Source organism: Prosopis cineraria, unplaced genomic scaffold (assembly GCF_029017545.1).
Source record: "Prosopis cineraria cultivar Desert tree isolate PC_DT_omini unplaced genomic scaffold, ASM2901754v1 PC10, whole genome shotgun sequence".
Taxonomy (NCBI): Eukaryota; Viridiplantae; Streptophyta; class Magnoliopsida; order Fabales; family Fabaceae; genus Prosopis; species Prosopis cineraria.
Genome location: NW_026555341.1, coordinates 459,636 through 530,753, shown reverse-complemented (window position 1 = coordinate 530,753; position 71,118 = coordinate 459,636). Strand labels below are relative to the sequence as shown.

Here is a 71,118-nt window from a genome sequence, read left to right as displayed (position 1 = left end):
TGACATAGTGATATTAATAATTAATGACAAAAAAGTGATATAAGCGCTCACATTGATGGCATCCCAAATTTGTGCCTTGACACGTTGGGATATAAATTCATATTGCATTTATATTGTCCATGATAGATTTAAATATTGATGGCATCCCAAAAATGTCATCAACATCGACATCCTGCACTTGAGATGTACTCGGTATTGGCATATTCAGTCTTTCACCATGTCATATCCATACTCTATAACTTTTAAGAAACCTTTCACAAATTAAGTGTTCATATATCCTATCTATACTTAACCGCCTCTCATTCAAATAGTCCCTAAAAGGACAATAAAACCTCTCGCTACCATTTTCAGCATTGCTCCGAGCAAATTCTAGAAACCTCTTAACCCCGTTAACATACTCTAGGCTCGTTCTTTTGGCATCTATCCAACTATGATTCATGTTTAATTTGTCTTCCTAAAACATGACAAAATTCATGGATTATTACTAAATCCATCAGGATAGGGCTAAATAACGAGTTACATATTAAAAAAACAAGAAATAAGCATGCTAACGCAATAATTGCTAATTTTTTTTAGAATATTTGTTAGAGATGGCTTCTCTCCTATCTAATAAGTAGGAAGAAAGCTAACTCTATATTTTTTTTGGCCCTTTCCATATAGAGGAAAGGGCAAAACAATAAATTTTAAAAAAATTTCAGCATAAGACTTTTTAATAAATTTACAATTGAAAATACAGAAAGAAAATATTATTTTTTAAATAAAACAAAGTCGCATACAATGCATAATAGCCTTAGACCTTTACCAGCACTCCACCGGCATACAAAAAATAAATTAGTAATGCAATCACAATAATTTATTATAATTAGGAAGATGAAAGCCTAATACAATTTGTAGTGCTTCATATTACTATATATACGCACGCACGCACCCACCCACCCACCCACACACACACACACAAAATTTGAGAATATTTATTAAAGTTGGCTTCCCTCCTATCTAATAAGTAAGAGGGAAACTAACTCTATATTTTTTTGCCCTTTTCATATAGAGGAAAGAGCAAAACAAAAAGTTTTAAAAAAATTTTAGCAGAGTTTTTCCCTTTATATTTTTTAGCCCTTTTCATATAGAGGAAAGAGCAAAACAAAAAGTTTTAAAAAAATTTTAGCAGAGTTTTCCTTAAAAGTTAGACTTTTCAATAAATTTACAATTAAAAATACGAGAAGAAAATAATATTTTTTTAAACAAAACAAAGTCACATGCAATGCACAATGGCCTTAGACCTCTACTATCACTCCATCAACGTACGAAAAGTAAATTAGTAATGCAATCACAATAGTTTATTATAACTAGGAAGATAAAAAGCTAATACAATTTGTAGTGCTTCATATATACCATATATGTGTGTACACACACACAAGCAAAATACACACACACACACACACAAAAATCATATAGACATTAGTATTTAAGCAAGAATTGGACCTTCCTAAGTTTCAACATAAAGATTAAACCACCTAAATCCTAAATTTCAATCCTTAATGCACCTCATACTTGATTACTCCAATCCAACTGTCCTATACATTTTAACAAACACCTTATGGTCATTAGTAAACCAACTATATTATCAAGCTTTCTATTCTTCCAATCCCTTACTCAACAATTCCTAAATTTTTATGCAAATTTGTTGTGCTGCCTAAACTCGTGGCTTTATCAAAAATCCATTCAAGCATAACTAAAATTCTACCTTTACCTTTGTCGATTTTATAATAGTATGTAATAGGAACACCTACCTTATATAAACTCTTGTCTTGCCAATTTCAGTTTTTGTTAAACTCCTATATTATAATTAATTTTTTTAACTTAATACAAAAAGACACGCACGTGCCAAGAAAAGAGAAGGAAGAAATTTTGAACTTACATGCCATAATTTCTGTCAATAGCAACGCCGAACAAAGGGGAAGAAAAAGATTTTGACAATGCAAACATAGCAAGGGAAGAAGAATCACTCAATTTGAATAGAGGAAGAAGATCTATGACAACAATAAACAAACAAGGTGTGCACACCAAGGAGAGAAAGGAAAGAACAGAGGAAGACGCTCAACGGGACTGAAGAAATGAGAAAAGAAACTATTGCTGTGCAGCGGCAAAAATCAATAGCAAGAAGCTCCTAAACCAAACGCCGCACTGACTCTTTCTAGCAATGTGATCGAGATATATCATAAAGAAACAGCTCGTATGAAGCAAACTTGGAAGAAGCAAATCTGCACCATTAGCGATAGAGGAATGAGCTGATAGTCTCTCGAGTGTTAGGAAATTCTTTCAAAAATTTTCCCTCCAACACCAAAATGAGAAAATGAGAGAGGGAAAAAAGACGCGGATCAAAATATTTTTTTCTGCATAGAGGGATGAGGTTTATGAACCGAGGGAGATGAGGTTTCAAATTAATTTCATTTGCACCATTTTATTTTCCATCAAAATTTGAAAACAACTTTAAAAAATGAAAATTGAAACTTAAAAATATCCACACCGATTATTAGGAATACTCGGTGTAGATATATAAAATTAAAAATAAAAAAATATGATAATTCATATCTACGCTGGTTATAATGTATACCTAGTGTAGTTATGTTAAAATAAAAAAGTAAAAAAATTGTAAAATATATCTACACCAGTTATTAGGAACACCCGGTGTAAATATCTAAACGTTAAATAAAATAGAAAAAACATTATAATACATATCTACACCTGTTGGAATGAATAACCGGTGTAGATATGTTAAAATAAAAAAGGAAAAAAATTATAAAAACACATCTACACTTGCTATTATTTATAACCGGTGTAAATATGTTTATATATATATATATATATATATATTTAAATTAAAAATACATCTACACAGGTTACTCTAATAACTAGTGTAAATATTAAGGCAACTTCAATTTTTTTACAAAGATGCTACCGTCTTTTTTTTTTCTACATCATATACATAATAACTAGTATAGATATGGGAGTTTAATTCTTTTTTTTTTTTTACTAGTGCAAAACTACGCATATTAACCATGGGAATCGATTGGGCATTTGAAGACGATATCCTACTGATACTGGCTAGTGCTGATGCTGTGATTCTGCGTTGTTCCCGTTCAGTAGATAAAACAAATAGTCGGCAAGGAAAGCATGGTTTAATTAATAATATTTTTTTCTTGACCTGAAACTCTGTCACTATCTTCAACAAACCATTGTTTGGCACCGCCTTCTTATTCACACCATGTCACTGATTATTGGTTGGCCATCCCATCGCTGCTATCACTAGCTATATGTACGTAATTGTCCCACAAGTTAATTACCACCACCGACTTATTATATAATATGTCTTTTAACGTCTGGCTCCTTCATCCTCATTAGTATTACGTCTCGCCCGTGGATCCTGGTCATCACCTATCCCACCTCCACTTATTACTTTTAAGATTAATACCTCATTGGATAAATGATTATCACTGTCCAACATTATTATTATTATTTGGTTATCCAACCAATTTTCCCTGTCATTTTCTCCCCATGCTGCCACATACTACGCAGCACGTTCGGTCATTTGAGAGTTTTGATGTACTGCTACACTTATACATCGACACTGGTGCTGCTCTATTTAGATTAGCTATGTACTCCCTCCTATTCCATTTATAAATTACATTTTAAAAAGTTTATTTAATTTCATTTATAAATCAGGGTGCGTCTTTTTAAATAATATTTGAAGAGTATTTTTAAAATTATTCTTTATGAAAAAAAAAATAACAGTACATTATTTTTTAGATTTGTTATATAGGAGCATGTTTGAAATTTTACTTACTTTTATTCCTTATACTTTTATTGTATTGGTATTGATGAGGTTGGTAGAAATGATTTATAAATAAGATCGGAGGGAGTACGTGTTATTCGTTTAGTACAGACAACTGTATTCTACAATCATAAAGAGCTCAATCTGCAATTCGTTAAGCAGGTTGCTGTTTTGGCGCCAAATATTCCAGAGCACTATGAGCTGCATTTTGCGGTTCCAATGGCGGGGGCAGTTATCTCTGCACTCAACACCAAATTGGACGCGACAACATTGTCCGTGATACTGGAACAATTAGAAGCTAAAATCATGTTGGTGGATTATCAGTTCGTTGAAGTTGTCCTTAATTCGTTCAACCTATTGTCCCAAAGAAAATGCAAGCCTCCCCTGCTGGTTGTTATGCCGGATCATAGCAAACAACCGTCTTTCATTTTTAAGCATCTCCCGCCAGATACCTTGAACTTCGACCAACTGCTTGAAAAGGGGCGGGCAGATTTCGAGATCAGGATGCCCAGCAATGAATGTAATCCTATATCAGTGAATTACACGTCAGGCTCCACGGGGACTCCTAAAGGAGCTGTTTACAGTCACAGAGGCGCCTATCTCAATTCACTGGCAGCAATCTCGCGGTTCGATATGAAACCCCAGCCCGTGTTTCTGTGGACAGTGGACATGTTTCGCTGCAACGGGTGGTGCTTCACTTGGGCCATGGCTACTCTGGGTGGCACCAATATTTGTCTCAGAAATGTCTCCGCCAAAGCCATCTTTGATGCAATCTCTCTTCACAACGTAAACCATTTGTGCGGTCCGCCCGCACTGCTGAACGCAATAGCAGATGCACCGTCAAGCGAGCAGAAGCCTCTGCCCCTGGGTGTGAGTATCACAGTTGCTGGAGTGCTACCTCCATCCCAAGTTTTTTGCGTGGTAGCAGAACTTGGGTTCAGTGTGAACGTTGGTTATGGCATGACGGAAGCAATGGGTCCTGTATTGGTGCGCCCTTGGAAGCCCAATTCAGGTTGTGAACTCACAGAACAACTCAGTTATGGAGATCAAGGGCTTCCCATCTTTATGATGGAAGGGATTGATGTCAAAGATCCGAACACAATGAAGAGCACTCCTTGTGATGGGAAAACCATTGGTGAGATTATGTTTAAAGGCAACACCATGATGCTGGGGTACCTCAAGAATCCACAAGCAACCAAGGAAGCTTTTAGGGAGGGATGGTACCGAACAGGGGACCTTGGAACGAAGCAAAGAGATGGTTCCGTGAGACTGAAGGACAGGGCAAAGGATATGATATATCCAAAAGGAGAGGCTGTGAGCTCACTTCAGGTAGAGGCAGTGTTGCTGAGCCACCCGAAGGTTCTGAACGCTGCTGTTGTGGGGAAATATGATGAACACATGGTAGAGTCCCCCTTTGCAGTTATCAAATTGAAAGAAGGATGTGGCGCCACCGTGGAAGATATCATCAGGTTTTGTAAAGCTAAGTTGGATACTCATATGGTTCCTCAGAGTGTAGTTTTTGGAGATTTGCCTGTTAATTCAACTGGCAAGGTTCAAAAATTTCTTATCAGAGAGAAGATCAAATGCGGTGGATGATGTGCCTCCGTAATCAATTTAAGTATGCATGACAATAATAAGAGTGGCCTTATATGTCTTATCTACTTTCCAATCATAATTCTCGAACACGCTTACTGTTCTCTTTTATGCTTTGTGGTGTAATCTATTAACTATCATACTTTTAGTTACTTGTCTAAAATGTTTATGACGCATTACGTTTAACAGTGCAGTTTAACTAGGGAGTTTTCTTTTAAAATATATGTAATTTTGACGCCATGAATTTTTAATTAGCTCATTAGGAATTCCCCGAGACAGACAAATTGCATTGATTTAATAATTTGTGGGATTAGAGAGAAGGGTTATTCGCTTAGCTATAACAAAAGTATTCACTTTCCAACCCAGCAAATAAACCAATATCTGGGAATATGAACTGTAAAGAAATAAAATACAAGTTGGGAGGATACGTCTGTAATGAAGAGTAAGTTTCTTCAAAAGCCAAGGCCCCTTGCCACCGTTGACAGTGACATGGTGGGTTGTGATTAGATTCCTTGGATTCCAATTCCTGTTCTTCAATCTTTTTTTTTTGGTCGATACAATAATCCTTCAATGTTTTTTTTTGGTTAACCACCCGATATCCAAAGCTTCGTCCTAACTAATTCGGATCCAATCTATGTCACACACCTAGCTATGGTAGATGAGTCTCCCAATGAAGGTCTTTTACATACACAAAGCTCGAACTTGAAATCTTACTTAAGTAGAATCGAACTACTTACCATGAAAATCAATCCTTATTTGTATAAGACAACATTACAGAGTGAGTTTCTCCCATTGGTTAAAAAGAGAAAGAAAGAAAAAAAGAATGAGTTCCTCCTATAGTCCCATATGTCATGAAACATTCTTGACTAATTGGGCTCCATTGTATTAGGTGGTCTAGTAAGGCTGCCCATGGCCTTAGCTTTCTCCCTCAAAACATATTTTTGTATCTTTCCTGTTGCAGTTTTTGGCAGGTCCTCGAAAACAATAGTTTTTGGAGCCATGTAAGGTGGTAATTGACTTCGACAAAAATCAATTATTTCTCGAGCATCTGCAGTAAATCCTTTTTTCAAACTCACAAATGCACAAGGTGTTTGCCCCCAATGGTCATCTGGTCTAGCTACAACTGCGGCTTCAAGAATTGCTGGATGGCTATATAAAACTGTTTCGACCTCCACTGAGCTAATATTCTCTCCCCCTGATATTATAATGTCCTTTAATCTATCCTTAATTTCCAAATAGCCATCAGAGTGTTTCACTCCCACATCTCCGCTATGAAACCACCCACCTCTGAAAGCTTCCTTTGTTGCTTCTGAATCTCTCAAATATCCACTCATCACTGTATTTCCTCTAAACATTACCTCACCCGTTGTTTCGCCATCGGCTGGAACGCTTTCCATAGTATTCGGATCTTTTACGTCAATTGCATCCAAAGCCACGTGGGGGATTCCTTGTCTAGCTTTTCTCTTGTATTTTTCTTCAAGAGCCATGGAATCCCACTCAAGTCTCCACTCACAAGAAGTCCCAGGACCATATGTTTCTGTTAGGCCATAAAGGTGAGATACACTAAAGCCAATCTCTTCCATCTTGGATAAGACTTGTGGTGGTGGTGGAGAACCCCCAGTCATCACCACCACCTTGTGGGTAAGTGGCCTTCTATCAGTCCATGCAGAGTTCACAATCATGTTTAAAACTGTAGGAGCTCCGCCCATGTGTGTCACTTTATGCTGTGTCACCTTTTCAAAAATGTCCTTTGGCGAGACTTTCCTTAGACACACATTGGTCCCACATTGAGCTGCCACTCCCCAAGGCAAACACCACCCGTTGCAGTGAAACATAGGCACAGTCCAAAGATAAACAGGCATAAACCCCATCCCAAAGAGAAGAATAGTTCCTAGAGTATTCAAATAGGCACCCCTGTGACTATAGAGAACCCCTTTTGGCCTAGACGTGGTGCCTGAGGTGTAATTCACACTTATAGGATCAAATTCACTATTTGGTCTCACAATCTCAAACCCACTATGCCCCATAGCTAGTAGCTCCTCATACTCACAACTGACTGAAGTAGTGTCAATGGTAGACGAGCAGTCACAATCAGTGATTAGAACTAAAGTAGGCAAGTTTCTAACTCTCTTGCTTAGCAGTTTCAATGCTATCCTTGCAACTTCGAGCAATTGGTAATCTACAAAGAGAACCTTTGCTTGTGAATGTTCTAGAAGAACTGAAACCATAGCTCCATCAAGACGTGAATTTAGAGTGCAAAGAATTGCTCCAGCCATTGGTACTGCAAAATGCAGCTCATACATTGCAGGGACATTAGGGGATAGGGTAGCAACCTGTTTGGAGAGAATACACAAAATAGCATCATTAGAGCAGGTAGGGAATTCCAAGTCCAACATGCTTAACACTTCCACATTTTTTTTGAAGCAATACAAAAAAAAAAAAAAGTCATCCCAGCTCTGCCTAAGAAAATTACTCGCAAGAGTCGCAAACTCGCAACTCGCGACTCGGATAAATCTTAGATGATACAGTGTCCTTCTTTGTCCAGCTTCGATTCTTTAGGGAATGGTCTCCTAAATATACCAAGGCCATGCAACGAGCACAACACCCAGAAAGATATTTAAACTCCGACCATAATAAAGGGGAAAAATCTTGCAAGCTGCAGCCGCGCCAATCAAAACGACGAAAAAGGGCATCAATTTGAAAACTCAGAATCGTAATCATAAACGCATGTTCGATCAAATTCGTGGAGTGATAAAGTTGCTATAGAATACAGAATAAACCTGAAATTGTGTCGCACAAACCATATTGATCAAAACGCCATATATATAACCAAGGGTCAAAAGGATAGCACTCACCAGATCCGCACGGGAAATCCCCAGCTGAGTGAGAGCAGAAGCTAGTTTCAAACAACGCAGATAAGTTTGTCCCCAGTTATATTGGAAACGACCATAGATAATAGAGGTTGTGTCGGTAGAGACATTAGCCGCTCTTTCCAAGAAGCTCACGGGAGACAAAGGGACGAAATTAGCAGAGCAGCGAAGCGCCCCCTCCATGGATTCCCTCGATTCGGGGTCAAAATATCGCACAAGGTTGCAGTATTTACGTAACTGAGGAGGTGTAGAAATGTAATTTGCTCTGAAGAATCGGAAGAGACCAGCCCAGGAAAGGTTCTTGAGGGAGCGGTTCTTCATGATGATCAGAAAGCAGAGTGAAGGATGAGAAGGCAAGGGAACAGGGAAATTCAAGGCAGAAAGATAAATGGGAAGTTTGAAGCTTGGCAATGGCTTGTTCTCGAGTTGAAATGGACAGGAAGATGAGATTCTTTTTTTTTTTTGGCCAAACGAAGGGTGCTGTCACTGACGATAACAACACGCAATTGTGCACCAACGGCTGTTCTCCGTTCATATCCAGTGTTATCATGTTAATATTTAATATTTTTTTTTTTCCAAATATTATGAGTATTGAGACAATGGGAAGGTCGCGGGGCGAAAAACTTAAAAAAAGGTGATGGGAAAGAGACACGCGAGCATCTGAGTTCAAGGTTCAAATTGATGCCGCAGTGAATTATCCGATCATTCCGATCCTCCTGGATGGAATAGATGCGGTGCCAGGAGTCAAAACAAGAGACGAGGGACTAGGCGGGATGGGAGATTATTTTATCCTGTCCTCCTCTGACTCCGCACATTTCATTTTCTATTTTTGGCCACATTCATTGCGTATTACATCCAGTCATAAAATTTTACACGATCGGAAATTTATTAAATTTTAATTTAGAACTTACCTAGTTTCGTCTTTTCTGAAGATATAGCTATTAGCTAGTGAAATCGATTTTCTTAATTCCTAATCATTTTTATTGTTCTAGACTGCTTCCAAATTATTGCTATTTTTAAATTCCTATTTCATGCACCCGCATCTTTTTTAAGTCAAAAGCCGTGCACATTGTGACATTGGTTGACAAAATAAGCTCAAAATATAATCCTTCAGAGAGATCATCGCCAGAGAACCTCCTCCAAAATGTAGAGAGCTCAAGAGGATTGATTCCACCACAAATATGACAACCTCCGGGAGAAATTAAATAAATTGGGTGAATTATGTTATTTGTAATTTATTCAATTAAAATATTTTAAATAATTTAAATAAAATTTTGTGTGACATTTTTTAATTGATTTTATTCTTATAATCAAATTTATATTTGATTTATTACTTTTTTTCTATCTATTATCATTAATATCAAAATTAAGTTATATTTAATATCATGTAGATATCATATTTTTATTGAACAAGTCATAAATAATATGATACGCATAGTTTATTTAAGAATTTTTCTAACCTCAAAAGGTTAATCCCTTTTCTGTTTTTTCTTAAAGGAAATACACAAGTGGATTGCATCATTCCCTCCGTTCTTCATATAAATCATTTGCTTGAAGAGTTTTATATTTTAAAATGTAAGTCACTTTGTAAATTAAAAGTTTATGAGATATTTATTGTTTTTTTGAAAAACTCCTGTCTTGTCAAGTTCTAATAAGAGGATGAAAAGAGTACATGTTTTTCAAATTTATGTTATTTGTTAAACGTAAAAATAAAGATAAGACTTAAGAGCCATTTCAAGACAATTTTAAATTTTTAATATTGGAACTAATTTCTTGTATTATAAAATAATTAAAAGTTACTTACATTTTAAAAAAAAACAAAAGTGACTTGTATTAAGTATTTCTTTTTTTTTTATAGTTTATGTAAGTTGGCTCCCTCTCTCATAAGATCAGGAGATGCCCCGTTTAAAGAATATTTATGGAAATATTTACCATTTATCAGTAAAATAGCAAGATTCAAATATTAGCACAATACAAAGATAACAAAGCGTGAAATTAACAATTAGGTATAGATCTTTAGGTGGAAGGGGGGGGGGGGGGAGGGGAAGAAGCAACCACGTAGAAGAGAAACAAGACAGCAACTAAACAGAAAAGGAAAGCATAAACTAGATTACCATAACAAGAAGTTTCTATCGCCTCTGGAATCTCTAGTTCAAAAGTCACATTCAAGCACAACACATCAGCTAGAAGGAGGGTGATTCATTCACCCACCTGATAGGGTTTATCCTCCTAAATGCCATCGTCTAAATATCAATGCAAAAGCCCAACTACAATCTCTCGAGTTAATTCATCGGTATCATCAACAATATCCTTACTGATCTAATCTCGAGAGACCAGAGACTAGGATCCAATGCCCAGCGTGGGTTGCACTATTTATAAGGAAAATGAACTAATGCCCAGTTTGTATTTGGAATTGGCTTAGAATAAGATGGAAATAGAATCTACACAAAAAGGAATTGTAACTAAACTATAAAATCTGTCCAATCCTGTTCCTCATTTATGTTATTTGATATAGCAGCAGGCGTAGTAATGGCGCAATCCAAGACTAAAGAGTCAGGAGATAGAATTGCCATCCATCGCATGTATTGAATTGAAATGATAAACTCAAAACGGTGAGTTGAATCAAGATGCGATCGAGGAGCAAGAATGGATTATTGAAGCAAGAAATAGGGATGAGTAGTTAAATGAGAAGAGATGAGTGCAAAGTAGCTATGACGGAGTTAGCGATTTGTTGGGTGGTGCTTGAGCCTCCCAGGCCTTTAGACCAATGATGCCCCTCTAAAATGACTTGTTTCACAGCACTCTCTAACCGATTGGCAAATGCTAGAAACTGCAAATGCCTCAGCATCATTGTCGATGATAGCAAGAACGCCACAGGGTTGGCCATCTTCTGTCTTGTTATCTATAATATTCTTTAAATATCTCTTATTATTATTGTGTATATATCTCAATCATTATTAGGAGATAATATTTGATATTATTGTATTATTTATTTTCTTTGTGTATATTATATACCATTCAAATCAATAATAGATATGACATTTTTCAATTCTTTTTTCATTTATCTCTCTTGTCTCTGATAGTTTTCATGATACCAGAGTCATATAATATTTTTTTAATGATAAGTCAGCTTTTAAATAGCATTACCCTTCCTTCACAGCAATGTTGCCGTCCTTCGTCAGAAGTTCAAATTCACCTTAAATCTATTTTCGCATATCCACAAGGTAGTTTCGATAAATTGGCATTTTCAAATTCATTAACCATTAGATCATGTTTAAATTTAGTCAGCAAGTACAGAACATCCAGTGCATTATTTTCAATGATCAGATCGTTGATTAGTTTCCTGGTGTAAACCTATGCCATTTGCACTATAATGTCTGGTTTGGGTGTTTTTAATTCTTTATTCTCTTTTGTAAGCCTTTTTTTCCCTTAAAAAATGGAAAATTTAAAGGTTGCTCAATTTGTATTATTTACCTTGAATGGTTGCAATTACCAACTTTAGTTAGAAAAATGTGATCTTGTTCAGCCTACTTTAGGATCCTCTCTGATTGAACTTGAAACTTTTTTGCGCATGTTCATCTCCAGTTCCTCTAGCCTATTTGTTGCCTTATCTACTCTCACCGGTAAATCCACTTCGTATTTTAACTCTGCTCATCATAATCATATGATAGGTCAGGAAAATTTCTTCTCCTATATGACACCTAACTTTACTGCCTATCCTATACACACTGTTGATAATTCTCAAATGCCTGTTAGTCATATTGGTGCTGTCTCCTTGCCTTCCCTATCCATTTATGATACATATTTTATTCCTACCATTAACTTCAACCTTCTTTTTGTTGGACAACTTGTTGATATGGGTTATGATGTGTTATTTAATAAACGTGGTTATATTATGATGAATTCTCAGATAGGACAAGTTGTCGGGACCAGGCATAAATTTGGTCACATGTTCAAGCTCACCTCAATGCACCTACCTGAGATCAATGTTCTCATATTGTGTACTGCCCCTACATCCTCTTCTCCTAATTCTTCTCCCGACTTATAGCATCATCATCTTGCTTACCCTTCTGTGAGTAAATTGCATCCTTTAATTTCTAGTGGTTTTTTAGATCATGTTCATAGTCATTCTTTATCGTGTGTTTCTTGTCAGACTGCTAAACAACCTGCTTTGTATTTTCATAAAAATGATTTTGTTACTACTTCTTCATTTAATTTGATTCATTCTGATGTTTGGGGTCTACACCTACTTTCTCTATAGGGGGATCGTGACATTTTATAATTTTTGTTAATGACTTTTCTCATTTTACTTGGATTTATATGATGAAATATCTATTTAAGTTACCTGGATATTTATATCAAATTTACTACTAAAATTCACATCAATATTATAAAGTTATCAAAAAATTTCATTATAATAATGCTTTAGAATATCATGACTTTAGATTACTCAGCTTTCTTGATTCTTAAGGCACTATTTCTTAATACTTGTGTCCTTACACTTCTTAATAGAATGGTCGTGTTGAGCGTAAACATCATTATATTCTTGATTCTGTTAAAGCATTGCTCATTTCCTTTTCTTGTCTTGAATGCTTTTGGGGTGAAGTAGCCTTAACATCTATCTTTTACATCAATCGACTCCCGTCTCCTATCATTAACAACTCTTTTTAAGCGTTTCCATGGTTATTCTCCCAATTATAGTCTTTTAAAAGTCTTTGATTTTGCTTGTTTTGTCTTTCTTCCACCTTATGAGATAAACAAACTTCAAGCTTGTTCTCGTGTATGTTGTTTTCTTGGTTATGATTCTTAGTATAAGGGTTATCGTTGTTGGGATCCTCTCTTTCATTGTATTCACATTTCTCAACATGTTGTCTTTTGAAAAAATATCAAGTCTTTATCTCTAACTGATCTCTTGTCATTCTCATCTTCTTCATCTTTTGTTTTTATAAATATTTTTGTTGATCTTTTTCCTAATGACTCAAGTATAGACTTTACTATTGAGCTCGTTTCGATGACTACATTGTGCCTACTCCAAATATGCTTACTGTCACACCTACTCCTCCAGCACAAGTCATGCCCAATGAATCTATATCATCCAGAGGCTCTTAGCCCATTCGTGTAAGAAATCCTCTCTCTTGTCTCACTCCAATTTCAGAAACCCAAATCTTTTAAGGAAGACTTTCGTGATCCTCTTTGGCGGTAAGCTATGGATGAGGAATTGTATGCCCTAATGAAAATGCATAATTGGGATCTTGTTGATCTTCCTTTTAGTAAAGCTCTTCTTGGGTGCTGATGGATTTATAAGAACAAGACTTATTCTAATGGCTCTTTGAAGCAATATAAGGCTCGCTTAGTGGCCCAAGGTTTCACTCAGGAGTATAGTGTTGATTATGAGGAAACTTTTTCAACTATTACTTGTATAACTTTTATTCATAGCCTTTTAGCCATTGCTATTGTTAAGCGCTGGACTCTTCATCAGATAGATGTTAAAAAAGCCTTCTTGAATAGCAATCTAGAGAAAGAAGTGTATATGAAACCTCCACTCGGGTATTAGCATCTAAAAGATAAGGTTTGTTATCTTTGTCGGGCTCTATTTAGGCTTAAGCAAGCTCCTGATACATGGCTTGCTAAGTTTAGTGACACTATGAGTCAATTAAGTTTTATGTGTAGTCCTCATGACTCAACTCTTTTTATTCACTTTAATGCTCATGGTATTGTTCTGTTGCTGTTGTATGGTGATGACATGATTATCATAGGAAATGATGATATAGGAGTCCAGGAGCTTAAAACATATTTAGGCCAACAATTTAAACTAAAGGTTCTTAGAAGACTGAACTATTTTTTTTAGCTTGAGGTCCACCATGGGAGAGATGATATATCTCTTTTTATCCATTTAGGCAAGTCTTCTACCTTCCCTTGTAAAGAATTTAAGAAGAGTGAAATTGTTTCTTGATTTTTCTTCTCCCTTTTCTATTCTTTTTAATTCAACTCCATTTCAATCGTCTTCCTTCTTTTTCTTCTTTTCAGGCCATCTTTCCCTTGAAAATTTTGGATTTTCCTATCCTTTTCCTTAATTTATTCTCATTACTCAAAATTGATGGAAGTGATCAACCAGCATGTTTTCCCAATTCATTTACAGCTCCTAATTCCTATAGTTTTCTAGGAGCTAGTTTATCTCTCACCATAAGCCTGGGGTTCCACACGTCAAGGAACATCAAACAAGTTAATGTATATGGCTTCTATGTGCCTCCATCGGCTTCACATCCAAGAACATAAAACCTGCATCTTTCAGGTAAATATATCTTTATATTGTTAGCATTTCACTGTTAGTGTATTTTCAGATAGCAAACCATTGTGATATCTACAAGAGTCTATTTAGATAATCTCTTTAATTAATTTTAGATGTCAAGATTATGGTTTTATGAAAATACATCCAAACACCTCTATTACATGTTAAAATTAAGAGTTAAGATCCAATTTTATTAGGTACTTATTTTTTAGAAATGCTAGACACCCTGTACACTTAAGTAAGGCAATTTCCCCATAAACTATTTTTTCAAGGAGCAAAAATATCCTTTTATTAGTATGCCTTGAAGTCTCCACTTTTCTCTGCTGGTATGTTGCAGTGTGGGGTCCTTTCTCAATCATTCTCAATAAAATATTTCATTTAGCCTATTTGATTAGCGAAATTTAAGTCTTCGTCATCATTATCTCTTTAACAATCTATAGGAACTCTATACTCAAACTCTATTAATCCAAGTTATACTCAATTTTAGTGGATGTGCATCGTCATTATAGGTGCTGTGATGGCCTCTCACCTTCTCTCTGCCAGCTGAAGTTGCTTGCTATTCCTCTTCCATGGCCTCCAATTGCAACTTTGTTGATGTCCACCTTTGGCCTTTATTTACAACCTTCGTCTCCCTCCATCTCCTCGACATGTGACCTCCTCCAACATCCATCTCTTTAATCTACACTTTTTTGACCTTTATCTCCTCTCACCTTCTCTTTACCAGCTAAAGTCACTTACCAGTGGCTAACCGTAACTTCATTGGTGTCCACCTTTAGTCTTTATCTGTGACCTCCGTGTCCTTCCATCTCCTCGACATGCGACCTCCTCCAACATCCATCTCTTTAATCTATGATTTTTTAACCTCCATCTCCTTTAGCCTTCCCCATAACTCCATCTGCAAGTTAACCTACACCTCTTTCTTTTCCTTCAGGTTTTATTTTGTTGGATTTAGTGGTTCTTCTCTATAATTTTTTAGAACCAAATATTCTTCTTTTTGTTTTTTCTAAATATTTTTTTATTTATCAATGCATGTAATGTAACATCCTGAACTTTAACTTTAGAAATGTCCACTATTTGTAAAGGTATTTTAGTTAAATTAAGTAAATTTTTTGGTTAATAATGTTTTTAAGAGACTAATATAATTAATGGATCCTTAGACAGCCTTAAAAGAAGGTTAGATCAAAGTACGAGCAGGCCATGGCATGGAGAGAGATTCAAGATGAGTGTGGAGTTCTTTATGTCATGCATCACGGCAGATGAGCCATGTGTTGTGGTGTATGTACAAATTTTTGCATTTATCATATCGTGAAATCAGACGAAAAATGAGAAATAGGATAGAGATAATGTGGAGAGACAATGGGAGACAACCGGTGAGTGCTAAGGCTCAACCATTAGACCATATCAGAAGTATTTGGAGCAAGATTTAGCTTTAAGTAAGTTTCTTTCACTTCTTCATCTTCCTTTATGCAAGTTTTCTGATGATTTAGGTATTTTGGGGCTATGATTTCGTGTTTTCTTAGATAATGGTTGAACCCATTACCTTAGCTAAGGTCTTAAGGAGTTAAATCAAGCCTTTAAACCTATGTTTATAAATTTCATAAAGTTTTGGAGTTATTGGTTAGGGTATGGACGAACCTTATGTAGAAATTGGATGATTAAGAGCAATGTCGGTAATGTAATGGTGTTATTTATGTGTTGGGATGTTAAATAGGGTTAATGTAGTGTGTTTGAAGGATAGTTTGGGCTAAATTGAGGTTTTAAGCATAATAGGTACCCTTAGTTGTACTATTAAATAGGGTGATTAGTGAGAGGATTTGATAATTAAGGGTTTAATTTGTAGATTAACCTTTGATCGAGCATTATGGTGCCAGTAGACGCGTGTGGAGTCGTTGGTAGACCACGTTAACCCTTTTAGTGACAAAAGGGTTAAGGTAACTGGATTGTTTAATCTTTCTTTTTGTATGTTTGGATGGTAGTGTGTAGTTTTAGAAGTAATGTTTTGGTTTGATAATAGCCTAGCAATAATATGAAATTATGATTTTAAAGTTATGTAATGTTGAATGAAAAGTTATTTTAAAGTTTTAGTATTTGAAAAGCCAAATGCTATTTTATGTATAATTACTTGTGAAATTCTATGGTTTAAGTAGAAATGAAAAATTGTAATAAAAGATATGTTATGGATATGTGTTGAATGTATTAAGCATGTTTGTCATAATCATTGTGAGAGGGTGAGAGTTCACCCTAATGTGTTGTCGTGATATTGTTTGAAAATCCATCTGGTATATTGGCACTGTGAAGTCCCGGTGCTTAGTATTATATTGTTTGTAAGTTTCAATACTATAAATGATAAATTGGCATTAACACCCCTAATAATTATAGACAGGAAAAATTTATGGTCCATAGTTGGCGAAGGCACTCTTGGTTAAGGATGCCTCCTACTAATAGTGAGTTTGGGCTAGTCCAGTCACATGGATTTGGTACCATCAAATTGTCAGCCCATAGATTCAGTTAGAAGATATAAGGAAGGTATAAGATGGTGTGTTGATCATGCATATCATTCTATAATCATATGTATGGACTTATGAGACATGTTATATGATTTATTATGCCATTTCACATACGTACAAACTGTTCTCACATACGAGTAGTTGATTAAACTATTTAATAATTGAGTTCTCGACTTACCCCGTGGTTACATTTTACAAGTGAAAGCTCCGATAGGGGCAAAGAAAATGAAGATGCAGCAGAGCATCGAGGGGACTAGCTCTTAGTTGTATAATCCTTTCACTTGTTTTTAGTTTGTAATAAATATTATAGGCATATGCTAACTTAGAACATATATAATTTTGTCACGCACTTGCATGATTTATGTTGTAACTATAGGTATCTTGGCTTCAATTTGGTGTATCTATATTGTAATGGCTGTGAGAGGTCGAGATACTAGTGAAAGTGTTAGTTTTGTATTGATTTATGTGTTTGATTGGCCATTGGATTGTTTATGAGAAATTGTTACCCCTTCTGAAATTTATGTTAAAAATGGGTTTTTGGTGGCCAATTCTTGTCTAAACTATTGTGGTTATAATTTAAATGCTTGAACAAGTTGTCTGTGGTCCATTTGAGTAGAGTCAAGTGGTTCCACAGCTATTGGCATTTGGCTTGGGAGTTTGGGGCACCTTGGTAGTGTTTTTAAAAGAAAATGAACCATTTTATATTCAGGTGTCCAAATCTCATTTGACTTAGTGTTTGGTATGGGACTAGCACCAATAACTAAGCAACTTTAAGAGCTATGCATAGACGCTTGATTTGTTTGAATTGGACGTCAGATGGCGAAATGGTATGCTCCGAAAGTTGGAGCAGAAAGCTGTCATGATAATAGTTTGCTGTCATGACAATAGCCATGCACTACGGCACACTGTCTATCACAACGCAGCGCGAGGCACAGAGAAGGGTATTTCCCTCTGTGTAATCTGCCGTGGAGGATGATACACTGTGCCGCTACGCACTGTGCCTTTATGGTTAAATATATATTGTTGCTTATTTTGTGGCAAGATTGATTTCTTATGCTTTCATTATCTTATTTATTTAGTTTTAAACCATAGTTTGAGCTCAAATGATTTTCAAAAAGAGGTTTTTCTTAGGATCCCATTTTGCTTAAATGTTTTTAACTCTTAAGTTATAATAACTATTTGTGGGATTAATCTTGGTTATCATAACATTATTTAGTGTTTGGTGTTCTGTGTGCTTGATAATGTCAAGACAGACGTTACATGTAATTTGCTAAAAATAGTGATTAAAAGTTATTTGCATTGAATTTGGGTTGCGATGGGCCTAGGAGAATGCATAAAAGCATAGCAAAGTAATGAATTTTTGCCACCAGTACTACAAAGAGTTGACCTCGGAGACATAATGATCATCATCTTTCTATTTCTAGATTTGATCAAGTGTTTGAAATCTTTTAAATCAATTTTGTTTTTGGTTCTTTTTTTTTCAGAATAGACCAAAAATAGGGTTATCAAGGTTGATTGAGATGTGTATGATTCATCGCATAGTAAACATGGTGAGAAGAATTCTCACACTATTTCTATATGTTTAATCCATTTGATTTCCTTCACATGTGGATTAGCTTATTTTTGTGAAATCAATTACAGGTCTCTCTCTTTCATGTGAAGGGGGAAGATGGCTTTAAATAAGTAAAGTTTGACCATTTGCTAGGGCCCACACCATGACACATCATCAGAGAAAATGGGAGACTAACGGCCAACATGCAAAAGGAGATTTTGCTCCTTCAAGAAATAGTTTAGGAAAAAAATCACCCCATGTAAAAGTATAAGATATCTAATGTTTTTTGAAAATAAGTATAAGAATAAAATTAGACTTTAATCCTAAAATTAATTATCTACTTAAAATCATGTTTTTCTAAAAAAATTCAAACAATCATTGTACATGCAAAAATTAATTTTGAACCCAAAACAATATTTTTTTTAAATATTCAAACACCTTTATATACATCAACATCAATTATAAACCAAAAAATATAATTTATAAAATAATTTATATAATTTTTGGATAAATTTTTAGAAAAATATAATTGAAAAAATGAATTGAAAAGCTTATGAGATAACTATGGTTTTAGTTTTATAATTAATTTTGGCATATATGAAGGTGTTTGGATATGCTTAAAAAATCATGGTTTTAAATTCATAATTAATTTTAACATATATAATGGGTGTTTAGATTTTTTTGAAAAACATTATTTTGGATTTATAATTAATTTTAACATGTAACAGGGATATCTGGATATACTTTCACAAAATCATGATTTTACTTAATTTTTAATTATGATTAAAATCAATTTTATTTTTTTTGACTAAACTTAAAATTAATTTTATAAATCAATTATAGACCTCATAACATAATCAATTATATTCAAAATTAATTATATTAATTAATTTTTTATAATTAATTATACTCAACTAAAATTAAAACACACCTTAACTACTATTCCTCAACGCTGTAATTCATATCCAATTATATTTAAAATTGATTATATTAATCAATTTTTTCCTTCAATTTTTAAAAATGACCTAAGAAAAAGGCATCAAAAAATTAAAGAAATTGACCAAAAAAATTATATAAAAATAACATATGAAAAAAATTAATATCAATTAAGTCTTCTAAGTTATATATAAATATTAGAATACAAATGTTATTTATTATTCATGTAAAATATCAAAATATGATTCTGACTAAACCAATTTAATTAACCATTAGTAATTCATGGATAAACAATGCGAGAAAAATATTAGATTTATTTTAATAATGATATGTAATAATTTAAGTATTATTGTCATGATTATTATTTACAAAGTCTCGCAGACAATTTACAATATAACTTTTGAGATCTAATGCATTTTTTTAAAAAATTTACAACTTAATTAGGATATTTATTATTTATAAATGAACATGTATTTTATGCTGGAGATAAATTTTTGAGGATGCCTAAATCTTATAAAAATATTTATAAATTACCAGACTATTTTATAAACTTAAATTATATTACTTTTTTATAGAATACTTGTTTATAATTTTATTAGTATCTTTTTATAATTTTGAGATTTTTTTTGTAATTTTTTAAATTAATTAATGATTAAAATTAATTTTTTAATAGTAAGGCGCTTGATGCACTATTTTTAAATATTAAAAAAAATTTACCACATGCAAGATTCTTTTGATTGTTCAAAGTAAATAAGATGTATTGATGAAAAATAAAATAGATAAAAATAAGGTTATAGAATGATGGACAGATGGGAATTATAAAGAGGTGAGGATGATAAAGTGACGGACAAGTGAGAATGTAAATTCGTGACCTTATTCATGTCAATTCGCGTTCCCACTCCTTTTATCACCCCAAGGGTTTCGTGTATCTATCATCATCACCTTTCTACCATTTTGCATATTTATTTTTGTTCATTTTGTTTTTTTTATCAACTTATTTCATTCCTTTCTTTTTTTTCTTTTCAATTTTATAGGACCTAAGTTTGTAATATCAAATGTTCTTGAGTAATACCCTTTAATCCAAAACTAAAACTAAAGAAAATGGAATCATTGGAGGTGTAAAAGGTAAAAAAACTAATTGAAGTTGAAGCAAATTTGAAACGTCTAATATGAATGTATTTGTTATAAGCTTTTGCATTTAAAAAAGGAAGAAGTTCAACCAATGGTGGTGCCAAGATCTTAGGCTATAGCGTGTAACATTTTTAAAATTAATAATTAAAAGAATTTTGAACTAAAAATCTTTAAAGTTTAATCAAGGGATGCAAAATATTTGGACAAGGGGTGCAAAATATTGAAATACATGGAATTTCTTTATAATTTTCTCCAAGCCAAGCATAAATGTAGTGCCACCCATGAGTTCAACTAAGGACCAATAATATGATTTTATTAACGAGTCCAACAAAGTCTAAAATTTTAGTTCAATTTAAGAGAATTGAAGTAAAAACTATTTTAATGATAAAAAGATAAAAGTACTGTTCATTTGTTAATTTTGTTTTATATGTAGAATCATTAGTTATTAATTTTCTTGATTCATTTGTTAATTTATTAATATGAATTGTAAATTACATGATTTGACCTGTCAATAATCACACAAATCTTGAACATCAGTTTGTCAAACAAGCAATAATATTAGCTATTAATTTGCTAACTTTACTTGTTAATTTATTAAAACATTAGTTATTAATTTACTAACTTTACTTATTAATTTACTATTAGTAGATTAACAACTGATATTACTACTTGTCTGACAAAATGATTGAACAACTGATGTTCAAGACTTGTCTGATTATTAACAGGTCAAGTCATGTAATTTATAACTTATATTGGTAAATTAACAGGTGAAGCAAAAAAATTGACAACTAATGATTCTATATTTGAGAGAAAATTAATAAGTGAATAGTACTTTGATCTTTTATTGTTAAAATTATTTTCATTTTAATCCTCTTGGACTGAACTAAAATTTGAAATTTTTTTAAAACTCATTAATAATTAAATCACATCCTAATTATCTCTTTAAGAAACATGACATCTAATCTTTAATTTGTTCTTCTTGATGTTCATTTACTAAGAGTGCATGTATGTTACTTTAGTTTTCGCATCTGAACTCACAGTATATTTCTTTAAAAAATTAAATCATATTGTTTTTAAATTTAACAATTGGAAAATTTTTTAATTTTTTTTAAATTAAAATAAAAAATGATTTTTTATATAACAATTGGACTGGGTTCCAAAAAATGAAATTAACATTTTCTACATTTATAAGGACATGAAAATTTTTAAATAGGAAAAATAGCAGTCAAGAACCTCTATATAAAATTTATATTAATTAAAGATAAATTATTGTCCAAACCTGAATGAAAAACAAGCTCGAATAGATTGTTATTATTTTAAAATTAGTTGTTGTTAAAATTTGAATATATATTTATTGATAAAAAATTAACCGATTCAACAAGTATCCATTTGGGTTCTAACAATAACTAATTTTCAACTGATATAAATGTCATATAGAGATCTTTGATTACTATTTTTCCTTTAAAATAAGAATAATTTTATTATCAAGCCTTTGTTTCCTCTCGATTGGAGAAGGTTTGATCACTTAAAAAAAGATCAATTTTTTTATCGTCAACCAGACATAACAAGGATTAAACAGTCTCAATCCCACATTTTTGATTTCTCACACAGTTATATCTAATTAGTTGAATAATGTAATCCATTATCATTTGCAATCAGTGGAAGCTGATCCTACTATGTCATCAGAGCTAGCATTACTATACTATTCAAATTGTTAAAAAAAAAAAAATACTCTTACAACTTTGCATACATGATGGGGGTGAAAATATGTTAGGTCAAGTTAGGTTTTAACTAAATAGAACCTTGTGCGATAAATTTAAGGTTTGAATCCACCTAAAGCTTGATATAGTTTGAAAGTCTATTAAAATCTTACTTAAAAATAAATCTTTTTAATATGTTTGTATTTTAATTTTAAACATCTCAAATATACTTTAAAACTATTATAATATATAATATATAATTTGATTTATTAATTGAAAGGATTTACAAATTATAATATAATATAATAATAAAGTAACGATATTAAAATTAATATACAAGTCTAGTATAATTAAAAACAACTAAAAAAATAGCTTGATTAAAATTCAAATGATAAAATTTGTGACATATTATATTATACATGTATGTAAAGAAGTCGGCCTGTTGTAATAGTAGACTAAGTCTAATGTATTTAACTAATTAAGTTTAATTAAAAATTTAAATTTGATATAAGCCTATTTAATAAATAAATTTGGTCAGATTTAAAATAAATTAGACTGTAGATTACTATTAAGGACATGATTTATCTCCACCTTACATGATATGTAGATGGACGATTGATATATATATATATATATATATATATATATATGATATTTGATTGACGGGGATACTGATGATTAGGGATGTTCAGTCCGGACCCGTCCCGATTGGCCCGGTATCGTCCCGATCATATCGGGACGGGTCTTGTCCCGGCCCGAAAATAATCGGGACGGGACTTTACGGGACGGGACAGGAAAGAGGTTCGGGACGGGACGGGACACGGGATTACTATCGGGACGTCCCGTCCCGTCCCGAATATTATATATATTATTTTTTATTTTAAATATATTAATTATATTAATATAATTTATACTTATATCAATTATAATTTTAATACTTACAATTCTTATTTAAAACTAAAGTTTTTTTATATTGATAAATTTAATGGCATGGAGTAAACATGATGATATCTTTCTTTATAATATATTAATTATATTAATATAATTTATTCTTATATATATCTATTTAATAACTTTTATTTACAACATATTTTTTTGCTTATTTTTAGAAGAGTAATTAGCTTAGTACATCTTCACTAAAGTAGAAGAACAATGATTTGATGTTATGTTTGACTTGTCTATTGTTACTAATCTTATAGTATAAAGATCATTTGTGTTTATTATTATAATGTGTAGTTATGATTAATATGATTCAATAATTGATTTTAAATTATTGTTATTTATGTACTTGTGTTGTTTTGATTTTAAACTTAATAAATTATATGATTTAAAATTTTAATGAATGTTATTATCCAGATCTTTTTTCGATATTATTCTATTTATCGAGACGGCGGGACGTCCCGATCTTGTCCCGGTCCCGTCCCGACTCTTAACGGAATGGGACGACTTTCGGGACGGGACGGGACACGGGACCAAAATTCAGTCCCGATTTTTTTCTCGGAACGGGATACGGGACGGGGTGTCCCGGTCCCGTCCCATCCTGTGAACACCCTTACTGATGATGACACAGATTATGCCATAGGCGCTCTCGGTTTATCAGTTGTTGTCCTATTGTCTCGTCCCATCGCATCTAAAAGAAAGGAAGAAACGGTGAATTTAATGCCGTCCCCTTGCTTTCTTCAAGTGCTTAGGCGCAGCCCTACCTCCTGAACCATTCAGAGTGGCAATTTCCCTCGCTTTCTTGTTTCATGGACAGTCTTGCTCTCCTACCCCTTACTATTATTCTTGCTTTTTCTCCCAAACGAGAGCATCAGTTACGGCTGCAAACGCTGCACCACACCACTTGCTACTCTTAACAGTTGACACCACCACCCTCCTTCTCCTTCTCCTTCCTCTCACCACCGACAATTCCCCAGTCTCACCTCTCGCTCCTCAAGTTCTCGCATGTGACAGTTCTTCTTATCTTTCTCCCTATCTGCTTGCATGGCTTGCGTGAGCGACGATAGCTATACTCCTCTCCCCTCAACGGTATCAAGGTGTCTCCCTCTTGGTGGGCAAGAGCTCCAAAACATGACTGACGAACCCAACAGCTACGATTTCTTGTATTCGGCGTATCGCTTGGAGAGAGGTTTTCCTGTCTATGCCATGGATATTCCCAATCCAGATTACGACTCTGTTCTGGCTTCTTACGTAGATCATTCAGGTGGGGCTGACCTGATTTGGGACGCTGTCAAACAAGAAGCTAAGTTGGAGGTGCGCTGAAACTGGGCGTTTGTGCTTGTCTTTTCTTCTGCCTCGCTTGTATTTGTTGGTTGCAGTTTCTGATTCATCTGTTCCATTGAAAAATGGTTTTAAAACCAGAGGATTTGCTTGGACTCTTCACTACGTTATTCCATTGGGTTTTAGGATTTTCCGTGCATCCCGTCCGGGGGGAATGAAGGAGACAAAAAAAAAAAAAAAAACCGCTGCGTTACGTCTCAACGCTCGATGGAATCACCTGCATAAAAGGGAGCGATTCTAGCGGCGATCGATGTAGAGTTTACCTGGTACAGTTTGATAAACATTCTAATTGCTTCTAGTCTTCCAAGCACTTGTGTGAACGGCAGTGGCGCAAAGCCGCATATTAGAGAGTAACTCGCACTGTACGAGTGGTTCGAAACATGTTGCACGACTATTTTGCAACAAATATTTTCCTATATGTTTGGAAAGTAAGCATCATCTCGAGTGTTTTTCTTTTCATGGGGAGTGGGATCGGTCAATTGTACTGCCAATATTTTATTTATTTGAAACATTGGGAAATTCATAAATTCCCTGCGTGCACTTGTTATGATCAAATATGTTTAGTTGGATGCTTTGTTTTGCATATTTGGTGACTGTCGGAGTATCTCTGTCTTTATGCATCCTGATTAGTATATATTGTGCAGGCAGAAAAGGAGCCAATTTTAAATAGCTTTTTGTATGCCAACATTTTATCTCATGATCGCTTGGAGCAAGCCTTAGCCTTCGTTCTTGCCAATCGTCTCCAAAATCCTACTCTTTTGGCAACTCAGCTGACGGAAATATTTTTTGATGTGATGATGCATGATAAAGGTATCCAGAGATCAATTCGCCTGGATCTGCAGGTATTTTTATGTTATCTTTTCATGTTTTGAAGCATCTGATTGAGGTTTTTCTATATATAAATGTGGATTTTCTTGTAATCAGATTTGATTGACGTGTGGAGCTATTCCTTCTGCAGGCATTTATAGACTGGGATCCTGCTTGTTTATCATATTGCTTCGCGCTTTTATATATGAAGGTGAATCCTTCTGCTTTTGATAGAGTTATCATCAGTATATATACCTGTATGATTTTCCTGTGACATTATTGATTTTAAGTCAAAGTATATTCTTTACAAGATGCAACTTACGAAGCTACAAATCTGTTTCATGAGACAAACTTTGTGATGGGTCCAAGCCCACTACGACTTATGTTAGGAAAAGTAAGGGGGAATTGGGTCAACCAGGTCCAATAGTGATGGGAAGGACAAATTAAGAAATGTGTGCTTGTCTGTAAGAGGAGAGAGAGAAGATTCTATGAATAGCAAATAACTCTTGTGGTGAAGATGGAGGGAGGTAACAGGAATTTTAGAGTGGTTTGTGGGAGAGTTTAGCCTCTCAAAGGCTAGAGTATTTTGCATTCCTTGTGATTGTTCTGAGTTGTATTAGTAATATAGCATTAGAGAGTATATTCCCTATGTAGCGGAAGTGTGGTGGGCCCATAACTTATAGGTCCCAGAATCAAAGCCTGACTTTGATGCCAAATAGTGGAACCTAAAAGAAATTGTACTCAATGGAACAAAAAGAAAGAGATGATGATAGACTCTCTGATGTTATATTGCTGATATAGCTCAGAACATTCACATGGAATGCAAAACAACACAGCAACACTCTAGTTTTCGACAGGCTAGGCTCTCCTACAAAACACACTGAAATTCTCGTTACTTTCCTCCCTCTTTAGCAAACGACTTATTTGCTATTCACAAAATCTTCTCCTTTTCTTCTCTAACAGACTAACTCACATTTCCTAATTTGTTCTCCGTACATATAAGTTATATTGCTGTAGGAGGGTTGGACCCATCATATTTATTTTCTTTTATTCTTTAAATAAAGAACCAATTCCTCCTTATTCTTGGGGCTTACTCTTGACTTTCTATGTTATGCTTTAACAAGGCTATTGTTCTCTGCAAGTTCATCGAGTAGCCCATGCATTGTGGGGCCAGGGATGCCAAGTCTTGGCCTCAGCTTTGCAAAGTCGAGTCAGTGAGGTGGGTTTCTATTTCATTGAAATTGGCACAACATATATAAGGCCGTTTCATATTTCTTTTTCTGATCCAAGATGCCATTTTTTGGCTGCAGGTTTTTGGAGTAGATATACATTCTGGCGGGCAGGCTGATTTCATTTTTTCATGCAATCACTTGATGATTTAAATAGAAACAATCTGACTCAATGAAATTCCTTCAATGTATTGGGAGAATATATCTTGTGGAAATTTTTGCATTGAATTTTAACTGAATCTTAGGGGGAAAAAAAAAACCCATGTTGTGATTGCAAGGTATCATTTTTTTTTTTAAAAAAAAGCAAAACAGAGATGTTATGAAATAGAGTCTCGATCTTTTAATGACATAGAGGAATGGATTTCCTCTCTCTCTCTCTCTCTTTTTTCCCCTTTTCTTTTTCTTGCTAGACTGCTGATTACTTGAGTTATCTCTTGAAGGGTGCTTGCATCTCTCTTTTCAAGATATTGAAGACACTTAGGATGTTGTTATCATTGCTGTTTACCTTTTTCTAGTTTTCTATATAGCTGCAAAAATTGGGGAGGGAATTTTATTAGATCATGGGACAGGCGTGGTTATTGGTGAAACTGCTATCATTAGAAAGAGAGTTTCATTGATGCACGTGAGTATGTTTCTTTAATTAAAGATTATTTTAGCTTGTTCTTTTATAGACTTCAATTATCTTTAGTAAATTAGCATGGATCTAATCTCTTAAAATATATCAAGATTTCTCATGTTGACAGAAGAGGAAAATAGCTGAGTTTCTGAAGTAATATAAAATCATTCAGAATTTCTTGTCATTTATAGAAATGGCTCTACTCCCTTTATTCAGTATTATAAGACATCTTTAATTGAATTATACCTTTTAATAAGTTAGTTAATTGTCTTTAAAATTATAGTTTATCCTTATTTAATAGAGCGTTTTAATTAAGAAATCTTATCAATTACACTTCCAATTAAGGGTATTTTTGGAAAAATCTTATTATTTGCATCTTGAAAGACCTAAAATGCTTTATATTTTTGAACACGATACTCGAAAAAAATGCCTCATAATAGTGATCAAAGAGAGTATGACACAAGATATTCATTATATTCATTTTATGGCATTCTGCTTTACAAGGTGTTACTTTGGGAGGTTCAATGAAGGAAATAGGTGATCCCCATCCCAAAATAGGTGATGGTGTGTTTATTGGAGCTAGTGCAACTATACTTGGGAACATAGGGATTGGTAAAGGTGCAATTATAGCTGCATGCTCTCTATTGTTGAAAGAGGTCTCTCCTCATAGGTCTAAATTAATTCTTTTTAAATGATGTTTGGTACTTGCAAGCTTGCAGAGATTGGCTTCTGCCTGAATTGTTTTGTGGTAAGAAGTGGTATCATTTTTTTTTTTTTTGAAGCATTGTGGCAGGAATACCAGCAAATGTTATTGGATATCTACATGAGCTCGACCCATCTTTAACCATGAAACATGGTAAGTAACCTTTGAGTGAACAAGTGGAATGGAAAAAGAATACTGGGAGTAATATAGTTGTGGTTACTTATCTGTAAAACAAGAATTAAGTAATCAATGAAGGCTTAAATTAGGAACATTCTTTATCATTTTTTCTTTCTTGGTTGTAGAGTTTCAAAGGGACTGGTTATAGGATTAAATATAGTTGTTTTCTTCCTGTCTTCTCCTCCTTTCTATCTATTTCCCTTTATTACATCCCCTCTTCCATATTGTTTCTACATCAAGTGGTATGAGCCTAACCCCAATCCATGCTAATAGTAGAATTAAGAATTCCCTAGATTGCCCATTTAGCATCCATGATGATTGTGAATTTGCTTTTGTTACCATTTTTTCCATTATGGCCTGTTCCCCTATTACTGTTTCAAATAGGACTTTCTTTACTGTTTCCACACTTTAAAGCTTTGAGGTTGAATTTTCTTCAACAAGAAAACATTGGTGTTTATTAGGAAATGTGCCTTTTGAGTAATATGGGTTAGTGGCATAGGTGACTTTTTGTAAATCATAAATCAAGTGATCAATTAAGGCTAAACTCCAGTACTCTTGATTGCTAGTTTCTTTTATAGTGTGTTCGGTTGAAGAAATTTGGAGAGGAGGGATCCTCGTGTTTGGTTAAACAAATGAAGGGGAGCCCTTGTTTGGTTAAAAAAAATGCAAGGGGAGTGGAATGAAACTTTTAATGAGTTTTCCCTCCCTCCCAAAAGTGGGTGGATTTGGAAGGATCACTATGATCTCTTCCCTCCTTTCTCCATAAAATTCTCCTCCTCCTATTTGTTGAACACAATACCATGTTGCTATTTTCAGCATGTGCTTTTAGTTTCCTACATTAATCCTTGGTCGTAGACTTTTAAGAGAAAGGCAGAAGAAACTGAAGAAAATATCAGTAATTGTTTTCTCCCTCTATGTTTCTCTCTCTATCTCCTCTTTTATTTTATTTCTCCCCTTTCTTGTATTGATTCTATATCAGCAAGCTTTAACTTTCGGAAATTCATCTCTCATCGTTGAGTTTCTTGTTCCAAAAGGTCCCAACAGATTTAAAAACTGACTCCTAACTTTATCAGTAACGTTGTTTTCAAACTACATAGAACACTGGTCAGTAGTAAATTTGAGTATCCTGCTCTGGTTCTCTAACAGTGGTCTCTGTTCTCAAGTTAGCTTTTGTAGAGGAGTTGATGGCTAATGCATTTTTTGTGTACATGTGTGTCTTTGTGTCTCTTACATCATTTTTATTCTTGTAGTCATGCATATGCTACAAAAGATTATTTCAATCACGTAGCTGCTCACTACAGAGATGGAAAGTCTACTAGTTAGCTATCTTCATTGAATAAAGAAAACTTTACTAGGACTAGAAAACTTAAATTCTCTTGTTACCGAAAGGGGAAAAAATAAAGAAAACTTAAATTCTTGACTTATGATCCAATCCAGTCATAGTACTCGTGGTGATTCTTTTCCATTGTCTAAATCAGATCTACCCAGGATTTGATTATTTCTTATAAATGGGCTAAAAATTTTTAGGAGGATCCAGATAGAAATGATGTAAGCACTTGAGTGATTTGGTAGCATAGATCTCATTTGTCTATTCAAATGCCAGCTTATTGCCTTAGAATGGAGGAAAACACCATTGCATTTGGAAAATTGTCTGCTAGAATAGTTATTTCAAATCATAACTTGGATTCCTGATGTCAATTGATGAATTGTAAATGTACATTATGTTGCTGGGATGTCGAAGTCCTTGCACTAGTGGAGCTCATGCCTGTAGTTGAGGCTTTGAGCAAAATGTTGTCAGCCTCCAAGCCTCTTTTCCTAGCCTATGGTTTTTGAGGAAAGATATCAAGTTTTCCAATCCAATGAAGCCTTTCAGTCATTTTGAAAGTAACTCTTTGTGGTGGACATTTTCTGTTGAATTTTAATATTATCTTACTGAACAAGAGAACAATTTTGCTCTTGTATGTGAAAGAGGCAGCCAGGTTGTCAAGTTCTTATACAAGTCAGTGGCAGGCCCATGTTGAATCTTCATCTATTATTAAGTATAAGCAAATTGATGCTTGAATTTTAAGTTCTCTTCCACAAGATTTTGCCTTTTACTGATATGACTCTGGAAGAACCTTTCAGCAAATATAAGACCTCCTTTAAAAAAAAATTCTAAAACCAATAAAAATAGGGGAAAATATATTCTTCAACATAGTTTAATGAATATCACAAATCATAATACGGAACACAAAATTAATTTTTTCTCGACAATATTTAATTAACAACAATTCATTCAGCTTGTTTTTCATTTAAGTTTCGATAATTATTTATTCTTGATTGATATAAATTTTATATAAGGGTCTTTGATTGCTATTTGCCCTAAAGAAATTTGATCCACTTTAAATACAAATTGATCTTGTTCAATGAGAATTGCAAAACTTGTCTCGAGGCTTAAAAAGAGGAAGGATAGTTCAGGATGAGAATCAAAGATTTAAGCTAACGGTCCAACCTTTCGTAAATTTTCAAACACAGAGTTATCTGCAAAATAAGCATTTATTTATTTTATAATCATTAAAATCAAGGTTTAACATACTATAAATTACAATGCAAGCTGGTTTTGGAAGGGTATCATTAATTATGCTGACACCATTACCTCAGTTAGCATGGCAGGTAGGTAACGACACTCTTATCCCTCTCAATCATTGCAAATGGTAGAGACCTATAGCTAATTCAGCTCAACTTCATAGGCAACCTAGTAATGTTTTGAATTTTATCATTCCCTCTCACATTCCTTGACAAAAGGTTAGGTGAAATTCTACTCTACTTTATGAGCTCTATCATCCTTTGATTGCTCATCAAATTCTTCAGGTTCTTTTATCATACAGTGATCCTAAGGATAGGCTTGTTGGAAAAATTCTTCCTACGTTATTAAAGAAGGCTACAATTATTTGTTCTCTGTGAACATTGTGTCATCTAACCTCCAAAATATAAATTTCTGGCCGTTACTTTGAAAACTTAATCTTCCATATAAAACCATGCTTTTCATATGGAATTTGGTTCATAAAGCCATTCTAATAGGGGATATTCTATTACATCACCATGTTCCAACATCAATACATTGTGTTTTTGGATGTGATAATGAAGAATCTTTAGAACACTTATTTTGTGGTTGCCCTTTCATAATAGCCATTTGGTATGGCTCGCGTATTATTAGAACTTATGAAATTTCCTCTATAGGTATCGTTAACTGGATCATTAACATGTATATTGAGTTAATTCTAGACAAGAGATTTCAAGACTATGAAGGGATCTTCTTCCTTCTTCATCTTCAATGGTGCAAGAGAAAGCAAGCTACATGGATCTTTCCACTTTTCTCACATGCATGTAATCAAAGAATCTTAAGGTCAATTAGGTTTTTCTCAAGAATGCATGCTTCAAGGCTTTTCAGGAACAAAGAATAACTAAGACAAATGAAGAGAAGAATAACATGATACTTTACCTTAGAGTAGACATTTCATTTAACATTATTTTAGCATAAGAAAGATAGAAGATTAGAATAACAAAGTTCAAGAAAAAGGAAGTTACCTGCTATGGAGCTCAAATTTTGTAAAACTCTTAGGAGCTTTGCAGATTCCTTATCAGGCATGTTCACCGCAGAGATCTAGAATCTTTCGAACTTGCATGCGTATGTGCAATTCTAGTTTGGATCCTTGAATTTGTGGGCAAACCAGATCAAATGCATGGATTGGGTAGTTTGCTGATTAAAGTTCACTAAGAAAATTGTAATTTGGCCGACCGTATGATGGATTGCTACACATAAGATGTAGTTCATTTTCTCAAGCAATTCAGCTTGTCTAAATAGTGAAACTTACCATCAATAGCCAATGAATTCCTTTTTCTGTCATAATTTTTCTTTTTTAAATATCCAGCTGTAAGACACTATGTCCTCATTTTTTCCAAAAAAAATGAAAAATGCCACACCTGTAAAAATACAAGGCTGATCTAAAATGTCGTAAATTCTTCCAACGGCTGGGATTGCCACGCTTCAGCGCACTCCATCATTCCCACCACAGACGATCCAAACGCGAAAATAACCACCGGAATGACCCATATAAAGAATGGCGAGGATCCGAAGTCCCAAGTCCAAACGCATGCTCGGGGAAATGTGCGAGCACTGAGCCCCTGGAAACGGCATCGTTTTTCTTTTCTTGCTTGCGCTTCAACTGTGGCGTTAGATCCGATCCTCCACCGGCGATCTCACCTGACCTCCTCCATTTCTCCACGCTTCACTCCCCCTGCAATAGCGTCTCCCGTTTGAATCGACGAAGTCTTGCATAATTGATAAATCCTCTTGGTTTTGTAGCTCTGCTTCTCCACACTTTGGCTATAGAATTACTAGGTACTGTGACTTCTGATGCCTTTATTCTTCAATGTTCCTCCTAATTGATATCCTTACAGGGCGCGATATGATTTACAATTTTATAACTTTCAGTTCGCATGCCAGAAGATAACAAAATAGTGCGCTGTTTACAAGTTTTCCTTATGAAACTGAGCGCTGTTTTTGGTAACATCCAAGACTACGGTTGATTACATAACTCATATTTTTTGTGATGAAAACAATTCAAAGTTACAAATTATCAGGGGAAACTGCAATGTTGGGATTTATTAATGTTCAGTTTTGGTGTTCACGGTTGACGTAAAAAATGATGTTTAAGGGGTTTTTAATAGACAAAAATAGTAATTGTAGATCAAAACTGACGCTTTCTAGTGGACCAAGTGGTAGTATTAGTTTTTGTTGTTGTTGTCTTCTTATCAGTAATCACTGATAGATCAAAATATGCAGTTATGAGGTAAGTTTATGATATGTTATTCATGAAGATAGTTGGCTGCATTGGTTTGCCTGGTTTCTTTGCCGTTCTCTCCATTTTCTTTTAATACTTAACCTGCGAATATACTGGGATTATGAATTTGTAGCAGTTGGTTCATGGCTGTCAAAGTGCTGGACACGGAGGAAATTTGCAGAAACTAGCAGCCAGTGGCAACAAGTAAAGGTGATATTGGTGGAATTATGGAAAGTCATGAAGGAGATTCTCTTAAGCCTGAGGAGCAGTTCTCATACAGGAATCATCACAATCATGGAAGCTATGGAAATCTTGTTTTAGAAAATGGCTTATCTGATGACCACCGTTGCCAAGTTGATCCCAATGATCAGCTTCTACAAATGGCTTTTGAACTTAGATTTCAGAATGATTTTTTGAAGTCTCAGTTTGAGGGCTTTAACATTCTAAACAGTGTACATAGCGACTCTAGTCTGGGGAATAAAGTTAGTGGCCTGGCAGAAGATGAATCTGATATCATTGAAGAATTGCAGGGAAAGATGCAAGCATTAAATAAAGAACTTCTAGATGAAAAACAAACGAGAGGTGCAGCCGAAGACACTCTAAAGCATCTTCAATTGGCATACTCAGAGGCAGATACAAAAACTCAAGAGTTGTCTGAAAAGCTTGCTGAAGGTCTGGTTTTATTAAAGGTCATTGATAAACTTACAAAATATGCATCATTAAAACATTGAAATGCATTTTATTATATAAATGAAGAAACTTGATTTTCTCTCCTTGAAGTTTCTAGACTCTAGAATCAAGAAGATATGGAAAAATTGCTTTGTGTTCGCTGCTATCATATAGGAAAAAGGAAACTATCTCTCTAGAGTGATTTAGATCTGTTAGTATAATTAAAGTGGGCCTTGTGCGTTTGCACAGGGTTTGAGATGTGCCCCATTGTTCACAACTTGTGAATAATACAGCTTCCTACAGCTTATATATATATATTGATGACTGATTGTATTAATATATTATATATCTTCTTTTTGTAGCTGAAAAGAAGTTGGATCAAGAAATAAAAGAGCGTGAAGAAAAGTATGCTGAACTTGATACAAAATTTAACAGGCTTCACAAACGAGCAAAACAGCGTATTCAGGAGGTTCAGAAGGTGAACACCTGCTATTTTTCTTTTCTAGTTTCCGAATTTTGTTGACATTTTCTGTTTTACCTTGCTATGTTTTATTAATGATTTTTTATATTGAAAATGTACTGTCTTTCTAATGATCATGCTGCAATCATAATTCAAATGTGATTCTATGAAAATTCATCTTGAAATTAGTTTATCATTGCTAGTTGAGTGCTTCAACAGAAGAATTTCCTTGAAATTTTCTTTCATATTAATGTAGAATCTGAGTCCAAATTGTTGGTCGGGAAACATTGTACTTAGGAAAAAGATGATCTTGAGTTCCAATTGCGTGAGGTGAATGAAAAGGCTGAGCAAGCATCAGCCCAGCAATTGTCATTGCAGCAAGAGTTAGAGTGCACAAGGCAGCAAGCAAATGAGGCATTGAAGGCCGTGGATGGGGATAGACAGCAACTAAGAAGTGCAAATAACAAGTATAACCACTATATTACTCTTCATTTTGCTGATTGATGAGTATATTCACTTTACACATGTGATGACTTTGTGTAATATGATACTGTAGTTAACTTATGTAATACGTTATTTTGCAGTAATTAGCACTGCAGGGGTCACATTACAACGGCTTCCCATAATTTATTCCATTTCTTGTTCCTGCATGCTTGAATGCTTTCATGACTGAATTAGCCCTTTGTTTTAATTCTGAAATGGGAGAATCCTCATTCTCTCCAATTTTTTTTTTTTGGACATCTCGAGGTGGTAGGGGTTGATGAGAGGTTCCAGAATATACTGCTTATGCTCCTATCACATTTTCCCCTCTGCGGTGAAAATTTAAACTACCCTTATCATAACAGAATGAGCACTATAGGAAACATTAGATAGCATTCTTTGGGTAAATTATCTCCTTGAAGATCAATCTCAAAATCTTTGGTGTAATGGAATATTTGAATAGAGTTCATGCTTGATTTATAGACATAAAGTAAAATTTGTAGTCTTGTATACCTTGTAATATTGTAAATGTAAAAATCTGTGTCATCCAGACTTCGCGATACCATTGAGGATTTGCGGCGTTCATTGCTACCAAAAGAGAGTGCCCTTGAAGCATTGCAACAGTCACTTGCAGAAAAGGAACAGGTACGTATAGCCTATTTATTCTTAACTAGTAAAAACTTTTATTTGATTTAGGTCTCCATTTGTTTCGTGTAAACCAACTTTTGTACCCCCTTTGCAATGTTATGGTGGACTGTGGGTTACTGTAATTATCTTGGAAAGATTGATTGCATAGAGATGGATGTGTACGACTGTAGGATAACCTAACTAATGGTTGGTCAAATATATTAATACAATGTATCCATACATATATAGTTCAAGGTCCACTGGTCCCATGTAGAACATGATCAATCTTACACTTGTGGGTAATTATACGCGGATGAGTATTGCATGGACCAACAGTTGAATTTCAAGCTTGCGTAATCTATTTATTTTTCAACCATCTTTTATACCTTAACATAAAACATAGTAATCTATATGAACAAATATCAATTATTTGGTTAAATATTAACTGATTTTTATTTTATACAATTTGGCATGGAAGGTGAACAGCAGATTTATTTATACTTCCTTGATTCAATTGATGAAAATTGTATATGTAGTTATTGGTTGGTATAAGCCTATGTATTAGGATTTTAAAAATTAATGCACTCACTTTTTCCCCTTCTTTTTATCCAGTTAAAGAGATATTTAACTAATTCTATGATCACCATTAGGCCAATCTTGATTGACTCATTTGAACCTGATGATGAAATCTGGATTACATGTTCTGACAAAGTTACAACTGCATCAATGATCTTATTGCTTGGTTTGGATCTTTTATGTTTTTCCCATGGGATGACCAAGAAAATTTATAAAAACCTATCTTGCGAGCTTACCTAACTTCTGTATTGATGGATTTTTAGTGACTTTGCTGTCTCTCCTGTAGTTTTCTTCCTTTTCTATATTGTAATTTATCTCTGCATTGAGGGTTGTGTCCAGAAACTTAATGATGCACTCATGCCGATTTGGAATTATATCTAATGTCTATTAATATGATGACTATTCTGTTCTTTGGATTTCCAAAAAACGAAAAAACAAAATGAGAATTCAGATGATAGAAGATTTGAGAGGTTTGCTTCAGGCAGCTGATGAAAAGAGGCAAGCTGCACTGACTGAGCTTGCTGCTAAACATCAAAAGGTACATGTGCTTTAGATTTCTCAAATCTTGTTCCTCCTTTCCTTTGTGGTTGAACTTCCATGTCATACTGTTCACTGTGTATTTCATATATCGTTTTTGCTTTCGCTTCAATTTGGTGCCTGTTTTCACCAGAATATGGAGAGTTTGGAAGCTCAACTTAATGATGCTATATCTGATAGAAATAAAGCGGCTGAAACTATTTCCTCCCTGCAGGTGAATTTTTTGATTATGAACTTTTTTTATCTTCTGAACATTGTCTATGGAAAAGAAATAGATACTGAGTGGAAAATAACATTTGTGGTGCATAGTTTCTGATATTTCTGAAGATTTGCATGCTTGTACTACTGAAGTTGCATTGCCCTTTCTCTTCCCTCATAGGGCTAAGTAACCAGACTCCTTCAGGTGGATTTGACTTGGAGACTGGTGGTTGGTTAAAATTTAGCTTGGTTAATTTGAATGTTTTAAGCCTCAAATTAAACTGATTTAGAGATCCTATTTTTCTTGGACATTTCTTTTTCTTCTTGACCCTTCATTTTAATATGATAATTATATATGTTATCGTAATTAGAAGAGAGGTAGTTAGGCAATTAGTTGGATAGTTAGTAAAAGGGATTAATTGACCGGTAGAATATTAGTAATCCAACAGCTTGGCCATATATGGTGTAAGGGCCACTGTAACGGGGATATCTGGACTTTTGTTGAAGAATTGAATTTCTTTTCCCCTCTATGTTCTGTGTCTATCCCTCTGTTCTTTCTATTTCCCTCTCGTCTCCACTATTTTTCTCTCTCTGATTCCCTCCCTTTTGCACTTTTTCCCAATTACAAATACACAACAGATAATTTGGTCCCGCAATGGATTTTTTTCCATGATGCTAGGCAATTTTTCTTTTTCTTTTTCTAAAAAATTTTCTTCTCAAGGCATCCTTTTGTGATGCTTTTGACCATGTGGAAATTCTAAGTCGCCTCCTCTGCATCTCCTGCTGTACCTCTGGCCGACATTTAGGATCTTTAGTCCTTTTATTTTTCATCTGTTTGTAATGATACTTCTCTCTTGACCCAAGAATAAGTGCGTTTTGGTATAGAAGTGAGTGAATCTTTGCAGATTGAAAAGGTGTAGATTAGGTTTTCAGGTGCTTCAAATTTCCGGTAAAACTTTTTGTGGTCGGTTGCTTAAATGACAACTCAGCTTTATTGACCACATGGAATCTAGTCTGAATTTGCTTTCTGTGTCATAACAAAACTGAATATCTTTCATTTCTGGGTTTCCTTATGAATTGTGCATATACTCTAAGATGAGTTTGAAACTTTTTTAAATATGGTTATTATCAATGTTGTGAATGGGTCTTGGAATCTTTTATCTGGCTAAATGCTGGCTGGACTCTTCTGGTGTCTGGATAGTTAACGTGTTTTGATTGGTTGAGATTGATGGCTAATTGAGAGTGATAGAGCTAGTGATTCCCAAAAGATTTGGATGTCATTTCCTAAGGCCTATAGTAGACAAATTAGGAAGGGAGGTGATTTAGAGAAGACTAAGACCAGTGGTCAAGAGGTTTACCCCAAGGTTTATAACTGTAAGATTAAAATAATCAAAGAAAAGTTAGGTTAGGTGTAGCCTGAGATATGGGTAGTATTGATAGGGGAAATGACTACTTTTTGACCTCTTAAATCTGCACTTTCATGCAGAGGGAGAGGTGTGGAGTCTTTTGAAAATTGAGAGTGGTGATTGGTGAGGAAAGTTCTAGCCTCTCGAATGCCAGGTTGGGATGGAGGAAGATCATCTTTCCTCATCATTTTTATGCTTATGTTTTAGTGTGTGCTAGTGAGTGGTTTATGTTTTATGTTGTTGTTTATGGATGTACGAGGCAGATGGCGTTAGCTTGATTCATTATCTTCTTGTAATCCAATTTCATCATTCAGCAATAGTATCTTCAGTCCCCATATTTTCTGGTTTTTGATTGGTTAAAGCTTATCAGCATAGAGGGTTCCATCACATAGATACCTACAACCAAATCCATTATTTGGTTATGATTCGGGAATGGTTTGTGAAGCACTATTTCCAAAAGATGAATATGTCTAAGAAAAACTTGCAGCATTACCTTGTGGCCATGTCTGGTACACTAGAAGGATTTTTGAAGAAATGAGAAGAAAAGGAAACGGACTGGGCCTGAATTGAAGTGGAACTTTTGTGCCAGAAAATGTTTGGTATGCAAGAAAAACTGGTGGAATATTGTGATAAACTTGGTTTAATGTGTTTGAATAATGGATGGAATTTTTAGGTTATCAAAAGGCAAAAAATAGGGATAATGACAGATATGTCCCAAAGGAACCAATTAATTCAGATTAGGTTCCAAGTGTCAAACTACAGGAATTTGCAACTTCGGCTCTCAATTTTGCCATTTTATTATAATGAATTTACAACTTGCGTTCCAAATTTTTAGAGGGAAAACAAATTTGTTTATTCTTCAATCATCTTAAAATTTAAAAAATAAGTTGTAAATTTATCACAACGAAGTTGCAAAAATAAGAGACGAACTTGCAAAAGTCCCAGAGTTGGGCACTTGGGACCTTTTTTGAATTAATTGGTCCTCTTGGGACCCATCTGTCATTCTTCCCAAAAAATACCCTCTTGATTAATAAAATAATTTTGTATCATATAATATTAAAAAAAATCCTTCTTCAAGCACCATCGACAAGTGGCTGATTCTTGTGTGCTGTGAACTCATCATTGACACCATCAGCCTCATCATGAAGGGGGAGATCAATGAAAGCTGAGGGGGTTTCCATTGATGGACGGAGAGAGCGATGAGGGGGAGTGGGTTTCCTCTGTAGCTGGTTGAGGGAGAGAGCATCTGTGGGTGAGGGGTTGTTAAGTGGTTTGCTTTAGAAGCTTCATCAGCATCCAAAGCTCTGTTCCCCTTTTGCATGAACCAGGAACTATTTCATGATTAGGGTTCACCAAGTTGTTGGGCAAAACAGTCATCTTACGTAGCTTTCCCAGAAGTCATCTCAAATTCATAAAAGGTGTGCGGTAGAGCTGATTCCATCAATTTGATGCTTCTATTGGAATTGGAAAGTCTGTGTATCAAATATGGGAATTCAATGTCCGTTTCCCTTTCCTTAGCTGCAGTTTCCCTAAGGGCTTCAGCACAGATTGTGTTTGTGTAAAATATGTTCTCTTTTATTGTATATTTAACCGACATTTTTCTCAATTTCCAGATATTTTAAGTTGAGAGTGTGTCGATCCATTTTGTTGGTAACAATTGATTGAATTATCTTATTGTCTGGTAAGCACTTTGAATAAACTATGATGCTTTTAATTTAAATTGGAAGAATGACAAGTGTTTTGTAGATTGATTTACCTGCTACTTTTCATTATTTTATATATTTTATCATGCGCTCCTGTATATGGTAAAAATTTCCAATTGATGGCCTTGACTATTCTTAATCCGATCTCAGGTGCTAGTTGCAGAGAAAGAATCTAAGATTGCTGAGATGGAGGCAGCATCAACTGGGGAAGCTGCTAGACTTAGAGCAGCTGTTGAAACTGTGAAGGGAGAACTTTCTCACCTGAAACAGGAGCATGTATGGTCTAACTTTTAGAATGTGTAATACTGTTTTACTACATCATCTTAGCATCCAAGTCCTCTCCAATAGCAAGAGTATTCTTTGTTCTATTTTGTATTCCTTAAATGGTTTTACCTATTCTACCTACTAATTATAATGTCTTAGGCTAATAGACTTATCTTACTTCTGTGGTTTCATGTTTTGGGGGGGGCATGTCATTGACTAGAGATATAATCATGTTTATCCTAACAATGCATTCTTTTCTCCTCTCATAAGCGTTTACTTAGTTCTTGGGTTTTGCAATCCATTAAGAATGAAGAGCATACCTATAGAAGAGCGAAGATATGATGATATCGTATCAACTCTGCTCTAATAACTAGAAAAGATAACAGCGAGATAATCTGATTCTAAAATCCCTATAAATCTGTAAAATATTTTTCTAATAAGATAAAGATACTAACAATAAATCCTATTAGGGTTAGGTTAAACTAGCAGATGGGCCTCAGTCAAGTTGACCCAGATCCAACCAATATGCTTGTACAATCAGGGATAGAGTTATCTATTATGGACAGACTTGTCTGTCTGAAGTTGGATAACCGAATTGCATGACTAACAAGTAAAAAATAAGAATCAATTGGTTAGATTTTGATTTGGTTTTATCTTGCTGAGGATGTTTGAACTTTTTTCCTTCTGCTGTTTTATACTGCAATAGAAAAACAAGTTGATTTACCCTGCCTTGTGGTGTCTTTAAGTAAATTTAAAATGGACATATATAAATGCCCAGTTGTATTGTTACTGTACTTTTTCTTTTTATTTGGTTAAATGATTACTTAAATTTCATGGCATAATTTATCTTCAGGAGAAAGAAAAGGAAAGTTGGGCGACTGCAGTTCAGATACTTAAAGCAAAACTTGAAGTTGCAGAGAGCAACTGCATACATGCTGAAATTGAAGTAGCAAAAATGAGAAGTACAAATATATCCTTGCATGAGCTTTCTTATAATTATCTTTATGAAGGATATTTATGCTTTTGTGTTGGCCAGGTCAGCTGGAATCTGAAGTATCTGCACAAACCAGGATTCTTAATATGAGAGATGCAGAATTGTTGTCTGCCAAGGAAGAGGTTCTATTCTATCTTCCCTTATTCTTTCAATAGAAAATTTAAGCTAAGAAAAAAAAGCTGAATCTGGTATGACTTGTTTGTACCAAGAGTTCTTTTTTTTTTGGGGGGGGGGGTATCTATAGGGCTGGGCAGAAATAAGGTTGTTATATACTTTGAGAGAGAAACCTTGGATTTTTTTTCTTTACTGCTTTGTTTGAAAACTGTTCATGGACATATGCCTTGAACTCCATCGATGTTCTTGCATGTTTGTTGAACAGTCACCGGTCAGTCCCATGGACTTGTTGCATATGCATTGGTTACTTGATACAGCATAGTATGGCTGCTCCATAATGCAATGTTTTGTGCCTTTGTCAATGTTCTGGTGTAGCTTCATTTATCTAATTCCTTTGTCGTTTTACAAATTTAGATCAGCCATCTCGAGAATGAATTTTCTTCCTACAAGGTTCGTGCTCACTCACTTCTTCAAAAGAAGGATGCAGAACTGGCAGCAGCCAAAGACTCTGATCAACTTAAAGCTCTTGAGGAAGCTTTGAAAGTAAATTCTTAGGACATTTTTTATGGAGAAGAAATAGTTTGATTATTGAAAATGTTTTAAGCTGTTTAATAATCAAAATCTTAATTTCCCACAGGAGGCTGAAAGTGAAGTGTTATCAATGACAGAAGAAAGGGATAGAGCTCTTCAAGATCTTCAAGATGCAGCAAAAAATCATGAGAAAGAGCTCACAGAAAGGTGTCGTTGCTATTGATTAATTATAATGGGCTTGTTTACCTAATATGATTTGAAAAAGAATGTAGACTGGTAGGAGAAAAGAAGATAAACAGATATATACATAGAAGGCGCAGAAGGGGATTGTAGAAGAGAGAATGAATAGAAAATTAAGGGGTTTGTTAACATCAGAAAATTTAAACGATACAGAGAACTCCTCCTCACACATTGTGGTAACAGCTATGTTATTCACAATCACTAACTAATTTTCCTATAACATGATTAATTACCATATCATAATACTTTCTATGAATATTAAACAGATGATGAGCATCTTAGTTGAAAGCAAAAGATGATAACAGAAGTAGTAGGGACCCTTGCTTTATTTGATTGATTGCGTTATGGTTAGGGACATAACATTGAAATATGAAATAGCAGTTGCCTTTTCTGTTTTGAAGTGCAGAGCAGTCACGATCTCTTATAATATGTTTCAGAGACACAGCACTTAAAAATGTCATGGAGAAAATAAGGGGCTTAGAAATGAAACTTGATTCTGCTAATGCTCAGCACCTAAAAGAGAAAGAAGCATGGGGACTCAGCCTTCAAAATGTTGAAGAAACATGGCGAAGTAATGACTTGTGCTTGGTCAAATAGTCACTTCTACATTCAATTGTCATTTCCATTACCTGTTTGAGATGACTCTAGAAGGTTAAGTTGAATTGATTTTTTCCCCAGTTAAATATGACGCAATGAAGGCTGAAACTGAAGGGTCTTTGGCACATGATATAAAACTACAAAAGGAACTTGAAGAGATCAAACAAAAGTACAAAAAATTGAAGGTGGTTTGCAAATTGTTGACTCTGCTGGGGCACGCCCCCTTCAAATTTTGTCGTTTGTTTCTTCTTTTCTTGTGCTTACTGGATCTATAATTTGTAGGAAGAGCATGATTCTTTTCGTGATCTTGCTGATAGAATGATTCAGGAGAAAGACAATGAAATATCTAGACTTTTAGATGATAACAATAATCTTCATCAGTCCCAGCAATTTAGCTCATTGGTGTGTTCTCTTTATTTGCTTGTTCAGCATATTGCATTGATCTATACTGTTACTTTATGATCTTACCGATTTGTTTTATTGTCACAAATGACTTCAGGAGGATCAATATGGTTATTATAGCACAGGTATTAATTTATTTATCGGGTGACACACTTTGTCAGCATGGAGAGTTTCATTGATCTTACTGCAAGTTGTTATTGCAACTTGGGGGTTATTACTGACAGTTCATTTCTCTTCAGCCTTGCATAATGGTGGGGATACACTGAACTTAAGCCCCCCATCTGCAGAACAGCAAATTCTGGTATGGCATTCTTTCTAAATTTTCAACTTAATTCCATTTACTGCATAATGTAGTGTGGTTGTTTCTTTAGATTATATGGTGGCATGCATGGCTGCATGTAAACTATCCTGTATCCAAACCCTTTAGCGCAGTGGTATTTTAGATATCACATATTTAAGTTGTGTACTTTGATCTGGCATGAGAGAGAAGATACAGCAACTGAAGTAGTTGCCCAAATGTTGAAACCCTTGTACCTTTTGTCAGAAGAACAGAACAAGTGGGATAGAGCAGTGACTTGTCTTTTTATGGGTGGCAGCTGGTGGGTGATTGGAGGAGTGGTAAAAGTGAGACCACCTTTTTTGGCATGAGTTTGAGATCTCGGATGAACAAGCTTTTAATTGTATATATTGCATCGGCATTATACTTCGAGGACCCATTCTTGCTTCTTCTTGTAGTTTTCTTTTTTAAAATGCTAAATTTTATAATTTCAGCTTCTGGCTAGACAACAAGCCCAAAGAGAGGAAGAGCTGGCACGATCACAGCGGCATATCTTGGCACTTCAAGTATGTCAGGCCCCCATTAGGATATTACTCTTTGCTATTTCTTTTAAATTAAACTTCAATACTGCATTTAAATGCAGGAAGAAATTGAAGAACTTGAACGTGAAAATCGTCTCCATAGTCAACAGGTAATAGAGTGTTTACATTTTTGGAGATCTATGTTGTGTCTTTGTGGAGGAACGAAATATATGGCGGTACAAGGCCAATAGCCATTAAATAATTATCGTATTTGGTTTCTTCGGATTGTTTGACCATGTTCCTTGAACACTAAAGTTTATAATGGGACTTTACATGTGTATGGATTCTCTGGGGGAAAAATACTTTGAATTTAAATGTTTAAGGACAGACCAGAGTGCCAATCGTGCTGCTAATGGCAGCTTCCAAATGTGCAGCCTGTAATTCATAGTCTGGCCTCTAACTGTAGGGACTTCACATTTGGGGTTCATGGTTTTCTGTAGACATGCCAATCCTGCGAACTAATGATGTGTGTGAAGGTCAACAGTTTTTCATTGTTCTGTAGAATGAAGGGACAAACAGGCCAATCCTAGCAGTTAATTTTTATCATCTAATGAGTTCACGGTAGTCTTAGCTTATACTATTTTCCCAATTATTCATGGTATCCATGCTGCTGTTGTGTTGTACCTATATGACTCTATCGTATTTTTTTTATTTGCGCTTCATATTATGCAACTCTTGCCATTATAATTTTTTTCTTCTTTTTCTCATGAATTACCACATATCATGACTATAGGAGGCAATGTTGAAAGCGGAACTTCGTAGCATGGAAAGATCAAAAAAGAGGGAGGGAGTAGATATGACTTACTTGAAAAATGTCATTTTGAAGCTTCTTGAGACAGGTTGGTATTGGTATATTAAAGTGAAGAGCTCTTTTCGCTGGCCTTATTAAAATTTTTTGAATGAGTATCGAGCAGCAGAGTATGATTCGTGTGGTTAACTGGCTTGAACAGGTGAAGTGGAGGCACTATTGCCGGTCATTGCAATGCTGCTTCAGTTTAGTCCAGAAGAGGTAATATCGTCATCTTATGTTTTATTTCCCATCCCCATGGAATTGTGTGGTGAGGGTAGGAGATGCAGAAATCTGAGTTAATTTTAAAAACTAGGCGAGTATGATATTTATGCTCAATGACCCATTAACCACAAGTGTGTTATTATCCAGGATCACTTCAATTCAAAAGTTTAAGGTGTTAAGTGTGAGGTTCATGATGATTTTATTATAATCTCTAACATGTCTTCTTCCAAGAAAACCCTCTGAGCTCTTACATGAAAACCCTTTGAGCTTTAAGTGTGAATGAAATAGAGGTCCATATATATACCTTGGGTTGAAACATAAATTTTCAATTAAGAAAATGAAGGGTAACAAAGATCAAACTCCTGACCTCTTAGTTATAGAGACTCTAGTACCTTGTCAAGGACCACTACAACTCGAAAGCATAAGTTGTTAAGGGAAGGGAAGGTCAAAGTTAATTAGTTAAAGTATAGGTCCATGATTTGAATCAATTGGTCGCGCGAGTAGTTGATGAGTTACGCTCAACCAGCCCGTTACTCTAATTTTCCCCACAGGAAAAGATATGAAGGAAGGCGTTTTTTTTTTTTTTTTCAAATTTGGGGGGGGTTGTTATTGAACATTTGCAAAGCAACGAGATGCACTCGACGTAATGCAATATACTTTGTACAGACGATTCTCATTAACTTTAACTCCAAGGGATGCTTGTAGGCTCATTATGAGGCATCGCACCGAAACGAGGAACTAATGTCACAGTTGAAAAAACTGTATCTGTCTCTCTTAAGATGAAGTTCAAATATTTCTGTTGCATTAAATTAGATGGTCCTTAATTTCTGAAAATATTCCGCATCATGCATGTAAAGAAATTGTTCTTGGAATAGCCTGCTATGGGCCCCTTTTCTCTGAAAAGCTCAGTTTCCACTCATGCTATTAACTGTGCGATAAATCCATTAATGATTAATAAAGTAAGTAAAATTAGTTTGTGCTAAGCCAGAAGATGTGCAATATTGATGAAAGAAAAGAGAACAACTCACTATAATTCAAATGAAAGTGCAGATGCAGAAGTGTCAGCAAGCATATCGCAGTTCAACAGAAGTTCCGCCAAGTCCAGGAAGTGATTCTTCGGGATCTGGCCTATCTCTTTTCTCACGATTCTCATTTTCATAGGGCACAAGTGGGAATGCTAGAGGTTTTTTTTGTTTTTTGTTTTTTTTGTTTTGTGGTTGCCCTGAGAAGGTCTGCTCCTGCCATCCAGCGGCAGGAGTATCAGTTTGCGTTACAAGCTGTTTCAGAGAAAGCAGGTTTGACTCAGTAAATCGATATTGTAAAATACGGCCATCATTTGTTTTATAAAGATTGGAAGCTGTGAAGGAAGACATGGAGGATAATGTTATACTACACATATCAGGACAATGAAGATGGAGGAAGAACCCGCGGAAGAAGCAACCTTTAGAATTTAATTTTCACCGTCGAGTCGAAAAGTATAACGAGACAGTTTTGGTTTCTTTTTGTTGTATTAATCATCAATACGTCAATACCAAAGGAATGGGAGCTCTCCGTGTGACGTGTACGGGTACCCATGCAAATGTAAGAAATCGTATGATTATCTTGTTTTTAGTGGACATGAATTGTTATTATTTTGTTAATTGAAGTAAATAATGTTTGCTGCGTTCTGATTGATGGCGACTGTATATTACTATATTATCATTGCTGGGTCCAGTTAAAACAGTGTTTTGATCATTTCAGCACCTTACTTGTTCATTTTCTTCCTACACATTTAAGAAATGTTCATAAATAGAATTCTGAACTTTATTAAGGTCTTCTGGTAGTCCTGACTGGTGATTACCTATGTCAAATACAATGATATAATCATCATCAATGTACACTATTTATAAGCGCTAAAGAAGTCGCTTTTTTTGGGTGCGTGTAAGTGCAAGACATTGCCAAGTTATAAACTGTAAGACACATTACTTTTGACTCTTACATGTTACTTGAGTTTTAAAATTTTATTATTAATTTTTGTATTTTTTTTCTCTCACTACATTAAGTTATTACATTTCTCTGTATCTGCAATATTAATCTTTATATTTTTAAAGGGATATTGATGTAACACAAACAGTGTTTATTATACTGGCATGTTAATTAACATTATTAATTTTGTGGTTACGTGATAATGATATGAAATTTTTAATAAGTAAAAATTTAAAAAGAAAAGCCTATACATAAAATTTGTGCACTTTACTGAATATTTAAAAAGTGCAAACCAACTTTTTTATTGCATCTATATAGGTTCTCTTTTTTTTTAATATTTGCCTATTAAAAATTTTATGTTAACATCAATTTAACATGTAAATAAAAAATTAATAATATTAATTGACATATCAACATTATTAATATTATTTATACCAGGTCAACAACCATCTAAAAATGTAAAGATCAATGTATTTGATAGAGGAAAGTGTAGGCAATTGAAAAATAAAATGCAAAAATTTATATTAAAATTTAAAGTACACCAAAAGTAACATTTTCCCTTAATTATAAAATTCATATCAAATCATACTATTTATAAATTTATTTATTATTTTACGAACTATAAATGGTTTGGTTCAACGATTCACTCTAGATTTCATGTGTTCACCAAAGATTTCAATCATAAATTTCTGACTCTAGTTATTTTTGTGGAAAAATGCTTGTTTATTTAGGGTTCAGGGCTCTCAAATAAATGGACCCCTCTTCCTTCATGGAGGATGATTTTTGTCTTTCATGCTCATTTACTTTATTCGAGTTGAATACGTTTGTACTTTACATCCACCGAACAAACGTGGTAGAGGATCTACAGCTGACTAATGACCCAACCAAAACCAACACGATTTCGTCAATGCCGAAATTCAAATCATCCCAGAAGATGGGGAAAGTACAATAAACCTACAAACAAAAGACGACACACTAGAGAGGAAAAAGAAGACAAAACATACTGGGAAGAAATGACAGCCTACGCATGCCTCGCCTGGAAATCCTTCATAAAGGCCACCAACTTCTCAACTCCGGCCAAAGGCATGGCATTGTATATGGAAGCTCTCATACCACCCACCGACCTGTGTCCCTTGAGTTGAACCATCTTCTGCTTAACTGCCTCCTTAATAAAGTCAGCCTCCAAGTCCGATTTCTCCAGTGTAAACGGAACATTCATCAACGACCTCACAGACTTCTCAACTGGGCATCTGTAGAATCCGTTGCTACCATCAATGGCATCGTACAGAAGTTCAGCCTTCTTCTTGTTCTTCTTCTCGACCTCCTTCAGACCCCCTTGATCCAACAGGTCCTCGAAGACCAACCCGCACATGTAAATGCCATAACAAGGAGGAGTATTGTACAACGAGCTGTTCTCAGCCTGTACATTGTAATCAAGCATCACAGGAGTCACATCCTGAGCATTCCCTATCAGATCTTTCCTGATGATCACAATCGTCACACCGGACGGCCCTACATTCTTCTGTGCTCCAGCATAGATCACACCAAATTTGGACACATCCACCGGCTTTGAACAGAAATTTGAAGACATATCTGCGACCAAAATACCATTTGGATTCTTTGGGACGGGATAATCCTTGAACTCCACTCCGTGAATCGTCTCGTTCGCACATATATGCAGATACCTTGCCAGCGGGTTCTGCTCCAACCCATCACAAGATGGAATCTTCGTGTACTTCTCTGATTTACCAGACCAAATCACATTGGGCTTGCAGTACTTCTGGGCCTCCTTGAAGGCCTTGTCGCCCCACGACCCAGTGACCAAATAATCCACGCGATCGTCCTGCTTGCAGAGGTTCAACGGCACCGCGGCGAACTGGGTGGTGGCGCCACCTTGCAAGAACAGAACAGCATATTCCGGCGGAATCTCCAATAGGGCACGCAGATCTGCTTCCGCCTTCTGGACTATGGACAGAAACTCCTTCCCTCTGTGGCTCATCTCCATGACGCTCATGCCGCATCCGCGCCAGTCGTAGAGCTCCGACTGAGCTCTTAGGAGTACGTTCTCCGGTAGCGTCGCCGGTCCAGCGGCGAAGTTGAAGACCCGATCTTGGGATTGGGTCTGACCCCGAGAAAGATCCTGGATTTGAGTGGCAGTTGGGGCTGCGCATTTGATCGAAACAGGTCTGATTGGGGCGTTCTTGATAGTGCGCGCGGAGGTAACGGGAAAAACGTTGTTTTGCGTGGCAGGGTTCTTGAGGGGGCGATTAGGGTTTTGGAGAAAATTAGTGTGATGCGAAGTTGCCATTGACATGGTGCTCAAGATTTCAGGGTATAAAGAGAGGTGAGGAGAGGAGAAAGGCAGGGACCTTTTTGTGTGGGTTGGGATTTGGGAAAGATGCCAATTAGGGTCTGTTTGGTTCGAGGGGAGGGAAGGGGAGGGGAGGGGAGGTGAGGGGAGAGGAGGGAAGGGAAGGGAGGGGGAGGAGGGGGAAGGGAGGGGAGGGGAGCTCCCCCCCAATTTGGAGGGGAGGCTTTGGAGGGGAGGGGAGGGAAAATTTTAAAAATTTCTCCTCCCCTCCTCCTAACCAAATGAGGGGAGGGGAGGGGAGGGGCTCCCCTCCTCCTAACCAAATGAGGGGAGGGAAGAGGAGCCCCTCCCCTCCCCTCCCCCCGAACCAAACGGAGCCTTAAAGGAAGAAGGAAGAGTATTGGCCGGCCTTTTTACCAGTATGCCGCAAACAATTAAAAAAAAATGGAAATACTGCACCATAAAAATTATTTATTTAAATATTACATCAAAAATTATTCAAACTAAAAATGAGTTTATAGCTATAAAAAAATTATTCAGGTCAAAAATAATTTTATAATTAAAAATTATTTTTTTATTTAATGAGAAGTAAAATTAATAGGTGAATGATTTTAACTTTTTTATTGATATAATATTTTATTTACTATCAATTGTAAGAATCTTTAATTTTTCTTCTTGCTTTACTTTTTCCATGTGATTCATTTAAGTATGGGATAGATGGCCACTTATTATTATTAATGCTCCTCTAACATTCGAAGAGTTTGATAGAACATCTAAGTATATGCAATAATATTGAAGACATACTTAATAATGGACCCAACGTATTAGTAGTGATATTGGGTATGTGGTAAGTTTTTTACCTTCTTTCACTTGTACCATCTTTTTTCTTTTATAAAAAATTATTATAATCTAAAAACATTTTATTGTTTATTTTAAGCTGACATAACAAATGATTTATATTAGTTAACGATTAATTCTTGTTCAAAATGCTCTCATTGTATTGATTATCGAGATAGGGTTATTCACGACCGATGCAACATCTTACTTGTAATGAGAGGACAACAATTTAATAGAGACCCTTAGCATGCTCTATCAATAATTGAGTTGTCTCATTTACAAATTTATCGAGATAGACTGAGCAAGTGATGTGATGGCTATTTATCTATCCAACCACCAATTGAAAATGAAAATGTAGAAAAACAAGAGCCTCAAAATTTTAATCAATCCTATTACATGCTAGCTTATCATTATCATTACCCCTTTTTACTTCTCCCAATCCTATTCAATTTAAGCCTCATTACGTACTACCCTCATCATCATCATTTTTCAACTCTCCTACTCTTGCTTAATGATACTAGTAGAAAAAAGGTGAAAAACTTACCATATGCCTAGTATCACTAATAATACGTTGGATTCATTGTTATTTATGTTTTCAATACCATTGCATGTACTCAGTTATTCTATAAAACTTGTCAAGTACCAAAGGAGCATTAACAATAGTAAGTAGTCATTTATTCCATATTTAAATGAATTACGCGGGGAAAACAAAGCAAGAAGGAAAAGTAGAGATGCTCACAGTTGACAATGAATAAAATGTCATATAAATTAAAAAGTTGATTTCACTTTTCATTAAAGAAAAAAATAATTTTTGCTTATAAAATCATTTTTATCTTGAATGATTTTTTCATAATCACAAACTTGTTTTCAATCTAAATGATTTTTGGTGTAGCATTTTAGTAAATGTTTTTCGCGATTCAGTATTTCGATAGTTTTTTTACTGTTTACAATATATTGTTAAAAAGACCCGTGAAAGATAAGGGAGAGTCAGATTTTTTTTTTTGAAATAAAAACATAACTTTATTTCTTATATTTTGCTCAAATTTTCTTATAAATCTCTATACTTTCTTCATAACACAGTTTATGAAGAAATCTAAAACATTAAAAAATAAAAATACAAAAATTTATAACACTAAAAAAAAAGAAAAAATCTTAAGTAAAATTTGAGAAAATTGGAAGAAATAAAATTATGATTTTTCATTTTTGAATGTAAAAGAGAACATTAATCTAGAAAGGATATAAAAGTTTTTAGGTTACAATGACTAGACTTATTTTTACTATCATGAACAAAAAAGAGAAGGTTGGTCATAAAAATTAAAAGTATTTAATTGATTATTGAGCTAGTAAATGAGTGAAAATATTAATTTATCTACACATGAAATTAAGCGATCCCACTCTGAAAAGATTCAAATAATAGCCAAAAGATGTCATAATCAATTTCTGGATATTTTGTTGAATTAATGAATTGCTTGCGTTTCCTATAAAAAAAAAAAAATATGAGTTGTTGTCCGTACCGGGCAGGGTTGGTGACCATTCAAACGACGTCGTCCTGAGGAGCAAAAATGAGGAACGAAAACCCCCTTACCTAAGAAAATGGAGAGGGAGGGAAGCAACTCAGTTCTCAGCTCTTGGATCTAAATGCTGTGGCACCCAAATTCATTTATTCAATAAATATTTCATATGTGATATGGTAATAATTATTGTATTCAATTAAATGGGTGTAAGAGATTTTATTATATAGTACTAACAAAATATCAAATCTCAAATTTTTGGAGACATCATATATTTAGAGTGCTTTAATGGTGAGGATTAATTTGAATTTTTAGAGGAAAATGTATTTTAAAAATTTTCTAACATTGATAAAATCAAGTTGTTATAATTGAAATACTCATTAAGTAAACAAATTTAAATTACTGATCAAATTCAAATCTCTTTTTTACACATGAATATTCCTTCAAGTAATTTACATTTTATATTAATTAATTTTGTCTATTGAATTTATGCATACTATGCTTCAAAAAGTTCAAATTTTAAGGGAGGATGATAGTTAGATCTCAAAATTTTAAATTAATGTTACGTAAGTCCCTGAATTTTTTAAAAAAAATAAGTTAAAAATATTAATGCAAATTATTACAAAACCAAGAGTTTTAATTATAAAATAAGTATTTAAATATCAAATGTAGCTTTTAAATTGTAATAAAAATTTCTATTTATAACTATTTGAATTGATATTTATAATTTATTTTGTAAAAAATTTTGTCAGGGATTTAACTAGGATTAATTCAATATTTTAAGACCTAACTGTCATTTTTTAATAAAATTTCTCTTTAAATTTTATTTTGGAATAAAATAAAATATGTAAAGCTGTGCATATAAATATTAAATACAATGCCATTCTATGGTTAGAGATAATGTCATCATTTGATTAAACCTAGATAAATTTAGGATTAAAGGTAATTTTTGCTTCTCAACTTTATTAAAAAAGTTACTAAACATCCTAAACTCAATTATAAGTTAATTCTGTCTCTCAATATTAAATATTCTCTTTCTCATTACCCTATCATTAACTTGCCATATGTTCACCATTAGTAAGTCTCATATTTTTTTAATATTTTTTTATTATAAAATATTTGAATTTAAAGTGCTTACTAACCCTTCAGAGTAAAGTTGAGATAAAAAACTAACCTTTAACCTAATATTTTATAATAAAAATATTTGAAAAAACTAATGTAGGGTTCACAAACAATAAATAAAATGGCGTGTTAGTTATAGGGTGATAGAGGTAGAAAATTTGTGTGTTTGGTTTTCTATTAGCTAAAAGTCAATCAGTCAAAAGTTTATTTGATAAAAGTTAGTTTAGTAAAATGTCAATTATTGCTATAAAATTTATATTTAGATATATTTTTTAAAAAATAGATTTTGTAAATTGAAAGTTGTTTAAATTATAATAGTAAAATGTAGTTTTGAATGTACAATTACTAAAAAATACATTAAGTTATAATAATTTATAATTTTTATTATACAAATATAATATACTTAAAATGTTTAAAAATTGGAATAAAAATTTTAAATGACATAAAATTTGATATGTTAAATAATAAAAATAAAAGATATAAAGTTTGATATATTGAAAAAATTATGTAATAAATATTTTAAATCCGTTAATATAAAAAATTAACATGATTCAATATATATATGTGTGATAAATTTTTTATTCAAAAAAACTTTAACCAATTGGATAAACCTTTGTTGATTAATAAAAAATTTAAATGACATAAAATTTGATATATTAAATAACAAAAGAATAAAATATAAAATTTAATATATTGGACAAAAATTATATAAAGAGTTGAATATATATCAATATTAAAAATTAACATGATTAATTATTCAATCCACAATACTAAAAACTTGATCTCTAATAATAATTATTATTATTTAAATAATTATTATATTAAATAATAAAATATATATGACTAATTATTCAATCTTCAATGCTAAAAACTTGCTTTCTAATAATATTTAAAATTAACATCATCCAAAATATATATGATAAATTTTTTATTTAAAAAATTTTAACCAACTAGACTAACCTTTTTTTAGTTAATAAAAATTTTAAATAACATAAAATTTAATATATTAAATAATGAAAGTATAAAATATAAAATTTGATATGTTGGATAAAAATTATAAAAAGTTAAATATATTTTGATGTTAAAAATTAACATGATTAATTATTTAATCTACAATGCTAAAAACTTGATCTCTAATAATTATTATTTAAATGATGATTATAATTTTAATAAATTAGTAATATTATTTAAACAAAAGAATAATAAATTAAAAGGATAGCATGGTTAAGGGCTCGTTTGTTTTAGCTTGTTTCATGAAAGAATTACTTATGTTTTGAAAAAAAATTATTTTGTGAGTTTTTATGATGTTTATTTAAACTTTTAAAAATAATCAAAATAAAAAAGAGCATATTTTTTATTATTTTAAGAAGCTACTTTGAATAACTTCTGAAGACAATCTAATATGGTAGATGAGAGAGAGAGTTATAAAGAGGTAAGATACATAAAGATATCATAAAATTTTAAAATAATATAACAATAAATCATTTTTATAAAACAAAAATAAGGAAAATATCATAAAAATTAAAAATAACTAATTAATAATTATTTTTTATTATTGTAACTAAACATAAAATAATGTCTTCTTTTAAATCTCTACAGAATAAATCTCTTTTTATAAAATTTTTAAATTACTTAAAAATTACTTATTTTTTAATCTTAAACAAATAGGTCCTAAATAACATTTCTTTTTTCAAATCCTTCCTTAAGCAATTTTTGCAAATCCACATCCAAATCATTTTAAAAAGTACTTTTCAAAAGTGTGTTTTCCAAACTATTTAGTACCCAAACGATTTTTCCCATCTTAGATGTTAGGAACTAAGAAGTGCTTTCCATATATGAACTGTGGTTTATCCAAACACACCCTTTAATGTTGAGGGTTAAAATTGACCAATAATTAAATTCAAGACGCTCAATAACCTTTAAAGCAAAGTTGAGAAATAAAAATGATCATTAACTCATAAATTTATCTAATTTAGTTTTATAACTTTAAAAATTAGGAGCGTGGTTTTTAATAAAACTATACATAAATATCAAGTTGATATTGTGAATGGTGATGGATTGAATGCTGATCCAAAACATAATGATGGATTGGATCATTCTACTTTGTTCAATTCATAGGGACTTTCGGTTTCCCCTTTCTGTGTTCCACTGTCAAGCCATGCACATCAGATCAAATTAGACATAAATATTCTTCTAATGGAAATTTTATATTTAGTTTGCTTAGACTTATGTTCTAAAAATGAATCTAATGAGACTTGGATGACTTAAATTTTATATTAAATTTGTTAGACTCATATTTCAATGACATTATAGTTATGTTTGGATGGGTGGATTTGAGTTAGAATTTAAAATCTTACATTTAAATATCACACTTGAAATATATAGATTTTAAATTCTTTATTTGGATGATATAAAAAATTTTAAATTATAATATTAAAATACTTTGTTTATATCTTAAATAAAATTTTGAATTGTATGTTTGAATTTAAAGACAACTCGAATAATGTCAGTGATCTAATCCCAATCAAGGATGGCAACTTAGTCTCAGTCAACTTTAGCTATCCAAGCCCAGATGACATTAGTGGTCCAGTCTCAATCAACAATAGCAATCCAATCCTAGTTGACTGCTATACAAGGCATCTACCTTACAACACATAACACAAAGAAGGTCATGGCACGGCAAGATATGTGTAAGCCACGGCAGAGACTCCTATAATTGTAAAGTACCATTTTTATCTTTCTTTTAAACTAAGTTTTTGAACGGATCAATATCTCATTCTTCTAAGGCTTGCAAATCCAATTTATATTTGTTCAGGTGTATATTATGTGATGTTTTATTATAGGTTTTATGTTTATTCAAAATAATCATAGTAGACCTTGAACTTGAGTCTTTTCTTTTCTACTATGATTAATTTTACCTAATTGCAATCATTTTCTTTTTACTATGATAAAGTGACTAGGATAATTAATTCTTAATTACCATGGTAATAAGCGATTTTATGGTTAAGTGTTTTGGTAAATTTGGCGATTTTACATGAGCAATTTAAAAATGCATATTATGGTTTGAATATGTGATTTTCTCTAAGCTAGTTGGATACTCAACCTTGTAATGTTGAAGATGCTTTGCCTTTGTGATTTTGGTGTGAAAAGCACACTTAAATGTTGTCCATTGATTCTACAGAAAACATTTTTATAGGTTTCAAAAGTAAACTTGTTGCTCTAGATTGGCCAGAAAGGGCTTCTATTTACCATTGTACGGATTTTGCTCTTGCATTTTTTCATAATGAAATTCAACCAAATATTATTCATAGAGATATCAAAGCTAGCAACATGCTGATTGATAAGAACTTGAATCCCAAAATAGGAGACTTCAGCCTTATGAAGCTATTTCAAAAAGAAGGTCCTAGTCTAAGGAATGGTGCACAATATGAAAGACCATTCAATGATGAAGAGGGATTGGCAATATCTAACAATGTTGATAGGAATTATTATTTCAGGTTATGTTAATTGTCAATTGAAATGCCAATTGATTTGTTTAATTGTAGAAGAGGAAATTCAAATTCTATCTAGGGCTCTCAAAAACCAAGTTCTAGTCGTGTGGATCAGCTCCATTGGACTTCCTTACTTTTATTATGTATATGTCATCCAAACTTTGAGGGTAGGGGAGTCATAGGGAGGGAAATTTTTTAACTATAGTTTTTTCGGCAAAAACTAGAAAAAAAAAATTTAAGCTCCCTCTTTTCTCCCCTCTTTCTCTTACTATTCTTAAGAAAAATGACGTACTAGTGCTCCTTCTTTTCTTCCTGTATGGAGTCACCATCATCGCAAGGCGTGTTGCACATAGTTGGAGGAGCAACCCTCCTTCTAATCCTTAGCCCAAGAGTCGTTCTCTTCTCAAGACCTTCTTGTTGTAATGTAATGTAATTCATGTTGTCACAAGATGTAAAAACATGTTCTTGTTTAATGATAAATGAATTTGTTGGTGTTCAATTATTGTTCTATATGCTTTAAGTTGGTGTGATTAAGCTTTACATATAACATCAGTGACTGTTGAGAATATCCTTTGATGTTTTCATGAAAAATGAGTAAATTTTTAAAATATTTATATGTTTTTTTCATGAAAAATGAGCAAATTTTGAAAATATGCATTTGTAATATCTTGAAGAGACATTCTTGGTACAATATTCTAACCCTAAGTTCTGAGCCATATTCGAATATGCATTTGTGATATTTTAAAAACATAATGTTAGTGCAATACTCTAACCCGAAGTTCTAAGTCATATTTGTAAGACTTTTAATTTTTGAACCGATTTTTCACAGATTATAAGTTCAATAAACTTTTTTTTTTACATAATTGAACCCTTACAATGGTAGAAAAAGTTATATTATGTAATAAATAATAAAACTTGTTTTTAAAAAAACTTTACTATAGTAAAAAAGAACTTATCATATAAATAAAATATTTTACAAATAGCCTAGCATGGTAAAAAGAATTTAACATAATGAATAAGCTCTACCATAATAATTAAGATACCATTAAAAATAAAATTTTTTTTAATGGAAGACAATATGAAACTATTCACATCAAGGAAAATGGTTTTGAAATCAGAATTTAACGCAAAAGCCTATCCCAGGGTGACAAGATCCCAAACAATTAATAAAAATAAGTTATTGCTATGACTGTGACCTAAGTGTACATCATAATCATTACTATATAATTTTTAAAATTTTTATAATATCTTTTAAGCAATAGTGTACTTAGTAATGCCCAAAGTGAGTCCACACAAAATTCAGCATAATTCAACATTTGTTCATCGTTAAAAATAGCTAAAGGATGTGCACTTATCCACAACATAAATACACATTTACTACTAACTAATCAACACCTATAAGTGAATTTAATTATATCAATAATATTTCAAAAAGCAATTAAGACCATGAGAGACACATTGCATGAAACAAAATAAGAGGCAATAAGAAAGTGGTGTCCATACACCAAAATTTAAGCCTCTAGTGCTTCCTTACCGAATTCGCTCCTATAAAAAATATTAACCACAAAGAATGAGATTTAAAAGTCTCAGTAATCAAAAATTAATATGTAATAATGTATGCGGATATAACTAATCATGTGATTATTAAGTGGGCACACAAAAACAATGAACCAAACAATATTTTCAAATGAACCTAACAAATATTTAATTACATGATTACACTTTATATCCTCCTTTCGCCATGCTCGGATGCCAAATCACCCAACTAAAGGTGAGTTGGACTAGGCTCAATATCACTCATTGAGTCCAATGAGGGCTTATCATGTGATTATAATTAACTAGATAGAAATTTCTAACAATACTATATCTTAAAATATCCTGACAAGTCATGTATAACTTAAACAACCGAACGAAAATATAATTGGAAAGTAATGTCTAATTATAATACACATATATACTCCATCCGTTAAAAAATATAAGGCATTTTTAATCGAATCTCACCTCTCAATAAAGTAGTTACCTACTTTCGAACTAACTCTATCTTTTTATATTTACCCCTATTAAATATCATATAATAAATATAAAGTTATTATCAATATGGATACTTTTGAAAAAAAATAATTACACCTTAAAATATTAAAAATACCTTACATTGTTGAACATCCAACTCCTTAAAAAATGCCTTACATTTTTTAACAGAGGAAGTAAATTTTTAATCCACTTGACAATAATTCCGAAAATATATGTGCAAGTATTTATTTCTAAACAAATTATAAATTTTCAAAGAACGAACAACACATAACTAATCACATACGCACACTCCCATCACAACACATTAATAATAGTTACCTTATATTTTAAATAACAAGTTTTCCTTCATAACTCCTCTTTCACCACTCTCCTTATCAATACAATCTACATAATTATTTCATAAGACTATATTTTAATTTTACATTAAAATTAATAAATAACTTTAATTTAAAGAGTTAGAAAGTTTTAGGCTCAAGGCCCATATTAAATTAATTCAAAGTTAGTGCCTCCTTTTACTTTCCAAAATTCCTTCCTAAACTTTTTATACTCTAGTAAACTATATTTAAATCTCAAATCACTTCTAGCTAATCTCACAAATTTATCAATCCATATTCTAAAAATTGTCCAAAAATAAATTAAAAATTTAAAAAAAATTTCAAGCCTCAAATAATCATTCCACAGCCTTAGAATTATCAATTTATACTCAAGTAAATATTTAATAATTAAAAATTCATCCTCACATTTTAGATTCAACATAAACTCAATTATATAGGTTTAGGATTTAACTTAAAAGTTTTTAAATCTGAATTCTAACCTTAAAGAAATATTCTATACCATTTATTATAACTCCAACAATTTCAACATTCATTTTAAATTATTATGGTCTCATATTACTATCCAATAGAAAAACTTTAATCAGAAAATTTGCCCATTTTCTCAAAATAATGTGACGGTTAGACAGCTTTTGATAAGTAGAAAATATTTGTACAAAAGATTTGGAGAATGGGAGTCATGTTATACATCTAAACGAGCTAAAAAAGCCCAAACTCACCTGAAAATGGCGGACGAACGCGGACTGAAGAGGAGGAACGAAGACTATGCGGAAGGGTTACTTTGAAATATGAAAGGAAGTGTCACGTATTGCCTCCCCATTATCTTTCTCCCTGTTTTTTTAATATAATATATTGAACACACACACACACACACACACACACACACCACGTATTGCCTCCCCCATTATCTTTCTCTTTGTTTTTTTTAATATAATATATTGAACACACACACACAGAGCACGCAAATCTGTGCTTCACTTTCTCCTATTTTCTATTTTTTTAATACTTCTTATTTATTTTATTGTCTTTTTCTTCTCTCTTTTTATTTTATATTCTATTTAAATAAATAAAAGTTTTCATGCATATAATTAAAATTTAAATATATATAAAAAAATTTATTGTATATAATTGAAGACCCTTATTTTTAGCATTTTAAATTGACATATTGAAATTGAAGGATTTTATATTAAATGTTGACATGAAATTATTGATAAAAGACTTTGTGACATATTAATGGTGAAAGACCTTATTCAATTTTTTTTTCTTTTTTTAATGAATAAGGGCATTTTTCATTTAACTCTTAGCAATTATTGCCTGCAAAAAAGTTCAATATTAAATCTCTCCCAACTCCTTTTCAACAATTAATTTAATGGTGAAGTCTTTTATGACAATTTTTCCAAACTTCTTAGACTTGGTAAATGTTTTTAAATTTGTTAGGATACTTTGTTTAACTTTACTTTTATATTTTGTCATATTAAATGTTGACATGAAATTATTAATAATAAAAGACTTTGTGATATATTGACAACAAAAGACCTTGCTCTACTTTTTTTTTCTTTTCTTTTTTTTAATCAATAAAGGCTTTTTTATCATTTAGCTCTTAGTAATTATTGCTTGTGAAGAAGCTCAATACTAAATTCTCCCAACTCCTTTTCAACAATTAATTTGATGGTGAAGTCTTTTATGATAACTTTCCCAAACTTCTTAGACCTAGTAAATTTTTTTTTAAATTTTTTAGGATACTTTGTTTAACTTTACTTTTATATTTTGTCCTTTTTTTTTTTCCTCAAAGCAATTTTTCACATCACAATTTTACTATTCAATACTAGAATCTTCTACTTGCTCAAACAAAAAAAATACTAGAATCTTTCAAATTTAGTAAATTTGGCTATAATTTTATTTTGTTACTAAGCATGTCTCTAAAATTTACTGCCTTTTTCCATCTAGCCGTTACAAACAAAGTATTGAATTACCACTTGACATGATAATTCCATATATTTTGAATTACTTCATCGTTGTGGCTAACCTTAAATTTTATCACTTAATAGTTCTATTTGTTGTAGGTAATGTCCCCAACTTTCCCGTATGAGTTCATTTTAATACACTACAACATGAGAATTCGATTACTATTAACAGTTTGTCCTTCTTCCCCCCTCAAAGCAATTTTTCACATCACAATCTTACCGTTCAATGCTAGAATCTTCTAAATTTAGTAAATTTTGCTCTAATTTTATTTTGTTACTAAGCATGTCTCTAAAATTTATTCCCTTTCCCCATCCAACCATTACAAACAAGTGTTGAATTACCACTCAACGTGATAATTCCAAATATTTTGAATTACTTCATCGTCATGGCTAACCCTAAATTTTATCACTTAATAGTTCTATTTGTTGCAGGCACTGTCCCCAACTTTCTCGTACGAGTTCATTTTAATACACTACAACATGAGAATTCGATTACTATTAACAATTTGCCCTCCACCTGTTACAGGTTATGTATCAAGCTTTCACTACCACTTGCTTATGATAGATTTTCACCAAACTTTCTCATCACGTGATGATACCAGTCTACAGGTCAATTTGATCTCTTCATCTTTCTAATGGCATCTCACCAATAGCTCATTCCTTCTCCATGTTTCACGGGCATCTCCCAACAATTTTCTATCATGCCATCAATTTCTTGATCCTTTACTAAAAAAAACAAAAAAACTTGTTTATGAGGTAATGACAATTCTTTTTATTAGCTAGGACAGGAGCAACGAAAATGTATATTAATATATAAGTAGACTCAATGCACGTCTTAATCAAACTTTATAGCCATAAGTAGACTTAATGCCACGGCTTATGCACATGCAAAACAAAAGCTGATGTGCCATACCTTGTCCTAGGTGTGTTTTTGAGGGGTGTCTGGTAGTCCGGTGCAATGGACTAGACTAAAGTGTTAGTTTGAGCAATAGACTATAATTTGATCATCAAATATTGGTTTTAAACATGGGTTAAAGGATATTTTTGTCCTTACCCAAAAAATTATCAAGCATCCTAAATTTAATTATAGATTAATTTTGTCCCTCAATATTAAAATTTTGATTCGTGTGCCCCTAATGTTTTTTTTTTTTTCATTGCATGTGTTCTGTATTTGAATTTTTTTTAATATTTTTATTATAAAATATTCAACAGTGAATCCCATCATTTTTTTAATATTTTTTATAATTAAAAAAATATTATTGTCTCTCCCCCTCCTCTCCTAGCAATCACGTCCCATAACAGCTTCATCTTCCTCCCCCTTCTCTCTCTCCTCCCCACTTTCTCTCTCATCGAACCCATGTCTCCTAGACTCTCATCGAACCCATTCTTGTTGCACTCAAGCCTCCTCCTCTTCACCAACATCACTATCTTCTTCCCCGTCGAGTCACGCATAGCACAATAATTAGGGCCACCTTGTCATCATGGAGGGAGAAGGAGGACATAAAAGGAAACAGAGATGCTGGAGGAGAGATACTCCGAGCTTCAGGGCATCACCTACAACGTCATCATGACTAGAGATGCTCTAAGCTTCAAGCCATTAGCAACTATGGCCTTGAAATCCACCCCCTATTTGTCCGCACAAAGCTAGACACCGAAGGTTGATGGAAGCAATATTGATTTTTAAGACCCCCCATGGTGCAGCGGTGGGATTAGTGCACCATATAAGATGGCCAAATTGCAATGGCGAGGCCCTTCATGGACACGTAGACGGAGCTATCTCCAAAACCAAACACTTGGAAGATTAATAAGCAAGGAAACAAAGAGGTATACAAAGAGAGATATGAGGATCCAATGTGACGATGTGTGCGAGAAAATGGAAGGTTCAATGTTCTATGTTGCCTTGGCATGGACTACATGGAGTGGATGAGAGCGCAAAGGAGAAGGAGAAGGGGTATGGCGTGGACTACATGAGTTGGGGAGCAAGAACTAGTACAGTGAGTGAGAGCAGGAGAGAACCATCATGGCTGTTGCATAAGGCTATGAAGAATGAGAGAGAGAGATGGATGAAGATAGTTGACAGAGAGAAAGGCCAATGAGTGTGTGAGGAGAGAAGAAGATAAGAGGGAGGAGAGAGAATGTAGGGAGGAGGGAGAGAGAAGTGTGCAGGGGGAGAGAGAGAAGTGACGTGGACTCCCATGGGTCAAAAATATAAAAAATACAAGCGGGTGGGATCCATTAATGGTAGAAGAGGGAGATTTAACGTCAAGGGCATAGAGATTTGAATTTTAAATTTTGAGGGATAGAATTGATATATAGTTAAGTTTAGGTTGCCCAATAATCTTTTGAATAAAGTTGAAGAGTAAAAATAATCCTTAATCTTTTAAATATTTACTTTCAACAATTTGAAAACCAAAACTAAGAAAAGAAAAGAAAAGGCACTGCACATGGTGCCTCCTCACAGGTGAAACTGTAAGGGAGGATTTAAACAAAACTTGAGATTTGGGCAATTGAAAGGACAAGGCACTTCCCTCCTCTTCAATGAATGAAACTGTTCTATACCATCATTTCCATTATTTTGGTCAATGAGAGAACAAGATAAATATAGTTTGTGTTGCGAAACAGTAACACATGAGAAACAGAAAAGGGTAAGGAACTAAGTAAGTCGAGACACCAGAAATAAATTTCCCGTTCCCCCCTGCAACCAAAGGTGCTGTTATGTGATGAGAGTTTGGTCACCCAATCACCCCCCCCAGGGGAACTATGAATGAAAGTCATGTATTGTTGTTACTAAGTATGCATGCCCATGCTACGACTGGTTCTCCGAAAGAAAACTTGCCGGTTCACATTTTGCAATGTAGTTGAACTTGGATGAGCAGTACTTCCTATATACCCCTGTAAGCCTCCCTGTCCCTGCCTTCTGGTGGAACTCAACCATCATCCTTGAGCAATCTCTGCAGCAATGTGATGAACAAGAATAAGACAACCAGATCAGGCTACATGATAAGTGAATTGAATATATGAGTAAAATGTGCTTACAATAGCTGATCTTCTGAATAGTTGGTATGCCATTCACATGTCTTACTCCACTGTTTAAAGCCAAAAGTAGTACAGTGAGCCGCATAGACTGCAGCTGCAGCAAGCAATGATGGTGGGAACTTCAACATCTCATATTCCACAAGAGACAGCTCTATCAAGAAGAAAGCCGCTAGCTCAAGCTGTTTCATAGAGAGAAAATTCCAGTACGCAAGTTACCATCTATGATAATGCCAGTTATTACAAATCGCAATATAGAATAGTTTAGATTAATTAAGTGAGAATAGGAGTTTTCATTATTAGATTTTTCTATGGAATTTTTGGCATGAGAGTGATTCACAAACTCAGCGTTACACAAATGACTCTTTAAAAAGTTCATGCCCTCAGGAAATTGTATGAAATTTATTAGATAGATATATATATATATATATATATACTGTGCAGAAAATTGAGTACTGACTTTCTTGTCTGCTTCAGCTGCCTTCAGGAACCTCTTCATAAAAACATATGGTGTTGACACTGACACGTTAAACTGTAATGTGTTGAGAATCAACTTCTCCTGCAGTGTTTAGCAAGAAAGTCTAAGATTACTCGTGAAGTTGAGTGGTTCTTCTAAAAATGTAAAAGCTAAAGGTGTTATTGAAAATTACCATTTCTAGAACTTCCTTCCTTGTGTAAGCTTTGTCTGATATGAGGATCAGATCCCCTACTACTGGCACAGAAACTTCCTCATACTTGCATGCCAAAAGCATCGCAACCAAGCCAACTAGCTGCAGTTTCTTTCTCATCACGTTCTGCTTTTCCAAAAACCTATCTATGAGATTAATGGTAAGGAACAAAGTCTCTTGCATGAGGTCAAATTTATCGTGAACCTGAAACATCAAAACAAACTTTTCGTTATAACATAAAAACATAACCACTGGCAGCTATTTTTGAATTAAATCATGCCAACTATTACCATTTCAGGTATAGTGGTCAATTGGGAAGACATTTAGTATATACCTCAATAAGCCAGTCAATCAGTACAGCCCTCATCCTTTCATTAATGTCATCTTGCTGTGCCATATAATTTGGTGTGACGCAGCTAATACTCTGCATGTAACTACTATTTGTTAGTTATCAGCACTAGTTACCATCCTAGATTAACCACCACTCTACAATCAGTTTAAGCTTTCAAAAAATCAGCACAGAGTTCCACTTTAATTCATGATATCTTATGCGACTTCAATACAATGAATCAAACTCGCCCCTTCTAACATTCCAAATTAGTTCAAGAAGAACTGATTCTAAAAGTTGCCACCAGGTCAAGTTCTATACATGTATTAATGCTTGCAAGTTATGACAGTAAAAATAGCGTGGAAAAGCAATAATAGCGGGTAAAATCCAAAGAAAAGTCTCAGTTCTCCATGATTTCATTATTAGCCTCATACCTCAGTGCTTATTCAAGCACCAAACCGTGTCTGCGTGATCAACTAGACAGCAAGTTATAACTAGTGATAATGTCAAAAGATATCCACATTTTTGAAGCTCAGGCTGCATAGAAAATCAACCTGATATTCATAGATATGGAACTAATGACTTATAGTCCTATCAATTGCAACAGAGAGAGGATAGTACGCATTGCACTTAAAACTTGGTTCGACGGACAAATGGCATCTGCACATACCTCCGTTTTCCTGTAGTACTCGTGAAGTTCTTCAACATAATCTACAACTGCAAGAGGATTATTGGCATCACCAGAATCGATGTCCACAATAGGCTCTTCAGTTATATCTTCCATCTCAACTTCTTCCTAAGAAATCAAATAACGAAATTATGGCATCATCAATACATTAAAAGTTGAATCCAGCGGCGAAAAGAAATACATACCATCTGATCCACTTTATCATGTGTTAACTCTAATGACATGGGCACTGGCTGGTCTGATGGTGATTTGTGTTCATCGTCTATGAATATAACATCTCCAAATTGATTCCAATTTGAAATTAAAGTATTTGGCTTCTTATTTTCCTGTTCGTTTAAAACGAGCCCAAAGACTTAGCTCCAAACATAGACGGGGTCAACGAGTTTGCCTAGAGAGAGAAATAGAGGGTACCTCAGCGTGAGATTGTTGCGTGCTAGCAATCTGAGCAGCAAATCTCCTGAAATATAATCAAATCAGGATAAATCGATCAGATTCAAAATTTAAACGGAATATAAGTGCAATTGATATTGTTTAATCATCCCTCCTCCGTGTGATTATAAAGAAGTTAAGAAGATTATCGATAAGAAAGTATAACGCTTTCATTCCTTTCTTTTTTCTTTTTACTACTTCCACAGAAATCAAATAGTCAAATAATTATCTGGAGCCGAACGATTCAGTAAACTGAATTTTCCTGACAAAGTTCGATGAATCGCGAGCCAAATTTCAAAATTCCCCCTACTTCTTTCCCATCTACCATACAAGAAAAAGGATGCTGGGAATGCCTTAAAAGCCTGTGTCCTAACCTGGTGATTGGTCGATGCACTGGATCCGCCTGCTTCTTTTCACAAATTTCATGCTTACTGAATGCACAGATGAAAAAATCCACACAATTAACCTTTAAGCCCAGGAACAAAAAAAAAAGGATCCGAGCAATCAAAAGCCAAGGGTCCATAATTAATCTTAGAATTAACGAAAGTTGATGAAAAATTACTCAGGCAATCCCCTCTTGTTAATGACGCAAGGATACGCTCGACCCTCCACTAGACTCTGATTTATCACGCTTAACGCTCTTCTATTGTTCCCCAACTTTCTGGTTCCCATTTCTGAATTAAAAAAAAGAGGAGTTAAATCAGATGTCAAATCTTCAAGCTTTTAGCATTTCAGCGTCAAAATACACGCAATCCCGAAAGGATTTACCTTGAAAATTTGTGGGTTTGATTAGGTTAGGATTGTTGTGATCGGAAATGACCATTGTGGAATTTGGTTGATAACCTGAACAATCACCCCCAAATCGACCCTAGAACAAATAGAACATTGAAAGCCACCACCTCCCCAGACAGTCACTTCTCTCACTGCCCTAAGGACTGAAACGGTGGGTATTTGTCTGCGAAGGCTACAAAAAAACCCTCTTTTATTTCAAATTCAACGGCTAGTGATTGATGACCGTTGGATCATAAGGCTTCCAAAAACACCTTTTACGCTTGTCTTAACAACGGTAATATAGTTGGCAGGGTCATGCGAAGGCACCAGTCCAGCAACAAGAGATTTCAAACTGAGTTTTTTAAAATAATAATAATAATAATAATTCAGTGATTGGTCCGTTCCTGAGAAGTCAAAGGCGCTCCGTTGCGCTTTCCCACACTTTATTCTTTCTCTCTCTATTTTTTTTTTTTATTTGAAAGCTAGGGTTTGGGAGAAAAAAGGAAAGAGAGGATAAAAATCGATCAATTGACGGTAGAGTTAATAGCAGAAAATGCTTGTCATAAAAATGGGAGGGTTAATAAATGCCTATTTGAAGGGTAACAAATCCAAAAGCCATTGCCCTTTTAGATTCGGTTGTGTTCATAAATCAAGGATCTCTCTCTGCATATTTAATCATTAAATTAATTATTGTACTAGCATATTTGGTTTATCAAATTTTAAATTGTTTCTTTTGTGACATTTGTTTTGAAATTATTTCCATTTTTGAATTAAATTGGATGAAGTGCATATCTGAGTGCAGAAAATCAAATGTTTATAACTGCTTTGCTTTCCTGTTTTTTTTTTTTTTGGGCTGTTTTTCATAGCAATGATTGAATTTAGAAACCTTTTTATAGATCCCTTAAGCATCATTTCAGATTCGATTCTTGAAAATATGTATGAAAAAAATATTATTTAAGAGAGGATAATCCATTAAATAATGTTCAAATTTCTTGAGAGATTAGTATCACGATTGCTAATTATGGAGACCTTGACAATCAAAAAAAGAAACCTTTTTATAGAGATTGAATTTTTCAAGTCTTCCTAATTTATAATTTTTTCTTTTTTGTGTTAAAAAAAATATCCTTTCTTAGTTTTCTACATATACCATTTTAAATCCTCTTAATTGTTAATAAATTTAAGACGTGATTCTTTTCTCTTTTTTTACAAATGTAATTTTTTGTTGCCAGCGCATTATTTAATCATAATCAACATTAGCATCATCATCAATATGTGAAAATAAAACTTTAACAATAGTAATTTACTATATATATATATATATATATATATATTCATTTGCCAACAACAATTTTACTAGTAAAACAACAGGGAAACGAGTGCTTTGCTCATGTAAGTGTATGTTTGGATAAGCATGTTAATCGATTTTTTTGAGGAAAAAAAAATCAATTTTTGCTTCAATTACCCAAAAATCCACTTTTTTAGTTAATCGATTTTTGGGAGGGGAGGAGGAAATTGATTTTTTCTAGCAGCTCTGAGTCTGAGCTTTTGCGGAAAAGCCATCAAAGAGGGTTAGAAAAAATTATAAAGAAAAGCTTAAGAAAAAATTATAAAGAAAGCACATAATTTAATAAAAATAAAATTAAATTTTTTTTCTCTCTTTTTTAATAAAATTTAAATTTTATATCCTCAAAAAAGTTACTAGCATAAGTTTCTATTAATCATCATCCTTCACTATAAAACTAATTCAAATAAAATATTAATTAGTAGAGAAAAATTTATTTAAAATTTAGAGTCCTGAAAAAGATTGTTGCAAAGGTCCAAAGAGGGATTTTGCATTATTTGTGACATTGCTATAATTTCTATGTTGTCAAAATTTTAAAGCAATGCTTAACATCTTCGTCGAATATGGCTCATATCTATAATGTCATTAGAGATCAATTTATATATTATCATCTTCATTAGTAATTATAAAATTAACATTTGGTATTTAAGAATTAAATCTTTCTCTTTATTAAATTTATTTGAACTAAGATATATTGATTTATTTATTTACATAAATTAAATTGTTAATATTAATATAATTTAAATTTTTATAATTAATCATATATGTAATTTAAATAAAATTTAAAAAATTTAATAATATTAGATAAAAATATATTAATAATTTAATTTTAAAAAGTAATGTCCTTTATAGTAATTTAAAAATTTAAAATTAATTTTAATTAAATTATTCAAACATCTTCAATTCTGTTAAAATCAATTTTAGAAAAATGATATTCAAACAAATTACATTATAACATAATTAATTATGATTAAAATCTGTTATTTAATCAATTATTTTCATAATCTATTATACCTAACTGAAATCCAAACAGGCACTTAGATGATAGAACTTTTGCGTTGTGTAAAATCAATCTCAACATTTTATATGTTTGAATAAATGGTATTAGTTTAATACGAGCTTGTCAAAGTGTGAATGAGTTTTAATTTTGTGAATGCAATAAACCCTTCTTGATCCGATGAATGCCTAGCCAAAGATCCGACAAAATCTAATGAGAACCATCTCACTTTAGTGCACCAAAAAGAGTGAAAGAGACTTTGACCTTTACCCCTCGATATCCATCTTTGTCATAAGCCTCAGGTTATCCAAAGAACATGATTGACTGTGGAAGTGTATAGGATCTAACGACAATCCAAGAAGGATCCAATGAGACTCGATCGAAAACCCTACCTTCTGTTAATTTTGCTACCAAAAATGAAAGCTGGGCAACCGATCTATCAATTGTGTTGGTTTGTGGTGTCATTTGTTATGTGAATAAGTCTACTCATATTATTACATTTATTCCTTGTAATAGATATACTTCTAGCATAAATCAGGTTTTAGAATTGCGTCTACTAGAATTGTCTCTATGAATTTTGGTTTGAATACTCTAGTTATGGACTGTCTTGCTTGGTTAATTGGTTTCTCTTGCTAAGAATGTTCGCTGGAAGTTTTTGCTTTTACTATATTTATTGATCTGTTAAGGAGTTAAGGGTCATTTTTGTCCTTTAACTATATCCAAAGGTCACTAGAGATCCTAAAGTGAACCGTGGGTTAATTCTATCCCTTGATCTAAGAAATTCAATCCATTATTACCTTGCCGTTAACATCTGTTTATATTCAGTAGGTCTTACCAATTTTTTTTTATTATAAAATATTCAAGTAGGTCTCACAAGTCATTTTTAATTTTTTCCACTCTCTCCCCCATCTGTCTCCTTCTCTCCTCCTCCTTTCTTTCCCCTTCATTCACTCTCTCTCCTATATTACCATAAGGACATCAAGTATGATTCTTTCAACGAATCTGGCCGGAGCTCCAGAGCTTCTCTGATTTGAATTTAGACCTAGTTCCACAACACTGGAAAGGGGTTTGCGAGGCTAGAGTCCAATTTATTGCAAGAAACTGCAAACAAGAAACTAATTGGTGTGAGATATTTCTCCAAAGGTCATAAAGTGGGTGCGAGCTCTCCAAGTCCGATAAACCTAATCAATGACACTGTTGAAATTTGATCGCTAAGAGATGTTGGAATCGCTCAATTCATGAGCATTGGTGGTTCAAAGATAAAGTTCAAGGGTTTAGAGACCTAGGTTGAAGAAGATAGCAAAGCTTATACCACTTTAAGTTTGAAGAAGATGGGTCACACAAGTATTTGGTCCAGGTTTTTGCAGGTATTTTACAAAGGTCCTAAAAATATGATCCACGTGCCTATAATCTGCACCCCATTGAAAATGAATTTAATAAAAGTGTTGTTAGACCTTCTTTAGATATGGGTTGGGCTTCACGTGTAAGCAAATTGGAGCAAATTCATAATAGGCTTAACCACAACACTGCTAGACATTATGTTGTTTGGGCTTCTCAAGTATATATAAGCCTAAAAGCCCTTGTTTGGGATTGGGTCATGAAGATGGAGCTATGGGGTATTCTTTGACTTCAACAATGGGTCTCTCACAAGTCTACGTGGCTTTTTATAATGGGCTTTTGGATTGAAGGATCATTACAGAAAATTTGGGCTTTTGATGTCCATTAAGTTTGTTTGATTTTCAAATTATTTTCTTTTACAAGTTTTAACAACTTAAGATTATAAAAAAAATAGAGAGAGAAGTCTTATTTTATATATATGTTTTACTTTTTACTTTTGTATTGATCCTTGAGGACAAGGATCTCTTGTTAGGGGAGGTATATTGATATGTGGGAATTGGGAATAACAATGGTACTTAGGAAAATTAGAAATATAAGGGTAATTTGAATATTTAGATATATTCTTTATAAATAGGTCTCTAGGTTGTAATGGGTCATTGTGAATGGTATTAATCTTTCTCTTCCTCTCTATTTCCCTTCTGCCTCCTCTCTCTCTCTCTCCCCTTCTTTCTCTTCTACCTCTATCAAATAAAAATTTGGAGCATAGCCCCTTACAAATTTAGTTAGAATATGATATTCCTTCTTTTTCCAATAAAAACTCCTCTCAATAAATATCTAAACTTTTCAGTGCGATATATCCAAAGTAGAGGAAAAAATATACTGGTCCATGATTCAAAATTCTAAATTATATGCAAGTGACAATTTAAAACAACATATAAGATTTGTTTTAGATAACAATAACATTTTAGAGAAAATTTTTAAAATTCCACATTGCCAAAAATCACTATTTATTAGCTGGTTGAAGTTGGCTTGGCTTCTCGTTTTTTAAAGTAGAAGAGTGAATTGGGATATATTATCAATCATTGAATTTTCACTATCTTCACATCTCTTGGTAATATCATTAAATCGTTGTTCATTTGTTCATAATCTGTGATTTATTGTCATTTATCATAAATTTATTTGAATTATTAAAACATATATTATTCTCTCATTGTTGATAATTTTTTATTTTATTCTTTTAGGCATTT

General features: G+C 33.5%; 6 protein-coding genes across 11 annotated transcripts in view; 3 read left to right on the top strand and 3 right to left on the bottom strand.

The window, feature by feature from the left end:
• Positions 1-5,665, top strand: part of LOC129322128 (butanoate--CoA ligase AAE1-like) — a 14,306-nt gene extending 8,641 nt beyond the window's left edge. Inside the window, exon 2 of the mRNA XM_054968203.1 lies at positions 3,995-5,665. Coding sequence (XP_054824178.1) covers positions 3,995-5,428 — 1,434 coding nt within the window. The 3' untranslated portion in view covers positions 5,429-5,665. The remainder of the gene's footprint in view (positions 1-3,994) is intronic.
• A 493-nt stretch (positions 5,666-6,158) lies between these two features.
• Positions 6,159-8,798, bottom strand: LOC129322127 (isovalerate--CoA ligase AAE2-like). 2 transcript variants are annotated; one of them, XM_054968200.1, is made up of 2 exons: positions 8,281-8,798; positions 6,159-7,758 (listed from the first exon to the last, which is right to left on the bottom strand). In XM_054968200.1, the coding sequence occupies exons 1-2, from the start codon at positions 8,614-8,616 to the stop codon at positions 6,292-6,294; spliced, it is 1,803 nt and encodes a 600-aa protein (XP_054824175.1). In that variant the 5' UTR covers positions 8,617-8,798; the 3' UTR covers positions 6,159-6,291. The 2 variants fall into 2 exon arrangements, with proteins under 2 accessions (XP_054824175.1, XP_054824176.1); XM_054968201.1 differs by lacking the exon at positions 8,281-8,798 and adding an exon at positions 7,899-8,160.
• A 15,241-nt stretch (positions 8,799-24,039) lies between these two features.
• LOC129322969 (serine acetyltransferase 2-like) lies at positions 24,040-30,160 on the top strand. Of its 3 annotated transcripts, XM_054969449.1 has the most exons (11): positions 24,040-24,663; positions 25,335-25,532; positions 25,649-25,708; position 26,518; positions 26,622-26,716; positions 26,808-26,832; positions 27,254-27,348; position 27,688; positions 27,847-28,012; positions 28,125-28,198; positions 29,481-30,160. In XM_054969449.1, the coding sequence occupies exons 1-11, from the start codon at positions 24,394-24,396 to the stop codon at positions 29,543-29,545; spliced, it is 1,050 nt and encodes a 349-aa protein (XP_054825424.1). In that variant the 5' UTR covers positions 24,040-24,393; the 3' UTR covers positions 29,546-30,160. The 3 variants fall into 3 exon arrangements, 1 of the variants encoding a protein (XP_054825424.1); XR_008596326.1 differs by lacking the exons at positions 25,649-25,708; position 26,518; positions 26,622-26,716; ... (4 more) ...; positions 28,125-28,198; positions 29,481-30,160 and adding an exon at positions 24,817-24,956 and having other exon boundaries at positions 24,533-24,663; positions 25,335-25,473; XR_008596325.1 differs by lacking the exons at positions 25,649-25,708; position 26,518; positions 26,622-26,716; ... (4 more) ...; positions 28,125-28,198; positions 29,481-30,160 and adding an exon at positions 24,772-24,956 and having other exon boundaries at positions 24,539-24,663; positions 25,335-25,473.
• A 2,195-nt stretch (positions 30,161-32,355) lies between these two features.
• Positions 32,356-46,385, top strand: LOC129321975 (protein GRIP). 3 transcript variants are annotated; one of them, XM_054968003.1, is made up of 22 exons: positions 32,356-32,603; positions 33,182-33,717; positions 34,077-34,192; positions 34,472-34,641; positions 35,206-35,299; positions 36,309-36,395; positions 36,528-36,608; positions 39,852-39,977; positions 40,819-40,927; positions 41,002-41,081; positions 41,488-41,616; positions 41,711-41,811; positions 42,246-42,415; positions 42,523-42,626; positions 42,724-42,843; positions 42,941-42,968; positions 43,083-43,144; positions 43,615-43,686; positions 43,764-43,811; positions 44,435-44,540; positions 44,652-44,710; positions 45,764-46,385. In XM_054968003.1, exons 2-22 carry the CDS (start codon positions 33,273-33,275, stop codon positions 45,872-45,874), a joined length of 2,418 nt encoding a protein of 805 aa, XP_054823978.1. In that variant the 5' UTR covers positions 32,356-32,603; positions 33,182-33,272; the 3' UTR covers positions 45,875-46,385. The 3 variants fall into 3 exon arrangements, with proteins under 3 accessions (XP_054823978.1, XP_054823979.1, XP_054823977.1); XM_054968004.1 differs by having other exon boundaries at positions 33,179-33,717; positions 42,282-42,415; XM_054968002.1 differs by having other exon boundaries at positions 33,179-33,717.
• A 1,059-nt stretch (positions 46,386-47,444) lies between these two features.
• LOC129322738 (phosphoserine aminotransferase 2, chloroplastic) lies at positions 47,445-49,097 on the bottom strand. Its single transcript, XM_054969098.1, has one exon. It carries the CDS (start codon positions 48,990-48,992, stop codon positions 47,700-47,702), a length of 1,293 nt encoding a protein of 430 aa, XP_054825073.1. The 5' UTR covers positions 48,993-49,097; the 3' UTR covers positions 47,445-47,699.
• Positions 49,098-62,816: 13,719 nt separating this feature from the next.
• LOC129322796 (G2/mitotic-specific cyclin-1-like) lies at positions 62,817-66,418 on the bottom strand. Its single transcript, XM_054969185.1, has 11 exons — positions 66,192-66,418; positions 65,986-66,097; positions 65,798-65,854; positions 65,406-65,451; positions 65,180-65,320; positions 64,977-65,102; positions 64,313-64,402; positions 63,961-64,182; positions 63,771-63,869; positions 63,314-63,492; positions 62,817-63,228 (listed from the first exon to the last, which is right to left on the bottom strand). The coding sequence occupies exons 1-11, from the start codon at positions 66,244-66,246 to the stop codon at positions 63,084-63,086; spliced, it is 1,272 nt and encodes a 423-aa protein (XP_054825160.1). The 5' UTR covers positions 66,247-66,418; the 3' UTR covers positions 62,817-63,083.
• Positions 66,419-71,118: the final 4,700 nt, after the last annotated feature.

What these genes read in the sequence shown, in the direction of transcription:
- LOC129322127 (XM_054968200.1), bottom strand. Translation starts at nt 8,616, where the DNA reads ATGAAGAACCGCTCCCTCAAGAACCTTTCCTGGGCTGGTCTCTTCCGA. An exon ending in GGATTTCCCGTGCGGATCTG is followed by an intron (nt 7,759 to 8,280) that starts GTGAGTGCTATC and finishes CTCTCCAAACAG; the next exon opens with GTTGCTACCCTATCCCCTAA.
- LOC129322969 (XM_054969449.1), top strand. Translation starts at nt 24,394, where the DNA reads ATGGCTTGCGTGAGCGACGATAGCTATACTCCTCTCCCCTCAACGGTA. An exon ending in AACAAGAAGCTAAGTTGGAG is followed by an intron (nt 24,664 to 25,334) that starts GTGCGCTGAAAC and finishes TATATTGTGCAG; the next exon opens with GCAGAAAAGGAGCCAATTTT. An exon ending in CAATTCGCCTGGATCTGCAG is followed by an intron (nt 25,533 to 25,648) that starts GTATTTTTATGT and finishes TTCCTTCTGCAG; the next exon opens with GCATTTATAGACTGGGATCC.
- LOC129321975 (XM_054968003.1), top strand. Translation starts at nt 33,273, where the DNA reads ATGGAAAGTCATGAAGGAGATTCTCTTAAGCCTGAGGAGCAGTTCTCA. An exon ending in CACTTGCAGAAAAGGAACAG is followed by an intron (nt 35,300 to 36,308) that starts GTACGTATAGCC and finishes ATGAGAATTCAG; the next exon opens with ATGATAGAAGATTTGAGAGG. An exon ending in CTCTTGAGGAAGCTTTGAAA is followed by an intron (nt 41,617 to 41,710) that starts GTAAATTCTTAG and finishes AATTTCCCACAG; the next exon opens with GAGGCTGAAAGTGAAGTGTT.
- LOC129322738 (XM_054969098.1), bottom strand. Translation starts at nt 48,992, where the DNA reads ATGTCAATGGCAACTTCGCATCACACTAATTTTCTCCAAAACCCTAAT.
- LOC129322796 (XM_054969185.1), bottom strand. Translation starts at nt 66,246, where the DNA reads ATGGTCATTTCCGATCACAACAATCCTAACCTAATCAAACCCACAAAT. An exon ending in GGAAGGAAGTTCTAGAAATG is followed by an intron (nt 63,870 to 63,960) that starts GTAATTTTCAAT and finishes TAAACACTGCAG; the next exon opens with GAGAAGTTGATTCTCAACAC. An exon ending in CAGCTGAAGCAGACAAGAAA is followed by an intron (nt 63,493 to 63,770) that starts GTCAGTACTCAA and finishes TCTATGAAACAG; the next exon opens with CTTGAGCTAGCGGCTTTCTT.